The sequence below is a fragment of the Amblyomma mixtum genome, chromosome 8 (genome assembly GCF_055824585.1).
Source record: "Amblyomma mixtum isolate Tamu chromosome 8, ASM5582458v1, whole genome shotgun sequence".
Classification (NCBI taxonomy): Eukaryota; Metazoa; Arthropoda; class Arachnida; order Ixodida; family Ixodidae; genus Amblyomma; species Amblyomma mixtum.
Window position 1 is genome coordinate 91972531 of NC_143019.1, and position 72089 is coordinate 92044619.

The window sequence follows — 72089 nt, forward strand, 5'->3', positions numbered from 1 at the left end:
CACTTCGTTTTTTGTTACTGGCGGACATCGGTGACAGGGAATGGACTGCTTGCCACTCTCCGGTTCGCTAAGTGTCGCCGATACTTGAACAGCATCACTTAAGCTCGTAAACAAACGGAAACGATAAAAAACTACGTGTACTTCCTCAACCTCAACCTTTACAACTCACATTCGACACATTTTGAAGCTCGTAGTATTTGTTTATGCACTTGCACAGCTGCAAGCCGTTTCGGTTGCACGAAGCCTTTTTCTTACGCAAAAGGATATCCGCTTCGTCACAGGCAGCGGCGGTGCTCTCACTGGCCTTAGACCACAAGCTGCTCTACAAAAATCGAGTACTATTGCAGTCGGGGTCATCTCGCGCGATTTCCGCGTGCTGCTATGCTGTCGTTCGACCCCGGTTAGTCTCTTTCTCGGCAGTTAGTCTGTTGAGTTTGCGCACGGCGCGCATTTGTGGCAAGAAGACTGTCGCGTGCAAATTTAAGGACTAACAGGCCGTTTTGAGGACTAAAGTTGTCTTTACTCCCTTCTGGGCTGGTTTTTTTCTTAAAGTGTACATGGTCTCTTTGTTGTCTTTGTCCTTTTGCGCTCAAGTTATGAACCCATACTTGGATGCTCTCCACAGTAAAAGGCTGCTCGACCCTCTTGAACTACCCCAAGCTAACGTTATGCCCATACAGCGAACTGAATAGTGTGCTTTTCTGCCCAGAAACAAGGCCCTACTTGCAGCCGCCTAGAAAACAGTAACCACTGTTGAGCCCCTTGCACTGCCTGATCCGAAAGTAAAGGAAAGTTTAAGGAGATAATTTTATAAACAGCGTTCTGCAACACAAGTTTCCTCCAGTTAAGGGGTTCCCCCTCCTGAGTCCATCGTGCATTTCGGAGATCTCCAGTTGCAGTTTAACGCTAGAAGTGCCTGGTAGCCGTGGAGAATGTAGCTGTTTTTTTTTGCGTAATGTAGCTGTATAGTTGCCCAAACTCAGTTTAGGCACACAGTTTGTATGTGTGGACAACGAAGGTTGGCTGCTACGATAGGTAATGACATTTTAGAACTGTATAGTTTTATGCCACACATAAGAAATAGGTAAACAGAGGTACATGAAACTTTATTTTCTACCCACCTATACTACACCTAAACCTTTTTCCCGCATGTGCCAAGCCAAATTTTGGTTTGGTCTACCTCACTTTCATTACGTTACTGCTGGGCATTGTAATATCCTGGTCAGGTATCGAATGCCACAATCCAATTCGGCTTCACATTCAAATTTTCGGCTTTAGATTCCTTATTAAGCAAAGGTATATTTGTCGAACCCGCTGAGGGCGCTAATCTTCATTTGGTTCTCTGAATTCTTAGCGCGTGAGGATGCGTAAAGTGCGTAATAAGTTTTAATGGCAGGCTTCTGTTTTTCTCTTTTCCTTACTTGCATATACCTTCAACTTCTATACGTCGACTTTACATTGATACCGGTAAAATGTGTGTCTCGATATTTTGTTCACAGTATGCTTTCAATATAGTGTAGATCCTTATTTTCGAGTACGAATAGTACTCTAAATGTAGTGTGCACGTGCTTTCAAAACTGAAAATATTTAAAGATTGGCTTGTCCTAAAAACTTGCCTGGATTGCAGAGGCCTTTGTCCACAACTTCTCTTATAGGCTATATAATATGCCATCAGAATAACACATTTATTTCACGTTTTCTCAAATGCGCAAAGGCTATTTCGTCTATTTAGTCTATTTGGGCTATTTAGCCAAATAAATATCCGACAGCGGCCGCTTGAGAAGATCCGCTGGTAATATATTAGAGCTATATATATTTCTATCCGGTGTATTATACGAACGGAAATATAAGGCGTATGCACAACATAAGTGCATGGTTTGAAGTTTCATGGCTACCGGACGCGGCGCTATATTGAAAGGTTCCACATTTTTCCACAACTTAAGCCACTATGCTTGAGCGTTTATTTAATATGGACATGAGGAAATTATGCGCACGCCGAAACCGTGCGACCATAAATGCTAGCGATATTGGGATTAGCTGGGCTGCACTGTGACCGCACCGACCAAATACGGAGGACTGATTGAATATAATTTTACTGCACTAAAGTGATAATATGTCGAAAGGACAATTTCTTATATTTTAGCAATGAGCAGCCCAGCAAAATGGAGGCCGTGAGGAGTGAAAAAACTATGCCCATGCTTGCTACCTTGAATATCTGGAAATAATTTATCTGCATCCTTAAAGATAACATATTAAAACAGCAGTACGTGGTGATCAAGGTCAACATAGGCTGCAAATCAGAAATCGGTGTGCAAACAATAATAATTCTCCTGTATGTCTTCCAATGTGTTCGGAAATTTCATGCCGTTCCTAAGGGCGATGTATCGCATATGTCATTTTTACTCGATTCTAAAGCTGAGTATAACACCTTAAATTCGGCGTGCATTCAAGAATAAATAATCTTTTTTTTTCTGAAGCAACTTTTCAGAAGTTTTTTTTTTTTTGAGGGGAGGGAGGGATGGCAAGGAAGGGAGGTGCCTAGTTATGGCAATATTTTCAGTTTTCCTCCGCAAGCCAACGCTAGGATTAAAGGAGAAGAGATGTAGCTCTTTAAGAAATGTCCCAGAAAAAGTGTTCTTTAGTGCTTCTTGTTTCCGACCTTACAATTGTGCGAACTGTAAAAATTAACTACCTTGGACTCTTGTGCACGTGTATATTAATTATCAGCCTGCTAAGACAGTACTCAAGCAAAGCAAAAATAATACTGCATAAGCATCTACAACACGCATCCATAGTGTGTTCCAAGACGACCGTAAGAAAGCATCGAAAAGAGCGAGCTATTTTCAGTGCTGAAAAAGCGGAGCGCCTTCCTCAGCCAAACTAGCACAACCAATTGCTCGCAGAAGCTCACAGCTTTGCATGATGCTCTACCAGGGGTAGCAGTCTGTATTGAGAAAATATCAATTTTTATCAGTCTTCAAGCGAAAACTTTGCGTTTTCAGGTTGCACTCTGCTACCTGCTTTGTTATTTCTATGTTTTCCCCTCTACAGTAATGCCCATTTGGGTGCTATACGTTATCATCATCATCCTGACTACAATCGCTGCAGGGCAAATGCCTCTCTCATGTCTCTTCAATTAACTCTGTTATTTGCCAGCTGCGGCCACCGCAGCCCCACTAACATCTTAATCTCACCGCGTACCTTACCTTCTGCCTCCCCCTCCTACGTTTCCTTTCCCTTGAATCCACTTTGTTACAATTACGGACCAACGGTTATCTTGCCTTCGTATTACATGACCTGCCCAATCCTATTCCTTTCTCTTGATTTCGACCGGGATATCATTAACCCGCGGTTGTTACATCAGCCTCTCTGTCCCTTCCGGTCTCTTAACGTTACATTATCATTTTTCTTTCCATTGCCCGCTGCGTTGTCCTCAGCTTAAGCGGCACCCTCTTCGTTAGCCTCCACGTTTCTGCCCCATAGGTGAGTACCGGTAGGATACAGCTGTTGTACGCTTTTCGCTTAAAGGATATTGATGGACTGCCATTCATGATCTGAGAGAACTTGCCATATGCGCTCCACCCCATTCTTATCATTATAGTTATTTCCCTCTCATGATCTGGATCAGCGACCACTACCTGGCCTAAGTAGTACTCCCTTACCACTTCCACCACCTCCCTACCAATTGTGAACTGCTGTACGTGTCTTGCGATACTATTGAGCATTACCTCGAATTTCTGCATGTTACTTTTAAGACCTACCAATCTGCTCTGCCTGTCTTTCCCTCTCTCTGCCTCTTAATGAAGTCGCTCGTTCGCGGAACAAACAACCCCTGCTGGCCGCTCCGCACCAAAACTTCCGCATTATAAGTAGACGAATTGCCACGCTAATGATGACAACTTTTTGCGGCTAAAGCGAAAATATGGCAACTTGGTGGGTGGTTGCCTTTGAGCGAAGGTTCTTATGGTTGCGGAGCCGGCAGCGTATATTTTTCTCTTGATCTGGCAACAACAGCAATAAATGTTTTATTGACAGCATTATATGCTAGGCAGTTGTCCCAGTCGCATGCTAGGTGCTTCCGGAATAGAATCTCCTCGATCACCTTTTTTATGCTTCGCGACCTTGCAGCTTATGCAGCGGCCCGTAGAGACGATTAACGAAGAAGAATGGGACCATGAACTAAATATTGAAAAAAAAAATGCTAGAACGCAGAGGCCAGGACATAACAAATTTCCTGATGTTTGTTACTGTCCAGACTATAAATGCTCCTTTCCCCTACTGACATTCTGTGCATTCCGTGTGCCTGCGCAGCTGTTGCGTAAGATCATTTTCGGAACAGAAGCAAACAGTTGTAATGAACTTTTTAAGATCTCTCTTTAAAGAATCCAGTTGCAAAAACTGAAAACTAAATAAATGGCAACAGCTTCTGGAAGTGTGTTCATAAATCAGAGAATATTATAATAGGGAATCCCTGGCCAAAAAAATTGTGGGGAGCAGTCTGGGGCGACGGTTATTCTCCTCTCGTGGATGTATTTGCTGATATTTCCGCGAAGTGAATAACTATTCATGAATATGTTCTTGGAATATAATGTTTTTCGTTCAGCTAAGGCTGTTCTCGAATCCCGCCTTAAACGAGAGCGGGTTGCGTTTTCTAAATAAGACACTAGTCCTACTCACCGCCCTACGCCGAAATACCGAAATGTATTCATGTATTCCTGCCCCCAGGGCAGGAAGATTGGAGGAGAATAAAACGCCGGCTTAGCACTGTTTTAACGCGATGACATCAAGGAGCTCATGCCGCAGAAAATCCGGTGTCAGCTTTATTGGCGTTGTAACACGGTAACCCCCAAGCAAAAAGAAATTGTGGAGGTGCGAGGAATCGAACACAGCTCTTTTAGATTGCGAGGCGAGCAAGCGCAGAACGGGCTACGAAGGCTTCTTGCAGCAGGGTATTTTTATCACGCGCTTATATTGAGGAAAAAGCTATATGCATTATTTACAAAGTATTCAGCTAGTAGCCGAGCAAGGTGAATGAAAGCACAACTCCCCCAAATCTATAACACACGTCTTAACACAACTTAACGGTGGCAAAAAGACAAGATATCACACAAGAGAACCAGTCCGGTTCATACTCCCTGTATTCGTAAGTGTCTTTCAACTGGCATACCATCTGGCCGAGAAGTGTTCTAGAGGAGACGACAGGCTCAGTATGCCGGGCCAACATACGCGTTTGCCATAGTCTGTGCAGTCCGAACACTAAAATCATGGCAAAGGTTGGTGGCCATGTTGGGTGGTCATTAGGCAACACACACAGAGAAAATTGAAAGCAAAATCATTCTGCAGTCTCCTTTGTTGAATGTGCCAGAATAATATCGCGTCTTTGTATCCAATGCAGTGTTCGATGGTTCGAAGTGCATCACATTGACAAAAAAAAAAACAGAAGAAATAGAAGTGCTTTTTTTGTGCACAACACTTTGTACAGGCAAAACTTCTGGATCAATTTTAAAGAGAAAAACGCCTTGTAAAAGGCGAAATCAACATTTTTTGTACTCGTCTCAGCATATCATGTTTAAAACAATTGGAGTAGAGACAGCGATACGGTGGAGGCGGAAAGAGCATATATCAATCCTTTTCGTACATTTTTACGTGAAACATCGAATAACTATCCATTTGAAGATCTAACTGCCAGAAAACACATTGAGTCATAAACTACTTTCTTAAAACCAAGTAATATGGGCCCCTGGATGGGGATTATTGGGATTGAGAAGTGGGAAGACCACTAAGTTGGGCCGAAGGCTCACAAAGTTAATTTGCAGGGATGCTCTGATAATTGGATGGGAGCTGCTCACGTAGAAAGACGAAACGTGCCACTGTCTCACATATAGATGTGTCGAACCTAGTCGTCCAGCAGGCACCGCCCATAATAGGTTATCACCCCGCGTCGGCTCAAAACTGGGAACCATATAGCAGCGAATGGTTTTAGTGTTTGTTCTTCAAAGTCGCCGGCATGCCACTTTATCGCTTTGTTTGCGAGGCAAGACGCGGCTATATTTATCTCGATTGATCGCATCCAGGCGGAGCCGATTCTACGTTGTTCCAGAATGGCCTAGTAACTTTCCAATCTTTATCGTGAAAGGTCGCTATCTTCTTTAAAAAGAGCATGACCGAGAGCCTCCGGAATTCTCTTCGGCGACCACCGAGCACGCTTGTTGCTACGCCGCCGACGAGTGATTCAGTTCTTTTCGGGCGCAAGTCAGGCCGAATAAAGAGTTTTGTTTGGAAGCAGCTCTAGCTATTTTCCTGATCGCCGGACTATAGTCACCTCTACGCGACAATATGAACGGCTGAAAATGTTGGGTGAATGCTCTGGATATAGTGACTCGCGCAGTGATGTACCTGCAAACCGTAAAAAATTTTGGTTGTCTGAAACATGTCGCATGCCTGCGCTCGAAAAAAAGTTATTGGTGGTGTGGCGGAAAAGGTGGTGCATAGATCTGGTTGTTTTTTTGGGATTTAACGTCCCAAAGCGACTAAGGCTATGAGAGACGCCGTAGTGGAGGTCTCCGCAAATTTCGACCACCTGGGGTTCTTTAACGTGCACTGACATCGCACAGTACACGGGCCTCGAATTTCTCCTGCAAAGCAATTCAGCCGCCGCGGCCGGGATCGAACCCGCGTCTTTCGGGCCAGCAGCCGAGCACCATAGCCACTGAGCCACCGCGGCGGCGTGCATAGATCTAAAGGGCCGGGACCTGCTCCGTCCAGTAATGGCCTCGAGACTTGAATGCATGAAGGGGAACTCCAAGGTATTTGGGAGGGGGGAGGGGGGGACGGGACACGGAATCATTCATTCACAGCACAATGAGTCAGCATGCTTCCCCATGAACTGAGCCACACACCAGAACTTTTAAAGCTATTCATTTGAGCATCATACAGAATCTGAAACTGCTGAATAATGGTTACAGTTTTGTCAATACTGGGTTCATAAATGTAGAAAAACGCCACATTATCGGCGTACGCAAGCACTTAGACTTCATTGCCAAAGACAACAAAACAACTGATATTGTTGCTTCGGCGAACACTCAAAGTGGCTCCAGTTAATGGGCAAAGAGTAGCGGTGAAACGTAGGATTGCTGGTTCGTAGTGTATAAAAAAGAGATAATACGTTGCGGAGTGTGACTTCTTGAATTGTCTTTGTGCAGTGATGCGTACATGAGCAATACCCTGGCAGCGCTGCAACAAGCTGTAGCGTTCCACTCTTAAAGGAGAAGCTTAAGCGTCCTTCAATTTTTTTAAGTGGGATTTTGTATTTCATTTCTTTCATCGCTAAGCGTTCGGAGTATTATCAAAAGCGCCATGTGGTTCTTCCGATCGAGAAATCGAGAAATTTAAACATCGAATTGCTTTTTGCCTGTCGGGCGATCGTTGGGAGTGTTCTTGCCCTCACGCTACTGTTACTTTGAGGGCTTCGGATACCAATATTAGTAACAAAGCACACATACACTAAGGGGCATTCTGCTTCCACTGTCGGCAGGTTACTTTCAATTTTAGAAACATAGTTCGTGTTTCTCAGGGAAAGCGGACCGCGCCCTCATAGCCATTTATTTCCTCTCTTTCGCCGAAACTTCCGCCGTAAGCAGGCGACTACGGGATTTCGAACGATGCAAACCTCGTAAGTGAGGTGAACTGCAATTTATTGCAGTATCTGACGGGGCGCGAAGAATACTGAACCCCCTAAAGAGCACACGAAGGCATGATGTTGCAGCAGAGGACTCCAGTGCCTCTACTCAAATCTCCACGATAGCACCCTGCGTTTGTAAACACGATGTTCGTATATATGCACCGGCCGCTTCTGCGTACACCAGTTGAAATTGCCTCTGTCCCAGCGCAACGTGGTGGGAATGTTTATTTCTTCTTTTGTCACATTACTGCTGCACCTAATGTGACGATGTATTGCGCGCATAGGCTCCTTTCAATAGTTGTTGTAAAGGTGGTAAGTACGGCAGTAAAGGCAAAACCTACTTAGATGTTCAGATATTTTGATCATCTGACTGGCTTGGAAGCATCATCTTGGGTTTTCACGTTGTAAACTCTATCTTCGATCGCGCTGTACGCTTCATGACATTTAGGTGACATTTTTTTTTGCTCTTTAAAAACCCCATCTGCGTACAGAAGAGCCAGATTTTGAGTGTCTGCAGTGCGGAATCATGCAGAGGCAGAGAGAAGAAGGATGGAAAGCCGGTCGGGTGAACCAGCTAACGGTACCGGTTTGTCGGCTTGAATCGCGCGATGGTACGAGGAGATATTACCGTGATGGATAAGAGCTAAAACTAAAATGAAGTTAGTGAAGACTTAGAACCTAGCGTACGGCTAATCAATAGGATGTTGCGCTTGGGTGAGGGATAAGACAAAAATATCACTACACTGATTTCGTATAGAAAACACTTGCATAGGAATATGCCGGCCAGTTAGGCTGCACTTCGACGGAGTTGAAGCGACACCGGTGTGTGCAGACTTACGTGGACGTTGAAGTTCTCTATGTGGACGAAATTTTTCCGCAGCCCTGAAAATATGTCGGCGTACCCTGTGGTGGCAGTACTTATTTAGTGCCTAAATAAGAGGAAAAAAATGTGCTACTTTACAGTTCCAAGCGGAATGCGAGAATGGAAACCGTCATGAAATTTATTTGGATCCTTTTATTTCTGCTCTATGCAGTCACAGCGTTGCTAATTCCAAACTCGATTATTTAACCTGTAAGGGAGTGAGAGCTGCTTCATAAAAAAACCAGAGTTCTTATCAGGCGTGAATACTCGTATACGTAGGGGTAAGGGAATAAAATGAAAGAAGAGTACTAGAAAAGAAGTCGGTCATCGAAGAGGGTTGTAACGCAATAGTTCACTGCATGATGGCTGCTTTGGGTGAGGCCGAAGTCAAGTTCTGTGCATGTAAAACGTTATGATGAAGTGTTCGGGCAATTTTGAGTTTGTCTAAAGCACCAATAGCGTGTAAATAGGCAAATAGAAATATAATTGCACGTTGCTGCGGTACGTAGCAGCCTGAAGCACCTAATATAGAGTCTGTTGTGAGCAGGACTTGGACGACGGACTGCATGCATTGTTCATAGTGCGCATGTTCGGTTGTATACGCTAATCATTCGAGGAGAATGCGAAGAAAAGTCACAACTGAGCCACAGCGTTAAGACGGAGGCGGCGCTAAATTGTGGTAGCCTTGATTTGACCTCTGGGTCGATAGGGTGGAGAAAGGGGCATTGATGACTTGGCAAGTTCCAGAGGTGGTCCTTTTCATCCCGTGTATATCGTTTAACCTCTGAAATTACTCATAATTGGGTGAGGGCTCACAAATTTACTTGCTGTTTGCTGTCTTCGAAAGTTGATGGGTTAAGCTTACGGCTTAAGTACTGTTGTGTTCTTACCTTCTTTTCCGTGTCATAATCTGCCAAACCACAAACCTTTATTTCTCGCCTCGAAGAAACTGGCGACAGAAGCAGCATTTTTTACCTTCCTTAGATGCCACCGCACCTTCGCTATCGCCGAGACTATCATGTGAAGAGGGCGAACCGCAAGGATGAAACAGAATCTAGTGACGAAGCTTCTAAATACATAGATGCCTTGGCTGGCATCCCGTCTTGCCGATGGAGAAAAATAATTAAAAAAACACAGCCGCGGTCACTGAGCAGTTCTTTCGGGGCGCCGTGACGAAGAACAACACGGTGTAGGATGAAATAAGCAACATCCTGTGGGGTGGCAGATTGGAGAGGCGTCTTTTCTCTGGAGCGGGTTAGGTTAGGTCAACGGCAACGATGACCCAGCAGTTGTTAGCCTAACTGATCGGAAGTGGACCGCAAAGATCAATGCAGACGCGGTCAAATGGGCGGGCGGGGCAGGGTAACGGCTGTAACGGAGTAGGGTCGTGGTGGGGAGGGTTCTTGCGACGTTGGCAGGCTGTACATGACCGAATGCACTGACGTAGGAAGCGGTACATGCCGCACCAATAGTATCGCAGACGCAGGCGAGCATATGTTGTCAGGACACCGGTATGGCCGCATTGGGGTTGTGCGTGGAAAGAGGCGCAGATCGCAGCACGGAGGTGGTGAGGAATCACCAACAGCAACTTCCTCCGCTCGGTGGGGTAGTTACGCCGGTAAAAGAGGTCATCACGAAGGTGGGCTTGGCGACAAAGTGTCCGGGATGAAGGGGAAGAAAAGCATAACAGCGTTACAGCCGCCTGATTAAAAATATCCGCGGACGATTATGATCAAGCTATACACAAGCAAAATGAACTCTCCACGCTGCCATCTTCAACGTGTCTGGAATGAGATTGAATGATTCATTTCCTTGAAATCGGAAAATTCCCAAGAGCCACTTTATTTGGGGCGCCCAGACACAGGTTCACTTCACTGTGCGCACGCCTTTTCACTCTTTTTTGTCTTCTTTTGGATAGAAGATATCGAAGCACTGTATACTGATGACTTGATAAAATTCTTCCTTTGGCATTTCCCTGTAAACTGTACTGCATTGCTTTTCCGCCTAACGAAGAAATAGAAGATACTGCATGAGCTAGAATAAACACTATAGATCTAACTTCAGTACCGGAACCTGCGCTACCAAGACACAACAGGTCACTGCAAATTTATTGTTATTCAGCGGCACCACGTAAGGTAAATTGCACTAATTAGATCGCATTCCTAAAAAAGCACTAGTCGGCTTTCGTGAAAAGGTGGCTCATTTTTCTTGTGTTGAAGTGTTTTGATATCGAACGTATTCTCTATAGCTTATTATTATCATACTTATTCGCGCAATGAACGCGCTGACATACTGAACTCTTTCTTAGCCAAGTTCGGGTTGAAAAAATACAACTTTCTCTCACGCCTCTCTTTCGGCCCTCAATCTACTCATCATGAAAATTAAATTTAGCAGGCCTCCTTTTTCAAGTCTGAAACAACTGCGCAATAATATAAAGAACAATCTGCTGAATGGCAAGATTAAAGCACCTCGGCCTATGGAACGAGAACCCGTAAGAATATTCTGCGAGGACTCCGTGCCCGACAACTAAAATATTTTACGCGTGGTGATGCAGGGTTTTTTCTGTTATGCCTCCCTCATTACTGCTGTATAATATAGCTCCGGCTCGGCTTCGAGCTTAGTGTTCTCAGATGTGCGAGAATCAGCTATAGTTGCGCGCCCTTCGGATAGCTTCACCGTCGGCTATTGGACTTATAGGTGCAGGTCAAATCACCATGAATTGTGCGTTAATTGTTATTTAGAAGATGAGATATAGCGTACATTACATCTCGTGAATACCGCCTTAACTTTTTCTTTATATTATACTCCTCGTATCAAAAGCACTCAAAATTTTTCAGTATTTTTGGGAAAAAAGGCGTTCTCATTATGGCAGTATATGGATTTCTCGATAGCTACTATAAAAATTGCTTTGGGGAATCTCGTGCGAACAAGGTTAGTAAGGTCATTATAAGCAAACATTCACACAGGCCACGTGAAAAAGGAAATTTTGACTTGAAAACAGGTAGCTTGAGAAATGCAACTGCTCTTTTTACGTTTGCTGCATGACCCCGGGCTAGTCTAGGGGTTTCAGCATCCGTCTTGCCTGCGCTAGATGCAGGATTCGATCCCATTTATCACTGTCTACCTACCACCCATAAAATGAGCAGAAGTTTTGCTATGTGCGGCTTCTCGGCTTACTTCGGAATAATTGTCGGGGAAATGGGTATGTGACCCAACCTTGTATAAGAAAAGGTATATTGTTCCGTGGCGCTTTTTGGCCATAGCTGCCATTGCGCAACAATATTTGGTCACCACGATCACATCTGTATCAACATAACAGAGTCTTTTCTGATCGCTTAAAAGTGCCTGATATCAGCAATATATGGGTGAAGACGCGACCGTAGAATTCCACGCTGAGGGTATTTTCAACGACAAGCAGATCAAAATACCTACAGAGTACTGCTGAGGTGCAGTGAGCGACAAATAGCGTCCGAAATATCTAACGATCGTATATGGAGTTTTAAATCAAGAAAAGCCGCAAATGCTCACGAAGCTAGCTTTGAGTTATTTTATGTCCTGCATTTCCAGTTTTTCGCTCCAGTCGATAAGTCCTCCGTAGAAAGTTTTCTCTTCTCCCCAGCGTTCTGAACCAAAATGTTTGTTAAAATTCTCTTCATTTTAAAACTGCACAGATGCAATCTACTTACACTATACCAAAGCAGACATTCGGGCTAGTTGGCGTGAATTCATGGTAGAAAAAACAGCGCAAACTTAGACAGAAAAAACAGAAAAGAGGGGAGACACAACAAGCGCTGTTGTGTCTCCCCTCTTTTCTGTGTTTTCTGTCTAAGTTTGCGCTGTTTTTTCCACCACTACTTACACTATCACCGCCAGTAATATCACTCTAATTATGCCTCTCAGTGCTACATGAATTTTTTTTTAATGGTTATTGATTTCCGAAGCTTTTCTGCCAAGAATATCATAAATTGCTTCAAGGTGCTGCAGAAAAGAAATAAAGGAATGATTTGTTTCTATTTGAGCCTTTCTACCAGAAAGAGAGCCGATCTACTGGTTATGGAGATTATAGACTGGTTGTATCGGCTCTCCAGTTGCAGGTGCGCTGCAGGTGCGCTTCAATAGACTAATGCCGGTTGCACGAACTTATTCTCAACAGCCAAGAGTGTGCCTAATAAGGCTCGCACCGACGCAATAGCAACATCGAAGGACGAGGTATATTTTCTGTGGAGCAAACTTAAGCAGTAATTATTTTCATTATTTTCTTACGACTAGGTATATTTTCCATGGAGCAAACCTAAGCAGCCTCTTTTCATAATTTTCTTACGCCTTCAAGACATTTTACCGTGTGAAGCTTTCTGCTGGCAGTGTGATGGTTACTTAAATGGATGCGGCCAATCTTCAGTTAAGCCTACTTTTTATATATGTAACTAGCGCTGTATTTCTGAATTGTATAAATATTCGAATGTGAAAATTGATGCCTATATTCGGAGCATATGTAATTAAAGAGGATGTTTACCAGGATGTTTACCCGGCTGTCACAGCATTTTACAAGGAAACAGCGTTGCAACAAATGACGAAGCGAGTATACCGGACCAGCGGTGCCGTGTCCAGAAATAAACACCATATAAAACGCCAGACCTTCTACGCTCCCCGTTTTTCGCTGCCGCGCTGTTTCCTTGTAAGAGTCACAACTTTCACTGCTTCTTTTACTTCTCACTTTAAAAACCTCTGCGAAAAGCACTTCTCTCAATCTCAAAGTATTTTTAAAAGGCCTAACATTTTGGCTTTCAAGTTAACGAGAAAAATTCGATGTTAGTGTCGATGGATTTTTAAGCAGCAAGCGGAGCTTTGCGAAATGGGAGCCGTGGCAAAAACGGTTTTCTTCAACACAAGACGGGGTCAAAGGCCTGTTCTCCAAGTAATTCAGAGCAGGAGAGCAGAGCACCATGTCATGTGAATGCTGTTGTGTGTATCCATCGGCAAAATCGCCAATAGCATGCGAATGCGCTAGCATAGCGATTTTTAGGCAGCTCCTTCTTTGCTAAATCACGGATTATATAGGCACCTCAATGTTTAAAATTCAAGTGCTCAAATCCTGCATTGAATTAAAGAAATTGTGCTGCTAACTTTACTGGATGTTTTTGAAGGTAAATCTACAGCATTCATAATTTCATAACAATTCATTTTCATTATTGTTCCTGGGGCAAAGTTCATCGTTAAACATTCGTTTTGGGCCATTTGCATCCCACAATAAAGGTTCTATACGGAAAGGTAATTCACATACTATAAAATCACCTGATGGTTAATCAGAACGATATTCTAATACCATGTCATAATATTAGTCTTCACAATAGCCACTGTATTGCTAGCAGTGTGCAATCCAACATAAAAACTTGTCTTAACATTTAATAGTCATAAAATATATTTAAATCGCCTTTCTTGTTACCTTGTAGAGGAAAATACCAGTTTTACTGTTCTAGATCGGAACCCACTAAGAAGCCTTCGTGTTATTGTTTTCTTATTGTTTATTGCTTATTATTTATGCTCCCCTTCTCCCACTCTTTGCTTTACGCATTCTGTCAGTCTTCAGGTCCAATACGCATTTCGCAAAATTCTAACAGCAATCTTAATTCGCATACAAATGCCTCGGATGAATGATACATTCATGCCCCGGAATTCGTGACAACCGTATTACGTACAGTAGCCTCCTTGTAAAGAACCAGTTGCATACCTTTTCAGATCTGGACGCGCACTTATCTTTCTGGAAGGGCATCCTGACATTACACTGGGTCGGGGAAGCTGTAAACGTGATGTTGTATGTCATCATGCGGAGCATTTTGTTATCCTGTGAACAAAACCACATCAGTTATCAGGTGAGCGTAGCTGATCGGCCTAGTTGGTGACTCAGGACAGCGAAAGAAGCAAAACAGCTAACATCTTTACGCAACGGCATAAGTGCCTTGTTGGCGCGGAAGCCGTTGCGGTCCGGTGACCACTGTCAAGCCTTTCATATTGTGAAATAAAATACCAGAAATGGCAGAGGAAATGGCATTACTTTCAAGCGAAGTTTCGCAGTTGCTTGGGTCGAATACTTGGCTTACCTTGTATACATACCATGAAGAAGACATGCAGGCTTGCTCGTTTAAGCGGTTTATAGTCGAAGATAGCGCCTACCTAAAATATCCGACATATACGGAGCTGCATGCCTCCGAATCTGCGTGAAATCTAGCACAGAAGTGCTAGTTGCGATTTGCGTCGAATCGTCAGTGAACACATGCATGGGTGTCTACTATAAGGAGATATATCGAAATACGTGCAATATCCCAAACACAGTGTGTGGTATCTTCGGGTGCATAACGGAGCATGACGATGCACTATGCTATCGCATTGTTACACGTAATCAACGCATAAGTGCCCCCTCCCCCCCCCCCCCCCCTAGTTTTTTTACATAAGAACTAGTGAGGAAAGAAGCGCCACGTCAGTGTTGGCCCTTGTAGTAATTAGTGCAGTGTTGTTTGTACTTCCTCTTGTGATTTACGAAAAAGTTCGCCTTTTCTGCTTTCCATGACATATGTAACGATACGCTTTAAAAAAAAAACAACCTTCATCCTGACTGATATATAAATAACCTAACATGGGCATTAGTAGGACCACAGCTTCCAAAAACGTCCATTTTGCATGAGTGGTGCTAGATTGCACGTTGTTAAATGATATGAATCAGGAAGCGAAGCACTGCCTTCCACAATGGTTCGCCTGTTAGCGAGCCTATTTGATTTCAGCAAATGTGAGCTTGAATAAAGAAAGGACATTGTATTTCTTCATATAGAGAATGAGATTTCCGGATTGGAGATTTTTGGGAAGAATTCGCACCTCTCATGTAAAGCTTTTTTGCTTTTGTGGCGTCGTTAGATATGTTATATATTGTGTATAGGATGATATGGTAGTTGAAAGGAGCCTTAAGGACCCAATTATTTTCAGTTTTTCATCACTCAGATGAGCGTGCAATTTTTTTCTGTTGAGATATTAACAACTATCGTGGGGAAAAGGTTAGCGCAATGTAGGACAGCGTTCACGAGGAAGATGTTAGCTGTCGCGCTAACCTGTTTCCCACGAGAATCAACAAACCCACCAACAAGTTTTATTCAGGTATTGATAAACTACCGTTCACAAACTAAGAGCTAACCAGGCTGCACTGCAAGACAACTCGTATTGCCTACTTGGATACTAAGGACGAAGTAATTTTTGTTCCCACTCTTGTCACGTTTAATACCGTCTGAAAGTCGTAGCGAAGCTTGGGTTTAGCATATAGCGAACTTCATGCCCGGAATGAAGTGAGACTTCAAGCCCAGCCTCAACACGAACCTTCGAATACATTACGAAACTTTGCAACTGTATATTAGATTTAAGAAAAAACTTTCCGATGCAAACCCCTTAGCGGTATTCGGAACCAGCGCCAACGCAAAGAAAGCAGCTTCGTGTCCCGATTCATAGGCTGATCGCCCCTTGAGAACAGATTCTCACGCTATATGTCCAAATTAATAATCTCTCCCACTGTGTGTTTTAGGCCATCGTCATTTTTTATCCATCACATCAGGAAGAAGTTCGGACCACGTGGCCGATTAAACGAGCAGTACAAGTAGGGGCATAGAATGGCTAGCCTATACCGCCAAAATCGCCTTCATGTAGGCGCACAAAAAGGTGCGAAAGTGGCCTTGTTATTATACTGCGTCGCGAGTGCCGATGGATTGCGGTCGAATGCAATGCCGAGACAAGCAGTAAAAATGGCTGAGGCTTAACTTGGTTAACCCTGGTCAGATGCGAAGCATATTGATGGCTAGGCTTGGTAATACATGGCTTTCCTTGGTTGAATACTTGGTCATTTTAATACAACCACTGGAAGCCTTCGTCGTGGGGGAAGACAACGGCATGGCTACAGCGGAACGCCGACTAACCACGAGACGCGCGTTGGGTGAGCGCCTGGATTGCCACGGAAGCCGCGTCCGCCTGCCCGGCGTAGCGAGCGTTTCACCTACACAGAGTGTGAACGCGCGTTCGAAATGCGCGGGAATGCCGCTCGAAGACATTCCGGCGTCTGTGCGATGGCATCGTTCTCCCTCTCCCAGCGCGTGACGGCGATCTGTCGTGACGTCATTTTGTCACGTGGTGTGACGTCACCATACCACGTGGTCTGCACGGCGTGCAACCGCAGCGACGGCACAAGTTGGAGCCCAGTCTGTCATCTGTCGTGACGTCATTGTGTCACGTGGTGTGACGTCTCCATACCACGTGGTCTGCACGGCGTGCAACCGCAGCGACGGCACGAGTTGGAGCCCCGTCTCTCATTTGTCGTGACGTCATTGTGTCACGTGGTGTGCACGGCATGTAACCGTCACGAAGGGCTTGGGTTACCTATTGTTATATGCTTCGCATAAAAGCGGCCAGCGTATCATGGCTCGGCGTCAGCGTACTTGCCACTATAAAGACGACACTGACTTAAGGAATTCCAAAGAGAGAGACGGGGAGCGCTGTGCATTGCGCGAAAACTGCAAAGCGGCTCAGCACTGTACCACACAAAGCATAAAAAGCAGCTTGGTTGCCGAGTGCCCTCTAAAACTCAGAGAAGCGGCTCTTGGCTGCCCAAGCCGCTAAACCAACCAAGGGGACAATGCCTGCTACCTCGGCCAGTTGTTGAGGCGGTGTTCACAGCTCAAAATAAAATTTTGCTTGGTGCCGTAGCAAAGGAGAGGCAGACAGAGGCGTGTGGTGGCCGAAGAGTCTGCGAGCTCTCGCATGAGCACCAGTACCCTGACTGTTCGAAGGTCCTAGTGTTGTACATTCTGCTTTCATGGGGAATGAACTACAAGAAGATGACTTAACACAATCGTCAGGGAGCACTTCAGTTCCGTCCTAGTGCTGAACATTCTGCTTTCATGGGGAATGAACTACAACAAAATGACATAACACAATCGTCAGGGAGCACTTCAGTTCTGTCCTAGTGTTGAACATTGTGCTTTCATGGGGAATGAACTACAACAAGATGACTTAGCAACAATCGTCAGGGAGCACATCAGCTCCGTCGAAGTGTTGAACATTCTGCTTTCATGGCGAATGAACTACAACAAGAAGATGACTTAACACAATCGTCAGCGAGCACTTCAATTCCGTGAACAACACAGTGTGAACCATTCTAGCTGTGCTTTGTCAAAAACGCAAAGCTATTTTTTGTTGTTTCATAACGCTAGCGTAATGTTCACGCACTGTGTTCAGGCCTGACCTGGGACGAGCAAAGCTTTCCCGTTTCCTGAGAATGAGTGAACAAATGGGCTTAATCCTTCAGTGACTTTTCAAGCAGATGGGAATATTTGTTCCATATGCACTTAGGATCTTTTGTATCCGGTATGCTATTCAGAACTGCTAAATTCAGCCTCCGTTTGTTATTACCCAGCTTTTACTTTCCGTTGAATAGTTTCTTAAAGTGGCTTTGTTCAAAAATCAGGGGGCACTTTGTTGACCTAAACTGCAGTGAGGCGAAAACCTTAAGCGTGGTGTTGCTGCTTGTGTCACTGATGTGTGGTTAAGGTGTTAAGCTTCGCCTCTAAGAGCGGAACACGACCGCGTCTTGCAACGCTGCCAGGGAGTGCATTGAACGCCATCGCCCGTTCGGCTCTAAGCCTTGCTCGTCTGTAAATTGGTTTTTGAGGAAAGGAAACGTATCTGTCTCTCATATCTCGGTGGACACCTAAACCTCGTCGTAACGGGAAGGGAGGAAGATGGGAATGAACGAAGACACCGTATTCACTGGACGCGCCTTTCTTCATTCAAGTGATCGAGCTGGTTATCGATGTGACATTGTTTCAGGGAGCTGCAATTCGAGCCCGAACAGATCGCTTGCTGGCAGATGATATGCCCAGTAGGCTAAATTTGGCGACAGAAAAAAGATACGCTAGAAGAAAAGATATCGTAGAAACTGAAAACAAAGGCATTCCGACAGACAATCCCAAGGCGATAAGGGAGGCTTTCAGTGAGCATTACCGTGATTTGTTCGCTTCCAAATCGGCGGATGTACAGCCCTTTCAGGATGAATTTTCAAGTCTATTACCCCGACTGACCAGTGAAGACACTGACATCCTGTCTGCCGACTTATCAACAGCGGAATTGGAATACGCTATTGATGAGCTTCACATGGGGAAATCGCCAGGTCCTGACGGGATAACAGCAGAATTTTATAAGGCGTTCAAACGTGAAACTGCTCTCATTTTACAACGCGTTTGTGAAGAGTCATTTAGAATTGGTATTTTACCACCGTCGTTTTCCCGTGCACATACAGTACTTATACCGAAAACTGACAATCCTGCTCAGCTTAAGCAAGTTACTGGTTATCGGCCGATAACGCTTACTAATGTTGATTATAAAATTTTTATGAAAGTATTAGCCAAACGTTTACAATCAGTTATGGACATCTTGGTTGGCCCCCACCAGACGTCTGGAATTCAAGGGCGGACCATCTTCACGAATGTTCATGTCACTCGGAGTACACTGGAATGCTGTGACGCTGACTTTATGCCAGTCGCAATGTTGCAAATTAATTTAGAGAAGGCCTTTGACCGTGTATGTCATGACATTCTTTTTAAAATCCTCGAACATGTCTGTGTTGGAGAACTTATTTTAAAAGGGGTTAAAATGGCCTATAGTAACTGTACCACGAATCTGGTTGTTAACCGAGAGCTCGCAGACAGAATTACCGTTAGAGTATCAGTGCGGCAAGGCTGCCCAATGTCACCGCTACTTTTCGCTCTGTACCTGGAGCCACTTTGCCGAAATAAAATAAATAACAGCTGTATTCGTGGTTTCGAACTGGAAGCGTGTGAAATTAAAGTATTGGCTTATGCCGATGATGTGGCAGTTTTCAGTAGCGACCACAGTAGCATAGAACATGCGATGTCGGTTGTTCGTAGGTTTTGTGATGTAACCAATAGCGTTGTTAACCTGGACAAGTGTGCGGGGATTTGGCATGGGAATTGGGCATCAGCGCCTTTTTTTCATGCAAGTTTAAAATGGCCACATGTTCCTTCCAAATACCTAGGTGTACCTCTTGACAAGTATCGAGATAACGATGACTTTTGGCAGGAGAAAATTCAAGAACTCTCCAGGCGTGCACAGAAATGGTCGGGAAAGGAACTGTCTGTATTCACGCGCGCTAACATATGCAATGTATATCTGGTTTCAAAAGTGTGCTATTTGTTGCAGGTCCTTTCATGCTCTAGAGTTAGCATTCAAAAGTTTCTTCGTCTCTTCACAGTTTTTGTTTGGCAGTCCTCATGGGAGAGGACTAAACGTGATAATTTATTTCTGCGTTTGAGAAAAGGGGGTCTTTCCTTGCCACACTTGTACCTGAGGCAGGTGGTGTCAAGATTTCTGTTTCTTCGAGATCAACGCGACTCTTTTCTGCGGACGTTTATTCAAGTGAGGCTTTCTTCGGCTTTGCCAAACTATGTTATTTCCAGAGTGGACGGGATGAGATACAGTGCAAGTAGGTTTTTGAAAGAAGTGGTCTTTGCTTTCCGGTTTCTTAATGCGCGCTTCAGTCTGGAACATGTTTCTAATGTCACGCGTAAGAAATTGTTAAAAGATTTGCTGGACTCTGTCTTCCCGGAGCCAATCTATCGATCTCTGTATAGTGGAGGCCAAGCAGTAAATGTTTTAAAAAGAGTACGAAAAATGGTGGTGCCAGCAGGTGTGAAGACGTTTTTCTTCAACTTACACACTGGGACGTTGCCGGTTAAAACATGGATGGAGGAGAAGGGATTGTTTCTAACATGGGGTGCTGACTGCTTGTTGTGTCATAAACCAGAGTCAATAGATCACGTCTTTATTGATTGCTGGGATGCGCTGCTCTTTTGGGACGTGCTCCAGCGTACAATAAAGAAAGATTTACCCTTGACGCCGTATGGGATACGATTCCTGGACGTTAAGCCGGATCTTTATAAATATGATTTAATTTTCCTGCTTGGCCTGCACAGAATTTGGCGAAGCAGGATGGCTGTACGACACTGTGATGATGATGCGTGTTCTGTCCGCGATTACTTCAAAAAAAACATATTTAAGCTACGTGAAGTGTACAAGAAGCTATGTTTTGGAGATGAAGTTATCGAGTTGATGGGTGAGTTGTGTTCCCTGAAACAGTTTTGATTTTCTCACGCGAGTGAAACACATGTCCGCTCTTGATGTTTGAGAGTGCAGCGCAGAACATCTGTTCATGATTTGTTGTAATCTGTCAAAACAGGCAATAAAGACAAAAAAAAAGCTGGCCTGGCGGAGTGGTAGCGTGCTCGACTCGCACTCCGGAGACCGGGGTTCGATTCCCGAGCTCGGCCAATTTCCTACTCGGTTTTATTTCTTTATCTGGTCGGACTAGAAAGGTTAATTAGGCTAATTGGTTAAGTAAGCAATTAACTAAACTCATTCCCACTTACCTGGGTCATCACTATACGATCCCTTTAATTGGTTGCATGGTTACTAGAAAAGTACAATTGGCCCCATTTGAAGTTCACCCACTGTGACGTCACGACCGTTTCGACCAATTGAAAAGCGTGACATTTCTGTCGACAACCCCTGCTTACAACGATGAGGCATTAAAGGCTTCCGGCTTAATACTTGTCTGTTTTGTTTACCTTGTGTCCCGCTAAATGGAACCATTACACCCAAAGCTGTGGAGGAACACAGCCTGGAGAAAGAAAATCAGCGCACTTTTGAGTCGATCGCCTAGTCTGCAGTATTCTACAAATTGTCCAAAATTAAATTAAAGACAGCTCGTTGCATGAAGGGTATTTCCATAAGTGCATGCATCAGTCGAATTGGTACACTTGTAGAACTGAAGCACTTATCCCAAAATTAAATGCTGCTTCCGTCAGTGTATTAGCATAGTTCTACTTCTTTGCAGTTCGCTCGGTAATTATTTATCCAAACAAATCCCAACCCCTAGTCGGACTGCTGCAAGAGTAGGGTAACGATAACGATTAGGCGGTATGTGCAAAAACAGGACAGGATATATCAAGGGAAACGAAATATATTATGCTAACATACAGAGCACACAAAATATCATAAATATGCACGAGGCCAAAAAATTTAAAAAATATTCGATATATATCAAAAGGTTCAATGACGCGACCAGGTGGCTCTAAGAATTATTCTCTTCCAAATAATATTTCACACAACGGCTGTGCCTTGAGCTTCAAAGCGCAGGAAGGTTACCTTAAAAATGATTTTACGTTTTGTAAATTTCTGTGACTGTACCTTGGACACAGTTCGACGTCGAACTGATAAGGATGAGATTTAAGACAATTTTATTTTATTACTGAAGAGTAAGCCGCAAGATATTGAAAGCATTTAAATATTGAGGATAGAGTACGTACTACCCATAATTCCGGACTTTTTACGCATTTAATTTCGTACTAAACTTGGACATTTTTCCAGACCAAATAAAACCACTTAAGTCTACGGCAATATATAAAGGTGGCGATTCAAAGTCGGCAACAAACTACAGCCCGATTTTTGTACATCCTGTATGCGTATTGAATAATGCACAGTTTGGTTCCAGAGAGCACAGGTCAACAATAACTTCCTCACTAACACCGAAAAATATCTATGCTACGGAACAATCCAAGTAACATCTCGCTTGGTATTTTTATATTTTTACGTAATGCTTTTAACAGCTTGGACGATATTATTCTTGTAAATAACATAGAAGCCTACGGAATCCGCGAAAATTATTTAGAATTATTGGGGTTTTATTGTAGAACAGGTGTTTTTTTAAGATGTACAGTTCATCTCTTTCACCTGTCCAAAAAGCCGTACCTTGACGCAGTGTGTTAGGCCGGATATTATTAAATAATTTAATGATTTTGAAAATATTGTGAACAGCGTAAGCTTCCTGGTCTGTTGTAGTAATAGTACTTTTCTTCTTGCGTCACTAATGCCATCTACCTAATAATAGAGTGTAACGAAGTTCTAGCTGAGCAATTCGTTTTGTCCAAAATAAATGGCCTTAAAATTAATTCCAATAAAACAAAATAATTTAAATTAATTGCTAAAAACAAAAGGTTCAAAGCAAATAACGCTATATCATTTCAATGCAACCAAAAGAGCTTGTTGATCACCATAAAAATTAGGAGCACAATTTTCTTGACACCTGAACTTTGGGTAATCACGTTGACCAGTTTCGTAAGAAGCTTTGATCTCTTATAGCGATTATGTCGCGCTGTCTCACAATACTTTTTTCCAAAAAAAAGCTTAGAATATATAATGCTTTGTTCCACTCACTTCTAAGAAACTGCAGTGCAGTTGGTGTTTACCGCAAAACTAATTTAAACAAACTCCTTGTCCTACAGAAGAAATTTTCTGCCACAATTCAAGTACTATACTCGTCGAAACTACACAGACTGGATTTCAATCATTTATATCGGTAGAGTAGACAAAGAGCACTCAGCCTACTTTTATTTTTCCTTTTTATGCTTCCCGTTTTCGTGATATTGTTTTCAAATGATTCCTTGGAACTTTTGTTAATTGGTATTACTGTCTCTGCCCTAATTATTTCCTCATTTTTGTCTTTATTAGGGTCCTGTTTTTAAACTTCCATTGTTTTTCATTGTGCTGCCATGTAATGGCCTCCTGGGCCCCGTCAAGATTATCTGCAGCTTTTAGACCAAGTGCCTCCCCGCGGTGGCTTAGTGATTACGGCGCTCGGCTGCTGGCCCGAAAGACACCGGTTCGATCCCGGCCGCCGCGGCTGTATTTCGATGGAGGGCAAATTATAGAGGCCCTTCACTGCGGCGTCCTTCATAGCCTCAGAAGATTTGGGACATTAAACCCTAATAAACCTAAACCTTTTAGCCCAAGAGACCATCCAGTTATCTTTTTTTGCAAATGAAGATGTATTGTAATGTGCGGTAGGTGTAACGTTCAGACACCGGAAGCGGGCGGAGTGGGTGAGGCAACAAAAGCGGGTTAATGACATCCTAGTCCAGTTCAAGAGGAAGAAATGGGCTTTCGCAAGGCATTTGCAATGCGAAGATAAGATAACCGCTGGTATTTAAGGGTGACGGAGTGGATTCCAAAAGAAGGCAAGCATAGCAGGGGGCGGCATAAAGTCAGGTTGGTGGATGAGATTAACAAGCTTGCGGGAATATGTGGCCGCAGCTGCAAAGAAGAGGGTTAATTGGAAAGAAATGGGAATAGCCCTGCAGTGGGCGTAGTCAGGTTGTTGACTATGGTGATGCGGTAGTAATGTGTGTTCCAGCATCTCATTTTCTGCGAAAACTATTCTACTTGAAGCTCTTCAGAGATTGAAATATGCCGTATTATGGTGACTAGTGACTGAACAAGGAAAATCGGAAAAAAAGCTAGAGATTATTTCAAACACGACAACAGGATTTAACGACGTTGTGAAGGAATTTCCCTGACTCGAAGCGACGGCACGCGGTTTCATGTTATGTCTCTCTTGGGTGCGCTCTCTCTTCTTTTAGCGCCGTTCCGCTTGGGCTCCAAACCAAGGAACAACAACTTGTAGCGTCTCGCGCAGCTGGCATTGCCGAACTGCCGAAGAGGACGAAGGGACGAAGAACGAGAGAGAGAAAACACTCGGACCTCGACCGGACACTGCCGCCGGTGCTCTGCCGCAATTTCCTCTCCTGCAGCCCTTAAATAAACGAGGCCATAGTCGCCTCCTCGGCGACCTCCACATCGACCTCTACAACGTGGTAACCCGGCGAACCACCCTTTCTTCACCAGCGGCGTTCCAGGATAGCGTACTGGCCAGACCAAGGTTTTGACCTGCCGCTTCCAGCGTTCCGGGCTCAGGACGTTGGCGGGTGGTTCGCTCAGTTCGAGGTTGCGTTGTACATGAACGGCATCGCTATCCAGCCGTTCAAACATGCTGTCCTCTGCAATATTCTCCCGCCCGCCTTTCTGCGTCGGCTCACCTGCACTGCCTTTGGCTGCCGACCATAGGATGAGCGGCGCGCGGCCGTCTCGGCGCGTGCTATGCTCCGCTGCCGCTCTACGACGCAGCGGACCCGCTTTCACCGCTGCCAGCCTCTGGTCCTGCAATAGCGTCGCTCGCGCCCATGCAGCTTTAATCCCAACCCTGCCCGCCTCAGCAGCCCCTCGTCGCCTCGCCGCCACTCCCGCCGAGCGTCTCCGGCCCGGCCGTCCCTCTCTACACTACACCAGATGAGGTCATTACGAGCTACGCCTTACGTACTGCTCCCACTGCTATCCTACCCGCGCATTTCGCCCTGCCTCCTTGCGCTTCACGGACGTTGTCACCAGAGACTCCTGCAGCCATGGACGACTCTGCGGCTCTGCCGTGTCGCGGCTTCCGGCAATCTCCATCTACCTCGTCACTACCACCAACAGCACAACAGGTCTCTGCAGCACCGTCGACAACGCGGCCTGCTGATTCTCAAGAGCTCACGGTAAAGAATATGCCTGCTAGCCACAACCCCTCCAATGGTCGGCAGCGCACTGAAAGTACTACGAAGCAAGATCAGAAGGCCAAACCGGTGACAGCGGCTCCTAGCATAGAAATTGTCACCCGCCGTACTTTTCCTGGAATATACCCTGAACCGGTGCCCACGCGAGCCCTTACGCCAGACCAGGCCACTGCTGTGCGCCCTTCTTACTCCCCACCAGTGTTGAAATATTCAAAGCAGCCTGCCGCCACTGGCTCGGCCACCACCAGGCGCACGTTCGACGGACGACCACCGCACACTATCCCTAGTACTCAGCAACTTGAGGCCCCAACCACACTGCTGCTTCATCAGCCGCCGCCTAGAAAGCTACCTAACCCTTTCGGCCCTGGATTTTTTATTTCGGTCGTAGATATTTTTGCTCCGCGTTTTTACCATGCCTAAGGCCCCATAACCACGCAGTAAAAATTTAAAGCTCGTGGTGCGAGTACTAACTGATTTAGAGGTATGGTATCAAAATCGTACATCAGGGCTCAATGGGTGTAAAATGCGAAAGGGACCGTTTTGGTAATTGCAACCGACAAGAAAGAAATGAACGCAAAAATTTCTTATTTTGCTGTGTGGAGACCTCTATAGAAGCTTTTTTTTATTTTGTAAGGGATAGATGGATTTTGCAGTTGCCACAAAAGACGCCGCTCGCTCCTGTTTACCCTGCGTTTTGTATCAGCTCCTATTTTTTTTTTTTTTGCTGACAGGCTTGTATTCCAGCTTGTGTACGTCACATCAACAATACAGACGTTAAAAACTTGCCTAGCCTTCCTGGAAGGCGACTGGGGACACGATCAAGGATTTCCTCGAATCTGTAACGCCCTCCTCTATCGAGTTTATGAAGCGCTTCCATCAGACCCAGCGCGGAGCTGTGCACATCTAAGTTCTAAGCTTGCGGAAACATAATGCATCTGGTTTGCATCTGTTTTCAAACCAGCTGTTTGCTATAGAAGAATTCATAAAGTGGAATCTTGTCCTGTCTGTCTCTTCAGCGAATGCTGTTTTCTACAGGTGACAATAAATTCCTTCTCATCCATAGGCTTATGCGTTGAGGATACCTCTCAGCCAGGGAGAAAGCAGAAGTTGTTTATGATCACACCAAATACGCTTTCTCAAGAAAACATAGCCAAACACTCTGCATTGATCCCAGCGTAGAGGGTGCGCCACAAGTGCTGAACGAGCGGTGGTGCGCGAGTTGCAGTGTGAATACCCCGGTCGCTTCTTGCAGCTCAGAGTCGATGCTCACAGGAGGAGAGCTTAAAAAAATGGAATAAAAGCGCTAGGCGTGCATTAATTCTCGCTATTCCTATGGTCCCGTTGCTGTTCGCTGACATCCGCATCGTCATTTCTAGGCTCGATCCGAATATTCACCTTGTATGATACCGAAACTTTCTTTCTTCCAATTTATCAAAAAGATAATTTTATTCGTTCTTCCATTTTCTGCGATGAACATTCATGTCAGCAGTCCAAAAAGGCCAATGGTATAAGTGCGTCCGCAAAAATGCTAGCAGATTCTCTTCTACAAAGATCACCTATCATCACTCAATGCCCACCGCTGGCAACCGTTGAGCCCTGATGGTGTCAAAATCGTACATGTCAAAAATGTGTTGAAACGCAGCGTCTACGCATTCAACAATATTTACGATGGGGATGTGAGCTTGGATAGGCGTTTCACACAACATATAAAAATCTGAGCGCAGAAGAACGAATGGTTAGTGAGATACAAATCTACAAATTTGCTACTTCTCGGCTTCTTCACTCCATGCCTCCCATGATGCTGCTTCTTCTTCCTTAGACTGCACAGCTCAATTGAAGGGCGTGAACAGCGATGCCGATAGCAGCAGGGATCCCTAAGGAACTACTCTATTAAAATTTAGCAGTATTTTCATCTCTTACTGAAACGTGAACGGAATATTTGTGCTGTGGTGTCAATTGACACCGCCAGGGCCGAAAGGGCTAGGCTGACTAGGCTCGCGGACGTGCTCCTGGCTGCTGTCACGGTGCCGAGACCGCCTCCGATTAACTCTACCTCGCCGGCGTCCTGCTTCTTGACTGGCTCGGCGCCTGTGGCAATGGAGTCACTTGTCTCCGCCGCCCGTAACGTTGAAGCCAATCAGTTCCCTGCTGGCTGTGAGCATGTACCAGCAGTACCATGCAGTCCACCACCGCCATTTCCCCGCCTTGCACCTCGCTCTGCTTGCCGTAGCCGCCCACCTGGCTACCGGCCAGACCGAACCGGCAACAGTTGCGCTACTCTCGGGAACCCCGCCAGTCTAGATATCACTGCTGCGCCGCACTTCATGCGCTGCCCGTCAGCTGCCGCACCAGAACCGCCTGTACTGGGTCCAATCAACAGGCTCACTCGGATTCCTCACATGTCACTACGCGTCCCTCGACACCCACCGAAAGTTCGGCCACTACGCCTAAGCCAGGGTCGCCCGCCTGAGCAGCGCTTTCGGACCCCGGACGCCCTGTAGGACACTTGATACGTACCGACTAACCTTCTAGGGGGAAGCCCTGTAGCGACCCGCGCAGCCGGCATTGCCGAACTGCCGAAGACGACGAAGGGTCGCTGGCACGCGAGAGAGAACGCTTGGACCTCAGCCTCGGGGGGGACGCTGCTGCTGCTATTGTGCCGTAACTCCTCTCAGGCAGCCCTCAAATTTATGACCGTGGCCGCGGTCGCCTCCTGCACGACCTCCACAAACTAAAATCACAATTGGCGTCACTTAAACGACGAGTCACGGTTGCCCAACAATGAACGAAAAGAAAACGAGCATACAGAGAGATTTTCGCATCATTGCTTTAAGTTATAGTTATCAAAAATATTAGGCGGAAAGCATATCCAAGTAATGACAAGAGGGGTGTATTATAATGCAAGGCCAAGTCTTGGGCGGCTCGTGGCGCTGACTGAGCACGCCCGGAGGGTCCCAGTGCAAAGAATGCGTTTCACGTGAGATTGTGATGCTAAGGTTGTACCCACGACGTCAAGCTTTGGCGTAAATTTATTCTTCTGCATGCATTGTTCGTTATTTCCATATCTGCGATACGTTTGTCTCGTGAATACGCTCTGGCGCCGTCAAACGCCTTAAAAATGTACGGAACGCATCAGTGGATTCTTCGCGTATTTACCAACCATGCGAGTCATAGTCACTAGATGCAGTTCGGAAATTTTTTTAAACCCGCAACACAACTAAAATCACTGAATAAAATACATATTAAAAAAAATCTGCACCAGCTGCCCTAAATGGTGGAGCTTGGAAGCAGTGGAGAAAGGCATGGGTAATAAATGCATTTCGAACATGAGTTAAACGGACACGACTGAACAGCGCTAACAGACAGGGCTGAAAAGAAGAACCCGAACAGATGCGTTCTTCAGTCCAGCCTGTTAGCGCTGTCCAGTAGTTTTCATCAACACGCAGCAACCAGCCCGACTAAGCCCTCCTCTTGATATATGCCATAAGCATAAGGAACATAACGCAATAAGCATAAGGTGCCCAATTCCTGAAGAAAGGCGACGTTATCAATTGTGGGGATACACATGAATCCCCTGCCCCATTGTAACGGCCGCGCGTAATTATCACGCGATGCTATGCGCGCGCCGTTCGGGAGGTTTTGCGAGGGAGGGCACTCTCGCCACCCCCGCTTCCTTTCGCTCCCCGCCGCGGAGACTTTCCCTCTTTCCCTTCTTACAACGGAGAGACCTCCTCTCCACAGCCCGGGAGGAGACGCGTTTCTTCCGAGGCTCGCTTGTCTTCTGGCGGGAGCCGTGCACACGCACGGATCAGAGATCTGCCACGGAGACCGCTGCCCTTATCGCCCGGCCACCGTGTGTGACTTGACCGCCGCGGGCCGTGAGCGAGGAACCACGCGAGGTGAGCGGAACCTTCTTCCCCCACATTTTTGCGTGCGTTCTTTCCTTTGTGTTTTTCACCCCCGTACGCGAGCGGAACATCCTCGCTCGTTACGGCGGTTGTATTGTTGCTGCTGCATTGTATTGCTCGGGAGCAATAAACGCTCCTCCGAGTAGCATACTCGTGTTTGTCCCCTCTGGCCCGAACCCGCCGTGGTTGCGGCTCACCGCACCGCGGGTTGGGGGTCACAGCTCTGACTGCTAGGGCTGGCACGCTGGTGCTAGAGAGCGACAACTGCTTCTAGCCCTTTGAGCGTTACTACAAGAATAGACCCCCATACAATCAAGGGGTCGATGGTGTTCTAAGGTCACGTGACGCCACTTCAACGGCAACGATGTCACCACACCGCGAATGGCGACAGAAAGCGACGCCAGCAAACTGGAAGCTTTCTTCCAAACGAAATACTTCCTTTATACATATACCCCCAGAGACGACTCATTATTTTGCCCGGTGAGGCGTTTTTGGCGCAACTATTATAGGCGTCCAAATTATCTCAGAATTGCGGGCTCGGCGCGTTCAAATCTGTTAGCCCTATCTTGCATAAAGCATACGTGAGGAGTCGAACTGTCAACCAATAATTAAATGAGCGTCTGTGGGAGCTGACCGTCTTGCTACTCGCGCCGGGTCCTTTTTGCTGAAATGTTCAGGCCCGGAGGTTCCCAAGACGCACTTGCCAGTCTATTGATGTCATGTTATCCAGACGTAATGTAATTAAGGGGTGATTGCTTCCGTGCTAGAAGTTACTATGAGCGAAAAGACGACAGAAATGTAAAAGTTCTCACTGTTTCCTCGAACGTGATTTCGAGCAATAGATTCTTCCATCGCAGCTTGAAGTGTGCTGCAGATATGTTTACGAGGACTGCCCATTTCTTAGAACTGAACTTTCATTTCATTAAATAATTTCACAATTACGAAAGTACCCTTTTACTACACGGCCCACGTGAAAATTAGCTTCTACGAAGCGCGACTTCGAGCACTATTTTGTTCAATGGCATCCAAAGTGTGCCGCAAATATATTTACGAGAACTGCCCATTTGTTAGAAGTCGGGCATTGTTTGGGCAAATTAAATTCGTATTTAAAAAAGTACACTTTAATAAATTGACGAGGTGATAAAAGTGCATGCATTTATATTAATTTTTTTCACGTATTTGAAGCGTGCTGGAAGCATACTTCAGGTGAGGTATTGACAATTTTTAAGTATATACTTTGCCACGCCGGAAATATATTCTAAACCCCGAGCATGAAACATCATTAACTCATTTCCTGCATATTTCTATTCCTTAATGTTTACAGAGTATCTTTAAAATACAATACAAATATGCCGCGGTATATTTTTAGCAGCTTATTTTTGGTAACGGAAACCATGTTTTAAGTATTCGCCTCTTCTTTCTCGCATTTGCAAGTGCAAGCAACCCCGTTTCTCGCACTTCTTCTTTACTCCCTCTCTCTATATGGCGACTGCTGGTACAACGCCCCCTCCCAATGGCTACAGCTTGCGCAACGCTCCTCCTAACTTACCCGAGCTGCCTCCAGTTGCGTGCAGCTTGCGCGACGCAGCTCTGCAGTACCTCAAGATTACTCGAGTTACTCCGAGGCTTCAAAGAAGATTTTAGGTTGCGTTCGACGCCGTTATATAACGCTTTTCCAGTAAAGTAAACGAAAAGAAGGCTAATGCAGAATCAGAAAATCTTTGCTGCGAAAGCTGCCTGTCAATTTACGGCTGACGACATTTTTTTTTTTTCAAGTAGGCCGAAAAATGGAATAGCTCTTCACCGCCTTGGCGTGCGTGCTACTGGTACGGTATTTAAGGGAATCCCTCACGGTGGTGGAAATTAGTAATAATGAAGAAATTACTCCCTGGCACCCACTGAAGTGGAGCAGTACGGCTTGAAAAACAATCCATTACAACTTTTACAGGAATTTCGTAGTTAAACAAAACATCATCCAAGTGCGGGGCTCGAATCCAGCACCATCGCCTCATACGATCATTCGCTTTACAAGCTAAGCTAACCGGGGTGACTAGCACATGGTAGGGCGAGAGCGAATTAATGAAAAACTCGAATTGAAAATGGTGTTGGTGCAGTGTCTACGGTGTTGGTGGAATGTGCTACAGCTGCGCCTGCTGCTAGATGCCGCTCTTGGGGCTGCACTCACTCGCTCTGCTCGAGATATTTTTGTAATTACACAATTATATCCATTATCTTCAACAAAAGATGCAGAGATACGAGAAGGTGTCCCATTAAGATCGTTATTGGTTGGTTTATTTGTTTCAATAAGGGTAGCGCTCAAGATACTACCATCAATATGTACTTCCTCGACAATACTCTTCCTATAACTTTTTCTGGAACAGAACTGTACAAAAAACCTCGCTACATTAGATACGGTTAGCTACTTGTGACAACTGCAAAGAGCATGCTTATGTTTTGAAGAGGCTGGCTACTAGCGATAATACCCGCAGGCATTTTTTTCTTGAGGAATGTTCTTTTATTTGATATAATATGGTTTCGCTACAAAGAGAATGGCGACTTTAAACACGTCACAACATGGAAATTTGTGAACTTCACATTAATTTGTAGCTGTCTACACGAGCCCAGCATATCTCATAAAATGCGTCGTTCTTTAGCAACGCGCTGCTAAAGTGCCGCGAAGGAGCGCCTCTTATCATATATTTATTGTAGTACAGTGTCCATGTGCTACGATGAAATACCTGGAAGTCCGTATCACTTCCCTGTATTCTCTGTACGGGTCATATTTCCATTTTGAGCTAATTTTAAACAATTTCGCTGTGATGTGCAAGCTGTGATAAGCACTAGGTATAAATTTTAAATTGTTCAGTTGCGTCGAAGTCTACGAAGACACCGAATTTGGCATATGGTCTTCTTATGAGCGATACGAAAGACGTATCGAATAATGAAAACTTCTGTATGGAATATTTTACTCGAAGAGCATATCCTGCCTGTAGTTGGCCGTGGAGACTGCTCACCTCTAAAAGGACATCCACGAGGTCGACGATAGTGTAGTGCACAGTGCTACTGATTCCAGAGTACACTAGTGCTGTCTGGGCGATGTTGAGGGTCTTGTTTTCGTAGTACACACTTGCGTCACCAGCTACGATATCAGGTGAAGGGTTTTCTTCCTCTGGATCACTCTCATTCGTCGGATCCATATTCTTAACGACTGTTGCTGTGGCCGTCATTTCTCCATGGAGAGCTGATAGCGCCACCTATTAAACACATGAGGACAAATTATATTGTTTAATACGCCATTTCGCAAAGCGCACTTGGTGGTTACGCAAAAACTTATCGCACCCTCAGGTAGGTCCAGCATTGCGGCTCCGACAGCTGAAACCTAAGGTATAAGAGGAACAAGCAATAGTCCTTAAAGTAGTAGTGTTCTGTCTAGAGCATGAAAACAGTTGGATGTGTATGTCTGGTTATTTTGCGGCTTCGGCAGATATAAAATACACAGAAAATTGTGAAAAATGCTGACAACTTAGCGCTTTAAGGCATATCAGTACAAGAATCACTTGTTGACGTAATTGCTTCTAGAACGAGCAAGCCCTTGGGTACGTCTTAAAACCGGCATGCGGCTCCTAAGGCAAAATGTTAGCGGTAGTATTGCTGTCATAAATATTTTTCACCACAGAAATAATCCCCTCTCGCAGATGTCACATTTGGCTCGGGTTTTAGAAACAAGGCGTACAAAAGGATTCCGTCCAAGGAAATTACTCTATGGAGATGGGCGTTTCGTTAATCACCATTTCTCATGCAGGTTATTCTTTTCGAGTGTTCCCGTGAACCGGCAATTTCCTCGTTGATGTTGAGGTGAAAGACAAACGGGAGCACATAATCCAGGGCTTTTCTTCCTACCAGTGAGTATGCAACATTTACAGCCGGGCGTCGCATGAGCCCCTTTTCCGTGCACACATTGAACGTTTGTTAAAAATAGACCCAAATGCGCGTAAATGACGCTAGTGAGGCCAGCCACTGTGCCGTTGTTATAGTCCAGAATGATGTGGCCTACGTCGGAAGGAATTTTGGAAAGGGTGCAAAGGGCTGGTTTTAGTTAAGTACTTTTGCGTTGGATTCATTTTTGTTCAAATAGAAATCAAAAGGCAACAAAGTTATCAACATAGCAGTCTTAAAGAAGGGGAGCACATGGTCATCAAGAATATTCACAAAACTTATGCGCTAGCCTGAGTTTAAGAAAGTTGCAGTACGATGTAATGCCTTATGTAATGCCCCCTGGGGCCCTTAAGGGCAAATAAATGATGATGATGAAACAAAAGGAAGATACGACTCGAAATGGAGATCTAGGGAGTTTTAACCAGTATAAAGCAAGCGCGCGACTTATACGCGAACAAACGGTGCTAGTTTCACATAAGTGGCTCTCACTTTGACGACCATGTAAAGACTGCGTTTTATGCCATTTTATTTCTGTTAATTCTAGTACATCGGTACGTAGTACTTCTAGCTGAAAACTGTCCATCTAACTTTGTATCTACAAAGCAAAATGGCCAGGTGGGTCAACACATGGAGGTAAAAAAAACTAGGAGAGAGTGCGCTCAGCCTCTGCAAGCCATCCTCCTCTGACGCCGCTGCCGAGGGCCCTTTTGCGCACTGACTCTTGGGAAATAGGCCCTCCACAGTTAACAGACTGCCAACCAGCGGTTCTTTTTAGTGAACGTTTGTGCTCCGATGTAGCGCAGAAGCGCAGCGCCTGTGTTGCAGCTTTGGCGGAATGCGTACAGAGCTCGAGGTTGTCTGAAGGCTACGCGTCTCAACACTTCTGTTGATTACACTCTTGAGTTTTTGGATGCACTGTAGAAAACTGCAGTTAAACCTTTCATCAAAGGGTGCGGCCGCGACCTCGCCACTGTTCAACTATGGTTCATAAAGAGAATGAAGAGGAATTCCTTTCGTTGTTATACACACATACGGAGCGTTTATTTCAGCGCATGCTATAAGCGGAGAACTCGAGAGTAGGCGAAGAAACGAGCCTCTAAAAAAGAGCGCAGCGGCTTCCAGAGCACTCACTGCGGACGGACGTGTTTAACGAGCGCTCCGGCGCGCTGCGCAAGATTCTATTTCTCAGGCGGACTTCGGCCCGCCCATGGGCCCGGCACAAGTCGTGCCGAATACGCTCGCGCACATACGCGGTTCCGACGTGAAATGCAGCAGTGAAGTATTTCTCTCTCTCTCTCGCTGTCGAGAGAGAGTGCCGGCGGCTTTACGTCTGCCCCTGCGCGGGGTCTCCCGGCCACTGCACACAATCACTTACAAAAAGAAGTGAACTGTATGTATACATAGCCGCGCGCTCGTAGCGTCCTGTCTCGGACTAATCGCGCGCTCGGCACACTGCACTAGCGGCCGGGGTGGGGCGCCCGGCCGCGTATACCATCCGAGGTAGCACCCACGGAGCGTTCGTGTCACGGGTGCACTACCTGGCGAAGAGCAAGCGGGAAGTCAAGCCCGCCTGCTCGATGAACGCACAGAGGCTCACCGTTGTTCTGTCACGGGTGCGCGCACTGCCGCGCGGCCACAGGAGCGCTTCGAGACTGTCCGGGATGATTATCAGCGCCCTGCAGGCCGCGAGAATCTCGCGACGCGGCACTGCAGAAGCGGCACAGCGAAGGAGCATGTGCTCCAATGTCTCCACTGCGCCGCAGTCAGCGCACGCGTCGCTCGGGGACGGTGGCCGCTGCGGCAAGCGAGCAGTTTGCGCACACCACGGAGCCGTCAGTTAGCACAAGCAGATGGTCGCGCAGTTGCTCGTACAGCGAGAGAGCGAAACCGAAATCCGGCTAAGAGCTACCACTGCCTTGTCACGTGAGGGCCTATTTCCCATGATTCTTTTCATTATATTTTTTATGACTAGGCTTCAAGATTGTGACGTCATGCTCCCTCCTAGTTTTTCTTCCTCCATGGGTTAACAGCACACCAGGCGTCTGGAGCCTTTTCCTGTCGGGAATATCAATCAGCAGCATCGCACAAGGCGTTGACTTGAATATGGGTGCTTGCTACACGATATCTAGCATAACCAACCTTGCAAGTTATATTTGTTCCTGATTTAAATAACTGGTATTGTGGGTTGCGGGAACAAGGGAAATTATCTGCAGCAATGATCAAACCAACCTGCGAAAATTGCATTCTGTAAAAAAAAAACAGCATTCGATTGTGACAATGCTGTCTGAACTGAAACTGGAGTTTTGTCTAAAGACAAAGGAAATATGAATATGCTTACAAGACAAAAATTACCCTATTTTTGGTCGAAATTGGTTTGGTTAGGCAATAATTGTGGGCTCTAAAAGAACGTTTAGCCCTCTTGTCACACTTTAGTAATGCATTACACTTCAAGCACACATTTAATTCTGCAGTGGAAAGGAAAAAAAGCACTACTTTAGAATATTGCGAACAAAAACGTAGCTGCCGCTTCGAAGCCGCTCTTTTAGGAAGAAACAAATATCACCATTTGGGGCACACATGCTTTCCAAGATATCCTTGGAGTGAAATTTTAGTGACACCGAGTGTCGGAAAACACAAGATAATTTCTTTTTTTCTAAGGCGCGCAAATATTATATTTGCGTAATCATCTTTTGTAATACGAAGATCCTTTCCCTATGGAATATCACCGGAACACTTTTGTATCCCATCGATACATCTCAAGATGAAAAGGTATGTCGGTTATGGGACATAATGTTCAGCTCTACAGGAGCCAATTGCACCTAAAAAGAGCCGCCGCGGTGGCTCAGTGGTTATGGTGATCGGCTGAACCGAAAGACGTGGGCTCGATACCGGCCGCGGCAGCCCAATTTCGGTGGAGGCGAAATTCTAGAGGTTCGTGTACTGTGCGATGTCAGTGCAGGTTAAATAACCCCAGGTGGTCGAAATTTCCGGAGCCCTTCACTGCAGCGCCTTTTGTAACCCAAGTAGATATGAGAGATTTTACTCCAAAAACCATAAACCAAACGAAACACCTAGAAATATTCCGTGTCCTCTCTTGCATGAAATGACAGTACGCCGCAGACATGGATTTTATGCCCACGTTCCATATAATGCTATGCGTAACGCGCACTCTCTATGATCTCTATTATTGAGTTGAGGGTACACAAAGACGAATATCAAGTATGAAATGAGTAGCGCCTACAAGAGTTAAAGATCAGAAGCATTGATGGTAGGATGGACACCTATGCACAATGTGGGAGATCTCGTAGGGATACCAGCACAACTTAAGTGAAAGAATCCGCTACCTCCGAGATTTTCCGCTTTCATACTGTCTTTTTTAATATGGATGTACTTCGGGGATTACGTGGGAGATTATTGAATGCAATAGGATTAGGTTGACGTCTCCCGAAAAATGTCGGCTTTTCTGCTAGTGAAATTGCATGATAAATCGGGAGCCGTGACGCCACCAACACCGCGTGACCACCAGTGAACCAATCTTAAGGCTCTACTTAATTTGAAAATCTAAGGGCCCGAAAAAGTTGAAATTAGGCCCACACCTCTATATTCCGACGGGCCCGCAATTTGGAAACTGAATTAGACGTAACCAATCGAATAGAAATGCTAAAATTGATGCGCACTGTGAACATCAAAGATTTTATCATGAACTTCAACAATGAATATGTGGTCAATGCTCTATCCCACCACATCTCAAAACTGCTGCGGCCACATGTGGTCGAGAAGTCGACGATGATGGTTGATGAGCACTCTTGCAAACATGCAAGAAATTGAAATTGAGGAAATGGCACAAAATTTAATCGCACGAAGAACATTAGACACTCATTGTAGACACCATAACAGGCAATCTAAATGCTGTCGAATTATCTTCTTTAATGAAAAGCTGAAGAACGCCTCCAAGTTTATGATATCTTTCCCTTCCTAGAAGGCGGAAATTCTGAACAAAGAGAATAAGAGGTCAATCACATTTCCCACGCAAGTCGATGAGCTAAAGAAAGAACAGAATAATTAGTGTATAGCATCTGCAATGCATTACATTTACACTTGTATTTAGCCACGGTAGCCTAGCCACGCTTCGGTCTGGTGTTTGCCCACCATATTGCTGTAAGCTGTGCTTTTCGTCTCAATTAATTTGACCACGTACTTGCGGCGCGCGTGTGCACAGCACTGTAAAGATGTATTAGGAGAACGGGGCTAGCCGACACAGCCTAGTCATCTTTTCAACTGCCTCAATTGGTAGCCGACCGCTGACTCAGTTTGGAGTGAGTACTTAGCATGTATATTATTTCTGGACACATTTTTGAATATTGGAAACTGGTTAGGTGTATTATGAAAATATTGAAGTCATGGCGTATTCTTCCGCTCTGTAGCAAAATCTATCTTTGAAAGTTTTTCCAACGGTCACATCAACCAGTTAAGACTCCCATAAAAAACCAATAAGGAAGCCTTTTGACGATAGAAAAAACGTAAAAATTAAAAAATGGGAACACGGCACGAGAGATCTGTGGGTATATTGCTTTTTATAGTGACGTCTTAGAAAATTAAAAAAAATGGTGTTCATAAACTCTTTTCTTTTCAGAAATGTTTTTGTCCCGAATTGTGTACGTAACGTCGTCTTGCATGTGCCCTCAAGTGCATACCACGTTGTTGGGAACACTCTGAAGCGCGTGCGCGTGAGTCATCCCCACCACAAATGCTCCTAGAGACGTCCCCGATAGCATCTTCACGTATTGTACTATCTAAAGGCTCTCTTAAGTTCACATGAAAAAAAAAAGGTAAATATGGCATAACCCCACACTGCACTTCGAATTGTTCGGTCACTATTTGGAATTTTTTAGTAGCAGTGTTGACGCATTATGCTTCTACTTGAATCTCCTGATGCTATCCCTCTTCCCCTTTGTTACCTAAAATGGGATGCAATCGACAGGCGAGCCACGAATGTACCACTCGGGCACTTGATCGTCCATCTAGCTTGACCTTGGCCTGCTTCAGTGCTCGGTCCACGAGAGTTATTTCTGCATTTATTTTAAATCGTGATGCCTTTTAGAAAACCAATACTGCATTCTTTTTTAATGGCCTCAGCGTTGATTAAAATGGCATTCAGTATTGTTTAGCGCCCAACCAACGATTATATTATCACTACCCGCCATTACCACTGCTATATTGTATTAGGCTAGCTTGCATTGTAATCTGTAAAAGGAATGATGGTATCGCTGGTGGATGAAAAGCACAGATGAAAAAGCAAGCCGAAAAAAAGATGCAGCATTATGCCGGTATTTTTAGCTCTGATTTTAGGCTCCGGCCTACAAGGTATTCGAGAGCTGAAATTAATTGCTTGGAACTATATGGCCAGCAAGGTCACGTAGGAGACAGAAAAATTGCATTGAAGTATTCTGTTCGTAGTAGCGAACGCTATTATATAAACGCAGGCATAACATGAAATATTTAAATATTTATAGTCCTAGCTTTAATTATGAACCGCAAAAAGACTGCTTCGAAAAAACGCGGAAACGAATAGTGCATATTAACTAGATAAAAGTTTAGACACACGCCCGTAAGTATGAATATGTGGTTTAAGTATGAAGGCTTCAGCACATCTAGAAATGGACTATTCAAGGAATACATACCAACATTGTGAGGATAACATTTGGCTGGAGGACGAAAAACGCCCACGGAAAGGACACCATTGTGGAGCAGAACACACGGAATGAGCATGGCACTCGAAGGAGCATCGCCTGCCTATCTCTTTCTGCGCAACGTTCCCCAAACTTTTGATATACTGAAATACCGGTCAGGAGTTATTATTGGTGTTACAATTTTTATGTCAGCTATGTTGATAAAAACGACTCATGAGGAAATGAACGGCGGCGCAACAAGGACACTAACAAGAAAGGGGACACCACATGCGCTCATGAGAATTGTGCGCTGGATTTACTCTGCTGAATCTTTCTCTACCTCTCTACCGCGGACAAATAAGTTCTAATGTACTTACAGCCTTAGATTGTTTCAGCATATTTTATTCCACCGTGTAATTGTGCGACCCAAAACTGGCTCTTTGTTCTGAGTTCTTGCCAGCTGCGTCTAAGATGCGCTGAGCGCAGCGGAATATTTCTCCTTCTTAGGAACGAAGCCTAGAGAAAAGCAAGCGCCGAATGCGCTAAGCGCGCAATGATATCCTTCGGCTCCAGCCAGAGCTTTCAACGGGGTAAAGGAAGACTTGGTTTTAAAGCAGTGGTGAAAAAAAAACGAAGCAGTCAAGGTGCTACAAGAACAGCCTACCTGCCTTGATAGCGACAGCCGCCCAGAGACCGAACCAGGCCCGAATGTCCATACATTCTGGCGAAGCTTTCCAATTTGTGAAAAGCAAAGGCTTTTTTAAGCTTCTAATGAGTTTTAGTCCGTTCAGCACGTCATTGCAGCTCACAGAAGAATATGATCCTTTATCACGTCAGGCACGCTGAAGAGAGGGAGGCCTTTGGCCTATGAACTACACCTCATGTTCTGTAAAAGTTCCTCTCTACTTCGTCATTCAAAAGGGCACCGCTGGTCTTCCGGCTATAAGTCATCACAGAAAATCTGCACCGCTAACGTCAAACCACGACAGTTTCTTTTGAGAAACATAGACGTGCAAATCAAATCTACCGACATATGACGTGACAAATGGTTACGAAATCGACACAGTGATTCCTTAAGAAATGCACATTCTGCGTTTCAATGCCTCGCCGATTAGTGGCGGCTTCTGCGCTAGAGGTGACAAAATGTGAATTTTATAATGTGAGCAAGAAAAACGTAACAAAACAAACGCCAACTATATTTCAAATACGTGCAATGTAGATATAAGGGTTTTATTCCTAGATGCATTAATATAGAACACAATATAAGGTTCCATAAGTTCCATTGCTTACGCGGAAGAATAAAAAGACGAGCGATGTGAATCAGCAGTGGTAGTGATTCTAGCAAATAATTAGGCCTGATTAAAATCGCTTAGCGGAGAAGTTGGTATCTCGGAGATGCCTTATTTCTCTGGCCGAAATTGGAGTTGTTTCATGATTCTTACCGCCCGCATTGCGCTCCCAAATTGTTGAGAACGCAACACAGAATATCCAACGTAAGAGTAACACACCAAAAAATTAATTCTTTCTACCCCGGAAAAATGACCTGAAATCAAGCTGCCCATTTCACCTAATTTCAACCGCATAAGCATCGTAAGCTATTCCACCGATCTAGAGTCGTTTTGTGAGTTAAACCTCCTTGAAATACTTTCCCCTTCAATGCTGCGCAGCACAAATTCCGCTGCATCGGAATATGACCCGCAAAGCTCCTAACATTCTTAATGCGTAGGACACGACGGTTTTGTTCACATTTAAAAGAATGAAGCAAAGTCTTAAGCGCGCGTAGTAGAAAAAGCCGAGAAAATGGGGAACAAAACAGGCCTGATATCCGGAAAAATTTCTTACGCACATAATATCATTACGTAGAAAGTGATCTGAGGGCACCACAATATCACTTCGGATGGTGGACAGTGCACTTTTGCTGAGTTGAAAATCAAGCAAAAAGACCGAAAGCATTATATAGTACAGCTCAACTTCCAGGTTGAATTTGTTGTGTTACCACGGAAGCAGTGGTTAGTCTATATTAAGCCTTGCCATTAATAAAATGACTATGAATTATTTTCGCATTCGTTAAATAGATGATTTGGTTTATTGGGGTTTAACGTCCCAAAGCGACTAAGGCTATGAGAAACGCCGTAGTGGAGGGCTCCGGAAATTTCGACCACCTGGGGTTCTTTAACGTTAAACAGAGGCCACTTTGTTTAGCGAGTACTAACGATATCCATTTATGGCGTTCCGACAGGGGATGATCTTGTTTACGTTTAGATTTCACAACATATATATATAGCGCCTATTTCCAGTTTTTCAATCACCATGGTCCTAACTGGACAAAAGTTACATTAGGATCCATATATCAACACATTATACCCTATAAAATCATTGCGCGTTACTTATTAACTGAGGCCGTTATTCCCTTGGATACCCCTTCAATCTTACAGAAACACTGTACGAAATAATAAAGAAAACAATGATAATGAATATCATGCTTCCTCATACTTCCGATGCCGCAGTTGTGAAAAAGAAGTTCAATAAGCCTTCGATGATTACAATTGCTGATTAACAAATCATTTGACTATCAGCCGGGAGGCCATATACACGACAATATTTTCATGAAAGTTGAAGTTGGGCCGGCATGGGAAGTACCGCTTCAGGAAGGCGGCGGTAAGGTGGGTAGGTAGCCGATGGTTCGTACCTCTTGAGGGCAGGCAGCTTTACCACAGGTTGAAGTTGGGCGAGGTAGCTGGAAAGGTGGCGCTACATGAGACTACAGGGAACTCCTGTGGAACATGTTAGAAGATGTAGGTATCGGTCATGAGATAATTAATTTTCCACAGTAAATCTACCGAGATAATAAAGTTGAAATTACATGGGCAGGGATAAAAATTACCACAACTGTGCAAATATGGAAAGAAGGCTACAAGAGAGTAATCTAGGTTATAATCTGTCGTAAATGTAGTTAAGCAGCGGCTCCCGGGTTTAATGTATGCGCACGATATTGTACTGTTAGCAGATAGCCAGAAAGATTTACAAACTTCGGTTAATTGCTCTGGAGACGAAGGAGATGCTCTAGGATTAAGTTTTAGCGCAACTAAGTCAGGTCTGATGATTTTCAACGATGCATATCATCATGTACTTACAACACAAGGCAACGAAATACCCAAAGTGGCCGAATACAAATACCTCGGGATATGGCTAAAAGAAGGGCAGATTACACGGAAAAGAATGAACAGTCTCTTAGGGCAAAAGAAATTAGGGCATTATGGGGATACACAAATATGAAGTACAGAGAGGTATTTGGAAATGAATAATAGTGCCGGGGATTACTTTTGGTGAATACGGTTCTGTGCATAAGGGAAAAAATTCAGTCCACATTAGGCGTAAATCAGAGAGCTGTTGGAAGATTAACACTACGTGCCCACGGCAAAACCACAAACGAGTCAGTACAAGGGGATATGGGCTGGCATTATTCGAAGCACGGGAAGCTAGGAGTAAAATACTTTATGAATAACGCCTGAGGAAATTGGTCGATCACAGGTGGGCAGCTAGGGTTTTGAATACTTATACATAAAGAGCGTTGACTCAAAGTGGCAGAAAAGAACTAGGAAACTAACCAGTATGCAGGTCATGAGGACGGAAAAAGAGCATTTAACGACAGGTTAAAAACGCGGAAATTAAATATTAGATTAATTCAATAGACAAGAAGCGTAGGGTAGAACTATATCGACACTGGAAAAGGCAGAGCAGGAAAGAATTTTTTCTATGATAACTCAAGAGGCAGTGCCCTACTCTTTGAAGCTAGATCAGGGTGTCTTAGTACGCGCAGTTATAAAATAAATTCAACCAAGATGATGACATAGGTGCTGTGTGTGGCATTGAACACCTGATACTCAGATGTGAAGGACATGCACAGTCAGTCTTCCTGAGGCCCCAGGGTTTAATGATAACAATGGTTATGTAAATAAATCTGCAGTGGAAGTTAGCAAAAAGTGATTGGAGGATCGGTGGCTTAAAAGCACAGATGTGACATAAGGTTAGAAGTGTAGGAAACCGTAGTGAAAGAAGATGGCGAATCTCAATGAGAACTGACAACACAGATGAACAAAAATAAAGGAAAAAAGAAGCTGAGCATGGTGGCAATTGCCACCACCCCGTTTCAAAGGGGCCGCTCCTATCCATCCATCCATCCATCCCGTGGGGTGAGAAAGGGAGATGCCCGGCTTCTTGTGCGTATGGTGGGCATGTGGCTTCCCCACTCCATCTTTGAATTCCATTCCGCCGTTGCGTTTTCCAACTACTTTTTAACTGGCTTATAATGGGTGTAGGCCCAATGGAGAATGGGGTTAGTCAGTTTCCGGTAGGTGGCGCCTCTGGAGCGATATGACTGGCGCAAATGCAGTGGACGGTGATTTTTGCACGCTGAAGTTGGAGGTTGGTAAGTTGGAAAGTTGCATCAAAGTTCGCTGTTGGATTTCACAGCCCCTAATTAGAAGGGTGCTCTGTGGACGCCGGTCGTGAGTGGAAGTTTCACCCCCCAGCCTACATACAGGCGCCGGCAATTTCACATTGTTCACCTTGACTTGAAAAATGCATAGCACAAAGAGAAGAGTGTTAGAGCCCCCTCCCCCTTTCATTTCTACTCATACCAACTCAGATATCAGTGCCGTTACCACACACAGTGGTGCCAGTTCAGTCCAAGATTCAGTTGACGATTAGCTGAACTAGAGGGCTTAAGATTTAACATACGTCTACAGATGCGCAAGATTATGAAAGACGAAGTTCAGCAACTCGATGGGGCATTCTGGTATTTTTTGTTGGTTTAATGAGTCCAAAGGGTAGGCAATCGCTAGGTGGTGCGTGTGAGGGTTTGCTAGAGATGAGACTTCTGCTTTAAGGGGATAGTTCGCTCGTAGCTTCCTCGAGGCACTTACATCAAACACGTCAGGTGTTACAACAAAACTGATGCAGTTTTTGTGAATTTACTTGCAGTATAGCGTGGGTGAACGCAGTTATCATTTGTATTAAGGAAATTTGTTTGAGCACTTCGCACGTAGCCCTCTCAATAGTTAAAAGTTGTTTCACTTGCAGAGACTTGTAATGAGAGTGAAAACCATTTCTGGGACCACGTACTATATTACCATACAGCTTACAGATGTTGGCAGCGGCACGCGGCTATAGACCAATTTTATTGGCTGTCGAAAGGGCCCCGTTAACAAATGGGATCAAAAAAGCAGATCGTTTTCATTGTGCAATTGAAGTAAGCTTCTTTCCTTACATTGGTAGTGAAAATTTACTCTGCAGGAAATTCAAACAGAGAACTGAGAGAAATCCACGGAAGTGAGAGTAACATGCCGTAAACAGTCACCGCAACCAAGGAGCATGGGTGATTATTACTATTAATTTTTTATCAAATTGTGGAGCTGATCAATTGGAGATTAAGAATGGAATTATTTTATCACTTAAAGCCAACTGAGGAGAGGCATGAGTGCAATATGTTTTGCATGTTGCTCTCCTCTACGCCAAGGTTGAACTGACTGTGCAAGGCTAAAGAACGTAGCGGAAACTCCGAGCAGTAGCTCCAGTGTCTTTAAGGCTCCTACGTATAAGGCTTAATTGGTTTGGTCAAATGTTTGGGGTAATCCCCCAAGCTGCAGTATATTTGTAGTAAGGGAGCAATTACTGATTTAGGTCCACCCAAGCGCAAATAAAGCTGAAAACTTTATGGCGGCGGGAGACATGTAACGTTTGTAGGATATCTTAGCCACAGGATAACATGTTGGCACAGCGAAATTCCCGGTCAAGCAAAGTGATGACTAGGTCTTTACGTGGCTTTGATGATTACGAACACTGATGTCAGCAAAAATTCTATAACTCGTCGTTGAGAACAGACACAAGCGCGTATTGGATTGCTGCCATGCAGAGGGCATTAAGGACGCTCGTATATAGTGGTGTATGCACTGGAGTCTTGGACAAGCCATCATCAAGCAACTTTTATTTTCTCACCTTTTCATGTCAGAGACAACGCTTGGCTTTTTGCGCAGTGGGACCCGTAACAAATGCCGGAATTCGAACAGGAGGATTTGACTTCAGCGCGCCTCCTAGATTGTGGTCTTGGGCGATCGCACGACCACTGACATATTTATGGTAGCTGTGTCAAGAGCAGATCGGAGCGGCGCCGACGGCACCCTAGTCGAGTTGAAGACACCGTCTGCATCATACTGCAGCATGAGTAAGTGCGCGTATATGCATGCGTCCTTTACTCACGCTTTTCGCGTAGCCGGCGCGCTAGTGATGTGAGCCACTACAGTTTGCAAAGCCATTGCCTTTAGCCGGTTCTGCTCATATTATGAGCCCCGTCTATGCCTGGGGCTGCAGTCATATGTCCCTCCCTTTTTCAACGCCGTAGTGTTTAGTCGCTCTACAGTGGCATTCGCCGCAGCGCTTCATGGTTAGAGCGCTTGGCTGCGGAGCTTACTTCCCTATTCCCTTTCTGGGGAGCAGTTTTTTTTTCTTAGCGGCTTTCGGAAACTTTCGCTACGTTGAACGACCGAATCAAGGCGACGACAGCCAAAGCCCTGCGCACGACACTGCAATATAAACATGTCGCGCGAGTTTATATACGAACTAGACGCCTAAATGCTTCTGCAGTACACAGTGGACTAATACCCTGCAGCACGTCTGGCGCTATCCCTGCAGTGGTATGGAGAACCAGAACAATTCTTGCCCAAATGAGCTGAGGTATCGACAGAAAATGACTAGGATGCCTAGGATGAAGTTCGTCTACTCGGGCGTGCCATTTTGTGCAATATTTTTTTCATTATCAAAGTGTAGTGCGTTCTTTATGTGCTGGGTTTCTCTCAATTAGGTGTGAAACATGAAAGATGTTTCATTCTTTTAAATCTTAATCCATGCTGGTCGCGAATGAGTAGCACTAATTTGTTCCTCAGTACTGCACTGAACAGTGGGCATTTCGGGCTTCTTTATCCGGAAAAATATGACTGTTTTCTTACATGATGGAAAGACGGCATGCACGGCCATTCAACCTGAATATAAGTGTGACCAGCTGCATTCGCAAAGAAGTTTATCTCCGAATGCTGCGCCCTTTTTTGTCTTTGCATGACATCTGATTAGCAACAAAAAGCTTTGTACGGATTTAGTAGGCACCAGTGCCTGCTCCAATGTACAGGTCCGTTTACTGTGGTCGCTGAGGATCTCGCGAATAAAATACTTTAAAAAAGCTTCTTGTTCGACTCGCCGTCTTGTCTTTTCAAGATTCATATTAATGGGCTCATTCTTGAAACGCTACTTTAAGAGAAGTGTATATATGTTCTTTTGACAGATAGCTGTTGAATATAAAAAAACATACAACACCGAAGAACTTAGCTTTGTTCCGTGCTGGCACCCCTTACAAAAATGGATATCAACTTTCTTTAGAATTTGTATTAACATTCTATTGACTCTAGTAACCTTGTAGTAACTTTTACATTCTATCAACAATTGTTCATACAACGTTGGTAGAAGTTACTTCTTTGTATGTACTCCTGTCAATAGAAAGTTACTAGAAAATAATTTTTACATTCTATGTACCTTTGTCAATACAAAGTTGGTAGACTGTTACTTCTTTGTATTTACTCCTGTGAATAGAAAGTTACTAGAAAAGCTGGGTGCAGTTTGACACGTTGAGAGAAGTAAATGAACAAACTGCAAGGTGTTCGAGGTGATTAACACTATCTTGTTCGCATAATCGTGACGACATCTTACCTGATTACATGGTGGAATCTGTTGCAGCTAGTCAAGAATTTCACTATATCGAAAAGCGACCAACATTATTCGCAGCAAATGTGTTTGGAATGTAATCAGGATATGGGAAAGCGTTTTAAAACAAAAGATATATTCCATTTTAATACTTTATGTTCTTTACGGACTGCTGTGAGCAGAAATACTCTAGAAAGTGACAAAACATTTTTGGTCATGCGAATAGATGCCTCAAATCATGTACTGTAGGCGAACACTTCAAAGCTATTAAAACAACCTTGAACACGAAACAAACATTACACTCACATTCCCTTAGCCGAGCACATTCTATTAACATTCGTTGATAGGAAGTTCATACAATTTCCTTACTGCTTTCTATGTACTGCTGTCAGTAGAAACATACTAGACATCGACAGAACGTTTTATAATGAGAATAAATGCCTAAATTAATTAAGCACTCTAGCCTAACATGTCAATGCAACTAAAGCAACCTTGAACACGAAACAAACATTTGCAGTCACATTTTCTTAGGGCATATTTTATCAACATTTGCTGATAGAAAGTTCATACAATTTTCTTACTGCTTATATACTGCTGTCAATAGAAATATACTACGAACCGAGAAAGCATTTTGGTGATGCGAATAAGCAAATAAAAGCCTAAAATAATCAAGTACTGTAGCCGACAACTTCAAAGCGGCAACTTAACTAACCTTGAAGACGAAACAAAAATTTGCAATCACATTCCCATAGCCGAGCACGCTGTGGATTTTTAGAAATTTCAGTTCAATTTTCTCAATACTAGCTTTACTGTTTTCGCATTTTCGAGTGCGGGGAAAAGGGCAAAGTTCATAACAGAACATTTATCCCGAAATTCAGAAACGTGCCTTGAATTGAAGACATTTAGTGACAATTTTTGATTGTATGAAGTCTACGAAAAAAGTTACCAGCAAACGAAATAATTTTGGTACAAAGTGAATGAATTCATAGAATACTCAAGTATTATTGCCTCGCACGTCAAGGAAATTAAAAGAACTTTAAGAAAAAATAGGAGCTAGTGACATATTGTGTTACATAAGCGCAATGATGACTTCGTTACAGGGAATCAGTTTCGCTGATGGCTCATTCTACACGAAAACAATGCTTTCTGCTGCGTATTCGTCCTTAAATTCTGTACTCAGGCAGTCTTTAAACAGATTTAACATTTCAGAACTAACAAAGAATTTCAGCAGAGCTGTACAACAACTCTACCAATTCGAAACACGTTGGTGTTGCTATTGTTGTAATTCTTGATAGGTCATATTTTAACGTGCAGTTGAACAGTGATGTACCGTACGACGGTGCTAAAACACACTAGCATTAAGAACGTTTCGCTCTGAGGTTTCAGAGGGATTATTGTTGCGAGCTACAAAAAAATTCAAGTTTAGCATTGCACCGATGTGTTTCCACACTCATTGAGTGACACGTTCTCGCTAGCCCAAATGGCGCCCAAATTATATCACCAGCTTCCTGAACCTGCACCGCAAGCACACTTTCCCTGCACACTGCCCGCCATGCAAAAGTGCCCGGTACACTTTATGCCACTCCACGTGGGAGCGCCCAATTTAAACTCTCGCACTACCATCCTCCTCGAGCGACCAGCAATGGCTGATCGCACGGGACTGAAAAACCCCGCGCGAAAAGGGCCGCACCACTTCGCGCTCTGAGTAAATTCTGTGTAACGTGTGCAGGCTTACAGCTTCGAGAACTCAAGTTGCTTCGTTCCTCAGCGACTGTACATGCGAAATTTCAGGCAAGGCAATATTAATTTTTATTCATGTTCGGCGGCCGATACTATAAAGAGAAGTATAGAGAAACAAAACAGGTAACAGCGGCCCGCTGTACTCAACTGCGGTAACAAGCGCTTTGCATGAGGAAGGTGCACGGCAATTGGAGCACTATAAGCCCTCATTCTTGACTTGTTACATTTTTCGGTAGTACTGAGCCACAGAGGAGCTTCCAGTATGGAAAAAGCTAGGGTGAGAGCAGCCCCCACTTTGAGCACCGCTAAAGCACAGGCGCAGTGCCTCTTCCGCATCTTCACTTGCATCTCCTTCAACGCAAACACGGTACGAAGCTGTTGCGAGGTAAAACGTGGTGATAGCTGTATTTTCTATCTTCCCGTAATGCAATGACTAAGGAATCCTGGAATAAAGTGTTGGGTTTTAACGTAGTCATACGGTGTAGACGCGCGAAAGCATGTGTTCATTCTTCGCCTTTTCTTACTGCCATCAGCGGACGTGAGGCCGAGCCGAGGACCGTATAAGGCAGAGGCAAAAAGCAATCAAGGAAGCCCACAAAAAGACTAAGGTAGCGCGACTGTCGGCGGGGCTCGCTCGACCAAAGAGCGTGCAAGGTGTCCAATGACGTGATATAAACACACACAAAACAGAGGCGATGCTGCAGCGCAGCCTTGAAAGTTTCGCGCGTCACGCTAGAGCGGCGTGCGAACGCTCGTGTTCCCTAGGTACACACACGTACACTAAATCGCATGAGCCAAGCTGTGTAGAGTACGCTAAGCCACACAATATGCGAAAATAAAAACCGAAACCAGTAGCGTTTGGCAACATCATCATCATTCCTTATTCTGCGACGCAGTTACGGGGAGCTGAATTATAGCCATCTCCATGGTTATAGCCTTAGAACTAGGCAGACAGTGCAGCCGTGCAGCGGCTGCGGCTTTCCTGGCCCCAGATGCGTCGACTGTAGCTGCCCGGCATGCTGCCCGGTTTTCCAAGCTTTCGTTCGCAGCGCCGCCAGAAACAGATGGTTGTGAGTAGTCGCATTTTTTCACCTTAATCATTCCAATTTGTTGACTTTGTAATTGAAACAAAATATTTTGTCGTTTAATGCAACAAGTTCGTGGCAAAAAGGGCTTTATCAATTCTTTTTTTAACGCGTAGAAAGTTAGGCGACATTAGCGCTATCTTTCCGTTCGCTGTCGGCGGATTGCGAGTCTCATGTTGGCCGCGCGCTACACTATCTTTTTTAGGACGCTGAAACGACTCTTTGTTGACGGGGTGCGACGGTTGTGAAGTTGTGGGTGAGTTTCTTCAGTTTGTTTGTGTTAAATGTGCGGCCTCGTTAGTGTTGTGGTAGTGTGACTAAACTCGGAAGTTGACAGATGGCTCCAGTGCTGCGGAAGACGTTCTTACGCGCACGCAGTGCTCAAAAACTGCTCTGACGTACTGCACGCAACCACGCCGAGAGCGGCCGGCGCCCGATGCCCGATAGAAGAAACGGCTTGCCGTGAACGTTGACAAATGTAAGTACAGAACTGGAAAATGACTTCTGCGATGTGTCGGGGGTATGATTGAGGGCTGCGAATGCATTTGGGTTCGTCTTTACGTCTTGTTCGCAGTGAGGTGCAAAATGCGGGCACCACGCGATCGTTTGCAGAGAGAAGGTGTTCTGACACGCTCGTTTGCCAACTATGCAACTTTTAACCCACCGCCTCACGCTCTTTGCGTCAGCTCCTCGGCGCAGGAGTTATGTGATAGAATTTGGTTGCACGCCGAGAACTGTGGGGTGCTGCTTGATTCGTTATTCCGACTGAACAGGAGCAGCGCGTGAAAAGGAGACCATAAGAACGAAAAGTGCTTGTAGCAGCGTGCGTATTTTGATTCTGCTGCCTGAGTGTTTACTGGATAAGGAGCATTGCCCGTTCTACGTCGCAGTCACATCAAGTGCTGTGTTTCTTGATAGTTCTGGTCAACGAAACGACGATTAAAAATAGCAGAACCATTCCATTGCAGTGCAGCTGAGGTAATCGCACAATGGAAGGTTTGTTGTCATTTTATTTTTTTTACGTTCACTACATTTATGTCATTCCCTCATTTTCAGTCTGAAGCGATAAAAGTATAACGTGATTCGCGAATAATAGCTTTAAGAAAAGTATGACAAGCTTTGTAAACCATTTTTTTTGCTAACTATTGGAGGCATAGGTAATTAATCATTAGCCTCCACTCATGAACACATTGGACTGAACAGCTAGAGGTTGTAATGGGATGTGCCTTCTGTGATGTTTATGAAAGCATGGCTCTAATGCAGCCTTTCTTCAAATGCACCCGCAGTCAAGCCCTGTACAGCTGCTCCACCGGTATCATCACGCTACTTTTGCACCAGCTTTCATCTATCATCGAGCCAATGCTACCTCAACCAGAGGCAAATGACATCAAGACCTGCTGGTTCAGCCTATCAGCCATTGACACTGGATATCAAGCATGTGCCACATGTAAAAGGATAGGTAGACGAGTGGGTATATTTTCCTTGTCTTTTTTAGCCTGCCAAAAATCTTCTGGTCCAGGCTCCCTCTCTCTTTCGTTTTTTTTTCTTTTAAAAGAGGACCAAGAGAAAGGGAAAAGATATTTCGGGCATCATGAAAGCATTCCCGTTAGTCAAGTGCATTGTGTTATAATGTGAAATGCTTTTTATAGTTTTTTCCCTCATGCCTCTCGTGCTTGGAAATCTTGACCACAGTACAGACCAAATTAAAACAATTATCTGCTTCATGACCTTTATACAGCAGTCTAAAAGCAGCAAATAAATTTTATAGGTTTACTTCAGCAGTACCTACCTTTTACAAGGTATGGCATGTTTGAAGTGAACCAGTGATGTGATAGGCATGGCCTAACGGGCAATGCATAATTTAATATTGGCGTTCAAGTGGAGCACTCTGCTTTAAAAGCATATTTGTTGCTAGCATCAATAATTGATACCTTACCAGGTTATCCTTGCATTACATGAAACCCTGTAAAGCTTATATTTTAGCTGTACAGAAGAAAGATGCTTATTCGATGTCATGAGCATTGCTGAGGTTTTCTTTCACACTCCCTTTGTCACAACTGACTGCACTGTACAGTTGAAATGCATTTGAAATTGAGTATTGGTGCATTGTTATTTTTATTCATGCCGACGTTCAGTTACTGATTCACTTACGTTCAGTATGATTGCTGTGACCTTAACAAGACCCCTGGCTTTACTTGAACCGATGCATTTGATGTTGCCTTTCTCCCGTGCCATCAAGGTTTGTAATAAGCTGTGTAAATAACTTAATTTACTTTCTCGAGGTATTTATTGCTGCAATTAGTGGCAGGTAATTTCCTAAAGAACAACCTAAGCGCACATTTTTATCTTCTTTGGAACACTTGTTTGCTTGTTTCCCTTGTATTCTCAACTTAAACAGATATGAGCAGGCATCAGCACTGGAGGGATGTGCTGCGGGACAAATAAAAAACTACCAGTCCAGCTGCTCCCTTAGGGGCACGTTTCTGAGGCTTTTATCGCTTGTAGTTCTATGCAGCTTTACTTACAAGTATTGTATCTGACGCAGTGTGTGCCTTAATATTTTGATTCATCTGCGTTAGAGTGTGCCACTCTTGCCCTGAAGGATTTGCTCACCTTTGTACTCTTTGTTCATACATTTTCCCCTAACACCTGGTATAGCTCCGAATGATACATTATCTACAGCAACATGTGCATTATATTGCAATGTCTTTGTGCCATCACTTTTGAAAACAAACGCTGCCTGAATTTTTGCGCAGACAAATCAGAAACACAAAATAATTTTCATATTTGATGGCCTGCATGTTATATTCATATGACTGGAATGGCTAAATATCTCTTCGTGGTAGCCTAATTAGGTGTAACACGTTAATGTCAGTTCCTGTGAATATAATTCAGTCTTCGAATGTGGGGGCAGAATTGAACACAACAGCATGTTATAGCTTTTTCTTGTTCAAGGACGCATTACATTTAGTTCTAGTCTTGTGACTGCTGCTTATGCTATTACTCAGCAGCCTTATCAAACTCACTCGGAGTGCTGCATTTTAGTGCACATTTAACTGATTGTTGCTTCTCCGTGTTTGATTCTATTAGAAGTTACTATAACTGTATACTTTGAATGTTTTCTTGTGCAGTTCTCTTGCTGCTGCATTCTGCCATGGAGGAGGCTACCTGTTCGTGCACACGTCTCATCACTAGGACGCTACCTCTTCCGCTGGTGATGCAGACAAGTAACGACAGGGTTAATTGGAGAGGCATGGGAGAGGCATTTGCCCTGCAGTGGGCATAGTCAGGCTGATGATGATGATGAACAACAAGCAGGCTGCCTGATATTGAGGACAAGTGTCAGGATAGTGCACCAACAAAGTCGCTTAAGCATTTCTGTGCTGATGCATTTTTATTAAAATCAGCTCATAGCTTAATGTCTACATCCATGGGGACATTTAGCATGTTTGGCATCTGTTTGACTTTTAATTCGCTAGTGTTTGCAGCCTTTAATGTTGGTCTTAAGACAGTGTAAGCATTGTTTCACTGTGTGGGATTTTTTAGCTGTTTTGGAGAGATGTGTGTGTATGCATGCAGTTTTTTTTCCACGGGTTTGTTATGTGGCTCATGGAACTTTCATATTACAGAAGAAATTATTTCGTTTCTGTGTTGTACAGGAAAGTGAGCAGTATTTATATGCACCAGGTGTTTCAGGGAAGAATAAGTAGTTTTCAAAAATATGGCTTTTGCTGCATAATATTACTAGTGTTAGCAGACACCAGAAAGCCGGTGAGGTGTATTTAGTAAGCTGGTTAACTAATTTCTGATAATTAACTTTTTAACTAACACAGGTTTGCAACTGGTTGCAGTTAGAGACTTTTAGCCAGTTGTTCGTAGTAGCCATATCAGTTTCTGGAATGTACAAAACATGATTACTTTCGCCGCTGTGGCTCGACAAAATTTGGCTGCATCGTGCGAAAATACATGCGCTTTTGAAAGCACACAGGGAAAGAAACCCCTCCAGTGCATGTAACTGCTACAAATTTCTAATGGCAACTAGACGCCTGACTCTGATAGTGAAGGAATCATATTCTTAGCAGTAAGAAACACACATAACACCAAGACACACACACAGAACACCCGCTAGACTTCAACTATCTTTACTGGACACTTGTACAACATAAATATGTATCACTGAGCACTCGCAGGTGCCTCGTCATCCGCAACAGGTCTAACTACGCCCTGCCCTCTCCTGCAAGGCATATGATTGCGCCGATAAACAATCTCTTTTTCTGCCAACGCCAGGGAGGGAGTGCTTACACATGTCACCCGCCTCTTGAATACGAAAGACTTCGATAATTTCTCTTTTTTATCGGCTCCCAGGCCTTTCGTATTCAAGAGGCGGGTGACATGTGTGTAAGCACTCCCTCCCTGGCATTGGCAGAAAAAGGGATTGTTTATCGGCGCAACCATATGCCTTGGAGGAGAGGGGAGGGCGTAGTTAGACCTGATGCCGATGACGAGGCACCTGCGTGTGCTCAGTGATACATATTTATGTCGTACAAGTGTCCAGTAAAGATAGTTGAAGTCTAGCGGGTGTCCTGTGTGTGTGTGTCTTGGTGTTGTGTGTGTTCTTACCGCTAAGAGTATGATTCCTTCAAGCCGTTACCAACTAGCCCAACTTAATGTTTTAACGAAGTTTCTGATAGTGAAAAGGTTCATTAATAAAAATTAGCTAACCAGCTTACTACGTAAGACTCTTCACAAGTTTTCTATGCCTGCCAACACTGGTAATACTATGCTGAAAAAGCCATACATTCATCTCAAAATACCTGTTTTTTGAAAATTACTTAGTCTTCCCTGAAACACCTCGTATATATGTAAGAAATACCTAACGGGATTTAATTGACGACGTTTTGGTTGGAGGGCCAGCCGTTTTCAAGTGTACTACAGCATTTGAAGCACACAGCTTTTGTTTCGAATGCTATACTATACTCGAAAAAGGCTGGCCCTCCAGCCGAAACATCGTGAATTAAAACCTTTTGTTTTTCAATTGCTGTGTGTCAGTCATTGTTACTCAGAGGGAACTGAGGGGAAGTGTGCCGAAGGCAATATTCTGCTCCTCTATTGTTCTCCATAAAATATTTTGATGCATCATGCATGTGTTGTAGCGCGTATGTACACTTGTGCACAATAAATGTAATAATTTGCATTTTGCTTCTATTATTCTTTAAGCACTCAAGGATAGTGTTCACAAAATGATTTTGAAGTGATAAAACTATGTTGGTAAAAGTGTTGTACTGTGTAGTTAACATACACTTTTCCAAAAGTTGATGTAGGAATTTACTTTCTTCGTACTTGAGTCTTTTGAATAACGGTGGCCAATTGTCGGAAGACCGTTGATAGGGTGTTGGTAGACATTGTCGGTATGTGGTTGATAAGAAGTGTAAAGACTTTCTATGTACTTGAGTCTTTTGGATAACGGTGGCCAATTGTCGGAAGACCGTTAATAGGGTGTTGGTAGACATTGTCGGTAAGGGGTCAGTAGGAAGTGTATACAAACTCGATAAGGGGATGATAGGAAGTATAAAGACTTTCTATGTACTTGAGTCTTTTGGATATCGGTGGCCAATTGTTGGAAGACGGTTGATAGGTTGTTACTACAATGTACAAAGGCGTTTGAAAGACTTTCTATTCAATGTTGATAGGTTCTATTAACAATTGTCGAAAGACTTTCTAAAGAATGTTACTAAAACTTTTTGTGAGGGACGCATCCTTCCTTTATGACTTTATACAGCAGACTCCTAAAACTGTGGCGGCATGAGGTTTTTGGATGTAGAAAATGAAAGATGCCTAACGTTTGACATGATCACAATGCTGGGCCTTGAAACTTTGTGGAAGACAACAATATACGTACAACAAGAAGGCTTGAAACTGCCGGTTCTGACACGCGGACACAGAGCACGCAATTGCTTTCTTATATTTTCCACGCGTTGTCTAGTTGTAACTGGAAGCAGTGGATTGTAAAATGTGGCAGCGAACGTAAACACCTTTCTAATGAAGAAATACGGTTTCATCATGTCCAATAGGGGAAAGCCTGATGGCCTTCACGCAATTACGCGCGTAATTTATAACTTATAACCGCAATTTATTACCACGCTGGTCTGTACAGGCAATGAAAATTTTTTGCACTTTCATTTATCGAGCAAGTGTGTTTGTGGCAAACTACATTCTCTGAATTTATCGTATAATATTGGGGCATTTAAAATATTTTGGCTTTCATGGAGCACCCGAAGTTCGATTCATGTTGAACAGTGTGAAATGTTGGGCCCGTTGATCCCTCGTGTTGGAGATGAAAAGTAACCGCAGCGTGAGACAGGACTTAGGGGAGGAAAGAGAACAGTACTAGAGGTGCGTACCTGCTCGGACTACTGTCCACTGTTCTATCCTGAGTAGTGTCCGAAGCTGTGCTTCCTTTTCTTCACAAGAATTTCGATCGATCTTCTTTCACTGTCTGCTTGTATCCGTACTTTTGTTCCAACCGTAAGTACTGAAAAGAAAGCGGTGATGGCAGAGTGATCTTGTGCAGTTGGCAGCGAATCTGACCTGCTTTAACCACCGGTGGTTCTTACTCCGCTCGAGCGTTAGGATATATTCTGCTGGGTACCTACGGACGGAAAGTTTGGGGAATGTTCCAGATAAGCTCGCGCGAGATGTCTGATAGTCACTGTGGGCGATGTTCGCTTTAGGTTAATGAGAATGGGAGCTAAAGCCACTTGACACTCGCACTAAACTGGGCTGGCGCAGAGCACAAGCTTGATTGGGCGAACATCTGCTCTATGAAGAAAACAAGCTGGTGGCGTTTCCGCTGCGTAGTGAAGATAGAGAAGTGCCGATAACAGAGAAACCACACTGGAATAAACTGCAAAAGGTTGCACAGCAATACAATGCTCATCGCTTTGCTTTTATGCTGTTGCAAATATCCTACCCTTAGGTCACCCCACTCGCGCAAGCAGTTTTTTTCTCACTGGTTGATTTGACTTCCCAAGATCAAAGGGTTACTGAAAGAAACGAAGACAACGTTTGGTGCTCAGGAATCATTCGTTTTCATTTCGCCCTCGAAGAAAGCCGTCATGAGGCTCTAAGGCTTGGCATGACGTTGTTAGCATTTCGTAGAGTTCCTCGGTTGGCGGCATTTTATACATTGTTCTGCATAGCTGATTAGCCTGAAAAAAAAGGAAGAATATGAGCGGATGTTCATTTAAGTCATGAATTCGCCAATGCGCCGTGAAAGCGTTATTAGCTATTTAATGCTTACAGCAACGCTCTCTTGCGTGATTGCCGACATGGTCACCAGAAAAGAAGTCCAGTACCACGGCACAGCATGCATAAACAAAAGCAGCTGAGTATCCAGGTTTAAGAATAAAGTGCTCATAGTATTGACTTCTTCGCAGTCTAGCAAGAGAGAGTTGTTCTCACGTACGGCGATATTGCTCTTTCTCTTTTGTTTCTGATAACTAAGTGGTAGAATATGAATTACTCAAACTTCCATTCTAGCGGAAAAGATATTCTAAACATTGGAATTAAAAAGTGGTTCCGTTCTAAAGCATTTCAAAAATATCACTGCGCCCCATGAGTAATGGGGCCACTCCGTTCTTTTCCTTGTTTAGCTCCACAGAGACAGCAAATATTTAACAAGTCTCACAAAGAATTCCTCTTTATGATTCTGGAGCGATGCTAAAAACGTTATAGTTCGTACTGTGGTTAATATTCTAAATGTTTCTGGCTCTCACTTCTTTTTTACATCAAACGATGTTGCAACATATAGCACGTTCTCCTCTACGGGCCTAATAAATCGGTTTGGCCTACTGTCATGGCCTCCCCCTTAAAATGCTTGTAGGGCTCCTTCAAGCGCCATATGTGTAAGGCACTTGATATTTTTTTCACTCCAAAGAACGCCCGGGTTCTTCATTTTTCTCGCTTCAGTGCAAAGATAGACACTTCTACTACGCACTCCAGCACACACTCTCACAAGATCGTCGACTTCAAGACGAAGATTGTCAACCACAGATAACTGCTCACAGGCACTCATTATTTGGCAGTCATGTATTCCTACTCGAGACCGCCTGGCAAATGTCATCTTTCAGCACCGCGTGGGGACCGAGTTTTCAGTTAGAACATGTTCCGACGTCAACTAAAGTGGCGTTTGGTCCTCGCAAGGGCCCCATGCGTTTAGAGTCGGCACATCAGCTGGCCGTACTGCAGGGCCCTGACCAATCCAATAATATTGTTCATGCTGCTTCTTCCAACCGCTACGACCGCTATGGATAGCGTCATTCAAGATACGATGGCGCCGTGATCCAGCATTCTCGCGTTTCTTTTGTTGTGAGGACTGCGCAAACATGACGCTGCCACACTTCGACTCCTGTGCAAGCCTACGGTGGAATCCATCCCACTAAACTTCCCTCGCACCCGACTATTCGAGGAGGCCCCTGCCCCTTAATGCTTTCAGGGGGCATGTCAGGTGTTCCTCCGGCAGAGCCATGCCCAACCCGCGCCCCTTGTTCGTGCAGGTTCGTTACAAAAACTGCTCAGTCAAAAACTATGAATGCTCTTTCGTAGAGTTCGTGAGCCATCGCAGTGGTTGTGCCCTCGACCTGTACGGAAAATAACTGAGAGGGCTTCCACCCGGCTGAACTTTGTTTACAGAGCCAAAGCTTGAAGCGGAAGCGATGCCAGCGCCCGCGTCCTGTTTCCTCTGACGTTGTTCACACCGCTGCTGCCGCTGTTTCTCCAGGAGAGCCTCTCGTTCTTCTTCGGTATCCGCTTCAATCCTAGAACGTATCCTAGCTCTATCCTTCACCAATGCGCCCTGTCGACGTTCTTTATTGTAAGAATCATCACATTCAATGAGCCGTCCACGGTGCACAGCTGAAGCACTGGTTCCAGTTCCCGACTCCTCCATGGCTACCGCTTAATATCAGACCACACTTTGTGCTTTTTATTATCTTATCATATGAACGGTGGCTGACGTTTTTCGCGCAACTTCGCGATTAACATTGAATCACGTTGTTGAACGCCGTTGAAAAGGCGAGCGAACGCCACTGCCTCCGCGCGCCGCCGCTGTGCCGAGGTGCGGCGAGTCACATGGTATGATGTCACAGCCACACCCCCATTCCGCCGCTTGACAGTTATTCTTCCGAGCGATATAACCTTGAGGTTTGGCATGGGAGAAGCAGCGCGTCCACTCTTATATCAGTACTTCTGATAAGTGTTTACAAATGATAACAGCATCAGCCCATAGTTCGCAAGCTATAAGCTTATGCCACTGATGGGTGATGACACAGTTAGCCATGAACATGTGCTGGGTCTAATCCTTAATCTTCAGGCTAAACGAATTGCCTGAAGCTGATGAAATACGGAGTTAGTTTTTTTTTTTTCGTTGTATGAGTTAGTGTTCAGAGTATTTAGCTTTAATATCCCAGAAATCGCTGTCATGCGTGGTGCACCAAACCGAATGGCAGTAGTGAATCCGATATAAAAAAACAAAACCCGTCCCACCTCGCATCATAGTGACCAATTATTTACTCCGCATATGCGATGATTTCCAAAAGCACGTAATTTTCAGACGCCTCTAGGTATTCCTAAACTCGAACGTCAAAAATAAAGCAAGAAAACCTAGTTTCTGATGAGGTTTCTCGACCGGAAATTAGCTAATGCGAATAGTTGACTACTCACCGAGAGCTCCACGCTAAGCAAGCCAAGTTAACTTAATACTCATTTACTTTCAAAAACGAATGAAACTCGACTCTCGCCTCAAAATATTGCCGAAACTAAAATTCATTTTAGGGAACAGTGTCTCACTTTACTGATGTCACGATACCTCTTTGTACAGAAACAGCGCTTTCAAGTCTTTAATGCAGTATCGACCTCCGAAAATCCACACTCGGTAATTCCGCAAGGATCAATATTAGGGCCAGTCTTCTTTCTTGTCTTCAAAGTCATGATTGGCGTTCAAATCAAATTCAAGCTTATTTCCGATTATTGCGCTTTGTGCAATCAGATGCGCATTTCAGAAGACTAGGATGAATTTAGTACCTCTCTATCTACTATACATTCTTGGTGTTTGAAATCAAAGATTACAATCTATCTCAAGAAAATAGTTGCGACGACTGGAGCAATGAAAAAATCGAATGACCTCTACTTCTAGCATTAAAAGCCACTTTTGGTCTACAGTGGAGAGTTACAAGTAGTACTTGTATTTGGGCGTGTTGGTTCATAACTTTTCAGGAGGACACAGGGGTGCAATAAAAAAACACGGACATAGAAGTAGACAGGTACGAGCGCTTACTATCAACAGGCTTTATTCGACGTATACCGTTAATATACCTTCGCTTTACCCAAGCGCCACTGTGCGCCACGTGCTTGTGATTCGCACAGTGGCACTTGGGTAAAGCGAAGGTATATTAACGGTATACGTCGAATAAAGCATGTTTATAGTAAGCGCTCGTACCTGTCTACTTCTATGTCCGTGTCTTTTATTGCGCCCCTGTGTCCTCCTGAACAGTTACAAGTAGTTTGGAGAAATTGATTAGATCTTAGCTGAACGGGCATGTAACGCGGTCACCTTACAAGAAACATTAAAAAATTTCGGTTTTTAGGCGAGCAATAGAAAGCTGTGAACCAAAATAAAAACTTTTGCATACGAAATATTTATGCTTCCTATTGTACAATAGACTTTGTGCATCTGTGGTTCATACACGCAAACAAAATTAGACTTCAAAAAGTGCGGACAAAGTCAGCTGTTTTAAATTTATCTTGTAAAGGCGCGTCTACAACATTTCTTCCAGAATGCACAGCACTTGAAAATCTTGGATCAGAGTGTTACAGGTTCCGAGTTAATTTTTATTTTCTATTTTCTCTTTAAAAAGCAATTGTGAACAGACAAAAATCTAACCTATAAACTGCTTTGCTTAGAGCAGAAATGTTAGAGATTTCACGAGTAGCACCAACGTATTTAGGGAGCCATTTTTTCTTCGCACGCTTCCCGAAACGAGCGCGTTACCGGTCAACTTTGTAAACTTTTGCAACGTCTCATAATTCCTCTGCGCACCTGTACATAAAACATACAATTTATAACCTTGTTCAGCCTTGAAATAATTTAGATGCAAACGTTTTTCTACTTTCTACGTTCTGCAGATTAATCTTTTGCATTCTTCACTGCCTGCCACCTTGACAGCTGTTTCTGTTACACTTTTGGAAATTCCCACTTCTTCCTAAGGCTTTACAGCCCAACCAGAAATACTCGTAATCATAAATAGAATTCCTCGAACACGTCGTCTTCGTGGAACATGTGAAATTCGACTTTCAGCCGCATGTATTTCGTGAAATAACTCGACCAAATAAGCGGTATAAGAATGCAAGGCTCGGTCGTTATCCGCAACGGTTGCAGGAGGGCTGGGACACTGACGCTGTTTCTGAAGGTTCTTATTCAAATACACTGCGCTTAGCAGGAGTTACTACCTTCTGCAGCTCTAGCACACGCCATTTGCACTTTCCTCGTCGCTTGGCGGCCTACGTGATGGCAGCTAACGAAAGGAAAGAGTGGTCACATTGCTTTTTTTTTCTCGTGTATCACAGCCTTTTCTGTGGTTCAAAATTTTTAGAGTTCAAAGCAGTGACAATATAAGAATCATTTTTAATCTTGCACACTTCGGGGCGATATTCAGTAATATTGTGACATCTTCTATTCACAATATTCAGGTTGCTCAAAGACAAAGGAGAAACTTTTAATAAGCACAAATAAGTAATATATCATAACAAGGATTATAAACTGGCAATATATAAAGAGAATAAACTGAAAATTCGCTGGTCATTTAGCATTGCTCAGCGCAACATTTCCGGGGAAAGCACAGTTTTTGAAGGTGGACACCACTGCCACGTACCAAGCGTGACTGAGGTGTCCACTTACCCAGGAAACCAGTTCGCACCTCCAACTTTTTCATTGTCAATGCCACATTACCCTCTGTACGGCGGCGGTATGCTCAAGTGCCGCGTTCCTGCAGCAAGGCTGTCAACGCCAACGGGCATTGCTCTAGTGCCGTGTTTCGGTCCCAACTTGTCCACGCTAACGCCGCACCGCGCACATCTTTCTGTCACTAATGACACATAGCTCAAAGCTTGATTATTATTTTGATAGCAGTATTAGTTCATGAAGAGGACCTGCAATGCACATGACGAGAGTGTGTTGTAGTTTAACATGAGGTGCGATCGGTCGCAACAAGTGCTCTCGTGCAGCGGCCAGCGAAGCTGGTCTAGTCACGCCAACAAGGGTTCGAATCCTAGTCACGGCAATATATTCATTTGTTTATGGTTTGGACAACGTCACACTCAAGGTCAAGGAAGTAGTTTGGTTTATGGGGGGCTTCATGTCCGAAAGCGACTCAGGCTATAGGAGACGCCGTAGTGAAAAGCTATGGAAATTTCAACCACGTGTGGTTCTTTACCACACGCTGACATCGCACTGTACACGAGCCTCTAGGATTTCGCCTCTATCTAAATACGACCGCCGCAGCCGGGACTGAAACAGCATCTTTCGGGTCAGCAGCCCAGCGCCGGAACCACTGAGCCACAGCGGCGCGTAGTAGTGCTTTCGTGCCAACTGGTCTACAAAGATTTGAAAGCGTCTATCCGCGGACCTCTACAGCTTACACCTTTCGTACCGTTAACTTCCATGTTTCGAAGTCCAGCAAGAACTAAGGCTAATAGGAGTTGACGTATGGGATACCATGAGCTCTCAGTGTTTACCCGCCCCCCCCCCCCCTACTTTCATGGCACTTTCATGACCCAAGCTACTTTCATAACCAGAGCTCTAGAGGAGTTCTGCATGTATAGCAACTTTTGTAACATGTCATATGATCTGTAAGCCTTTATTGTTGCGTTGTACCATAATATATAGGCTACTGGGCAAGTGGGCCTACTTTCTCTTTGGCATGCCAGTGCACACGGATAGGTTTCAGTACGCATCAAGGTATTCCGTGAAAAGTAGAACCGCTTGAAAGGCAAGTTGAAAACATCAATTTTACTCAGCCATTTTCTAAATATATACTGTCATTATATTTCCACACTTATTTTAGACATTCTACTGGCGCCCCCGTTCGTCGAAAGGCCGTCGGACATAGGGGTTGTTCGGGTTGTCCAATTTAACCGTCAACCGAAGGCGCCTCTGTGCGTCAAAAGATCGTCGCGGCGTGGGGTCGGAGGTCGGGTCGCATGCTAACGGTGGTGAGGGGAGGATGTTCGTCATTATGTCTAGTGACGGCGGCCCTACCTCCGGGGGTCGCCGTCCTCGGTTTTCCCGGCGCGGGCTAGAGGACTGGCGGACGTAGGACTGGCGGGTTGGTGAAGGCAGCCGGCGAGCCAACGGTGACGCGGACTGACGTTGGGCAGTGGGCGCAGGCGGGACGTTGGCCGCCATGTACTGGTCGATGTCGCGGGGTCGTTCATCATAGCGTGGCCGGGGTGCACCTGGCAAAAAGCCGCGCAGGTCAATCCGGCGGTACGAGCAGGGACGACGGATGTGGGCTGCTGCGCCGCAGTGAAAGCACAAGGGCCTGTTCGGCGTGCACTACATGTTTGCCTTCGTGACGAGTGGGCGGTCGTCTGGCAGAGATGACGTGTACGGGAATTGGTAGGACGGTGCGGTAAGGGCAGGAGAGTAGAACGCCGGTGGTGGTGACGCAGAGCTGCACAATGCCTCGCTGTATGTCATCACATAGCGGTGCTGGCCGTTGGGGAGGTAGAATAGGTTGCACCGTACGGCGTATCTCGTCACGAACAGAATCCGAAATGGCAGAGACACTAGGAGGCTGCTCAACGGAGCGAAGCTTCGGCAGCATTTCGCGGACGATGCTCCTGATGAGCTCACGGAGGGTGGCATTCTCGTCCCCGGGCTTTGGCATGTTGAACTGCACGGCAGTGATGTTTGGGGGACGGCCGTAGTGCGCAAACCGCTGTTGCAGGGCGCGCTCCATGCCTGCCGCTTCCCTTGCAAAATCGGTGACTGTAGCCGGATGATCGAGCACGAGCCCGACGAACAACTGCTCTTTCACTCCTCGCATCATATGGCTCACCTTCTTGGCTTCCGACATCGAAGGATCAGCACGGTTCAAAAGCCGGGTCATGTACTCCACGAACATCACCACGCTCTCGTTTGGCTGCTGGGCTCAGGTTTGCAGGGCCAGTTCAGCACGCTCCTTCCGTTCGTTGCTGCTGAACGTATCCAGCAACTGCCGCCGGAAATCTCGCCAAGTGTGGACGGCGGACTCGTGGTTTTCGAACCACGTCTTTGCGGCGTCCTGGAGGGCAACATAGACGTTCCGAAGCTTTCGGTCCTCGTCGCACAGATTGAATTCAGCGACCCCGTAGTACCCGTCCAACCAGTGCTCCACATCCTTGAACTTGTTACCATGAAACGACGCGGGCATGCGAGGCGTATGGAGAAGTAGCGGTGGCGAACTCGCAGAATGCTGCATGGTCTGGCTGGCTGCCGTGGAGGTCATCGTGCGGCGTGGCGCGGTGAGAGGTTTGTATTCCGGGGCTAAGCCTCTCAAGCGGCGGCTTGGCTTAAGGACAGGTGTCGTGTCCAGGAGGTGTGGCTCAGCGCTGCAGGTTCCTGGGATCTCTTCGTACATGGATCGCTACCCAGCGACAGCGCAAAAATGTCACTGGAAGCCGGTTTAGCGTTGTTACTGGCAGAACAGTACTTGGAAAGAGAACTGAGCGGAGCACAGCCGACCGACCCTTGAGCCGAGCAGAAGACGACGAAGTCCGGCGCGCGGCAAAGAACGAAGACATGGCACGGGGGCGCTGGTAGAATGTCTAAAATAAGTGTGGCAATATCTTCACCTTTTGTTAAAGATAGAATGCTCTAAAATGCTTTGAATTTGTTGCTATTTTCAGTTAGGAGGGCAAGCCTTAGTTCGGTGTTCTGGAACACATTTTGCCTGCTCCTGCTTGGTTTTGCCGTGTAAACCAAAGGAAAAGCAATAAAAATGTTCAGACTACAGTTGAGAAGTTTTGTAAAAGTCTTCAGAGCAGTAGGCGAGCGTTTCCATCAGAAGCATTTTGAGAGAATTTTTTTCATGAGAACCAGAAGCGCTTCGGACTATGCACACGATGGGCCACGGGTCGGCTTTCAAGACTAAACTGAACAATGATTGGCTGATGGGGCTTTAAATAGTGGAGCCTAGTCAGCAATACAGTACGGTACACTGCGGCGAGTGTAGACACAAGTGGGCCTCCTTTCTTTTTGGCATACCAGTCGAGACGGGGAAGCCTTCAACACGCATCATCCTGTGAAGTGCAGAACCGGTTGACAGTCACGTACTAGATTTGTCTTTGGCCTGCACATGTCCCTTATCAATGGCACGACCTCTTCGCAGTCCGCAGGTACCGTGGTGTATGTAATGTTGCATATCGCTTGCCATGTCATGTTCTGAAGCAGGAAAACGGCGCGTCAGTAAAGACTCTTAATCAAGACACACAATTTTTTCCCTTTCTTTCCCTCCAGCGTTTGCGTTTTACATTGCAAATTCGAGCAACCGCAGCACGCTGCACATGTTCTACCCTCTCTACAATAACTATAATATTCACAATAGGTGCCTAACGGCTCTCTTTCATTTAAGCAAACAAGGGAAGAGGATGAGGGGCTCGTTATAAATATGACAGAAGCCAACAGCCACAGAAACCAAGGGGCACAGGGGATTTTTTTTTTAAGTCATTTATTTGGTGGTGTTGATCAATTTAGATTATTACTGAATATGTTATCGTTTAAAGATAACTGATTAGAAAAGCAGAATAAAAAACAACCACCTGCCGCCGGTGGGATCCGAACCCACGACCTCCGAATTACGCGTCCGGTGCTCTACCTCTGAGCTACGGCGACGGCTGTCAATTCTTCTGCTTTCGGGGGTATTTATGTTTACAAGTAACCTAACCTTGAGAGTGTTCATCAGCGCCACCCACGTTCATAAGCGGCGGACGTAGAAAGACGTAGAAAGGGCATCGATTCTGGCAGCCTTGACGCCTTAGGAAGCATAAGAGGGTTCTCACGCAGCTTCCACCCTCTCCGTTCGATGACGTTCTACGTCACACCTGCGGTAACTCAGGACGTTCTACGTCCGCCGCTTATGAACGTGGGTGGCGCTGATGAACACTCTCAAGGTTAGGTTACTTGTAAACATAAATACCCCCGAAAGCAGAAGAATTGACAGCCGTCGCCGTAGCTCAGAGGTAGAGCACCGGACGCGTAATTCGGAGGTCGTGGGTTCGGATCCCACCGGCGGCAGGTGGTTGTTTTTTCTTCTGCTTTTCTAATCAGTTATCTTTAAACGATAACATATTCAGTAATATTCTAAATTGATCAACACCACAAAATAAATGACTTAAAAAAAATCCCCTGTGCCCCTTGGTTTCTGTGGCTGTTGGCTTCTGTCACTCTTTCATTTATAACATTTATGTTTTAAAAAGCTGACACTTGTTGACATGTATTAAATTTATTCAACTTGGTAGCACACCGAAACGATTTTAAAAATCATTTGATACAGTTTCGGAACAACCCTTGGTACTGCGCAGATGCCGTCTTAAATTATTCAGGAAACCTGCAGTCATTGTTTACTTTTGTAAGCCGAAAGCATAGACATAAACCATTGTTACTACGCACTATTTAGAGTGGAGTGGGTGGCACATGCAGAATTTTTTATTTAGGAGGCCGCAAAGAACATATTTGATCCGATTATTTTCTAGAATGTTTGTTTGGAAAACTTAATACAATTTTTGTAGAACACAAAGCGGAATACAGTGAGCATTTTTGCTGCATATTCGGAAGTCAAGGCCTAGGGCTGGCTTCTATGGACCAATGTTCGTTCAGGGGAGATCATTGAAAAGGTAATAATTTTAAGCGTATAAAATAAATCACTCTGAGCCTCTCCTCTGTCTTGTTCCCTTTGTGAGTATCAAAAAATCAGCGCCCTACTCTCTTAGTAATATAAAATTTTTGTCAGTTTAATGGCCAGAATTGCTAGCACTCGGACATGAACTTAAGCTTCTCAGGTGGACCAAAATTAATACGTACACACAAAAGCTCTGTAGGAACAGATCCGGTGGCCCGAGGACGTTCTTGTTGCCATGAGCACTATGTTTACATATTTTCACCACATCATTGGTGACCTGCACGGTTATACGTTCTGCATAATTTAGCTTGTTCTGCTGGAATAAAAAAGCTAGAATAACTCAAAATCATTTCAAGTTTGGATATTCCTGGAAGGGTGCATGATGAGTACGCTCGATTTAATGTTTTTCGCTGTCACTTATCCGAAAACTCGAGGGCCCCTTAAACTTCGCTCGGAAAACATTTTCCTGCTTCTCTTCGAATGCAAATCACTGCTGAAATCGGAGAGTAATTATGGCTCTTACCAGAACGACTATGTGCAAGTAAGGAATACGAAAACAGCTGTTCAAAGATGTACTGAGGATGCCCGACGAAAGCGAAAGTTCAGAAATTTATTTTGATCACCGAAAATTATAGGGTAAACAACTGAGACGGTAGAGCAAGGGTCGAAGCAAGAGTAACTATTTCGGTTGTCTTGTTTGCAGCTACCGCGAATAATGCAAGCAGTAAACTCAATAATCCAACTTTTCGCACTTGCACAGTTTTGTACGGAAAACTGCTAAAACCTTATCTACTCACATTAATCAAGAGCACTGATTCTTTTTAGATAGTCTATGGCCGATAAGGCGCGTGGAATCCGGCCTACAATATCACTGGATCTCTGCGACTGCCCAGAAAATCAAGGCTGTTGTGCTCATAAACACGCTAAAATAAAAGTGTTAGAGCGCGAATTTGTGCGATGGCGTTAGTTGCTTGACACTCAAGCAGATGTACGTGTACTCTGAACTGAAGCTGAAATTCTTAGTGCGTGTTGCGTCCTAAGAACGATTTATATTACAGGCTGTGGTGGATTAGTCGGAAAGCAGTTGGTTTGCTGACAAGAAGCAAGCAGGATCGAGCTAAACCATAGCGGCCGCATTTGACTGAACGTTCTGGGCAATCATTCCTGGGTGCTGTGTGATGTCAGTGTGGTGAAAAAAAAACACCAGTGCTATATACTATTCCGGAGGCTTTTTTCGCGCCAATTCTCATAGCTTCCTTATGTACCCCGTATACCAAATACCAACACCATTAGGATTTGTCTTGTGCTTCCAGCTGTATAAACGGAAAACCAGTTTCCATTGCTTTCTACATATTTTCTACATAGTTCACAAGATTTACGACGCCGTGAGCTTACCAATACCATCACGGTCTCTACATCCAGAACATAGATATATTCGGGCCCATTTCTACTGATGGCGTCCATCGCTCTTTGCGCCAGCAATAGGTACTTCCTGGCTGTACGGTCACGATGCTCCCATTCTGGATAGACAACTTTTTGGGTCTCATTTCCATCCGGAGGTTTGGGATCTGGTTGATCTGAAGGGAATACTGTCTCTAAGTAGGTTTCGTTCATCGGCTTCATAGTGTGTTGTTTTGCCCAACATTTTGCCATGCAGAACTGTAAGCGGCATCTACAAAACACATGATTATAAGTATTGTTGCTCAAAGTGCTGCTTTTCGGTGCACAGCTGTTGAGGTGCTTATAGTAAAGGATCTAGCGAGATTGTAGCTAGAGCATTGAGTAAAGATCTAGATGCAGTTGCTAGAGTAACCTAGAAATCGCGACTCACACGAGAGAAATATGACACTCAATGAACAAACATCGCTAACCTGTTTAGAAGTGATATGTCTAGAGCGGAAAAACAGTTTTTAGGACATATCTGTTTTCTTTCTTGCTAAGGTATAAAATACCTGGAGAGGTAGTTTCGTAAGCCAAATTAAGCTTCACCCTACTTGGGTAGGCAATAGAAGATACACATTGAGATATAATTTTTTCCACAACCAGCAAACTCCTTCGGTACATATTGAAATAAATAGGCCGCTGCATTCGGGAAACGTTACTGTTAGTAAAGCTGACTAATTAGTTTTAACAATAAAATTTCTGTTCCTCGGAATATGTAAACAAGCAGTCCAATAGTAGAAACAACGTGCACTGAAGTATTGCGTCTCACAAGATGAGTTGAACGAGGTGGGCAATATCACTAAAGGGAAAACAATGATGCCCGTTAGCGCTTTACACAGGGATCAGCAATCCGTATGGTTCGCCAGAAGTGGCAATTCCTTGGTTGCATTTCAGGATGACTTCTTTTGGGTCCCGATAAGCTTGGGCTTTCCTTCCTCCATGCCAGGAAACGAAACTATAGCGATGCATAAATCACCCACGTTCCCTTAAGCGTGTCACTGACAGTTCGTCGAAATTTGAACGAATGCCCACGAGTGACATTTCTCATGGGTTCGACTGCAGCGTCTTTAGAGCCCTGATGTGTGAGGCCCATATTGGAATAATACTGAGTAGGTGGTGAAGGAGCGTTTTTAGACCTGAATATGTAGCTAAGACAACGACAAAAAGAATAAAAATCTGAAAGATAACCGTCGAAAAATCGATGATTAGGTGCTCAAGAAATATCTGCGTTGAATGAAAGTGCTATTCTTAGTTTAAAAAGCTGCTCGGCGGTGAATGACGCGCCTCGAAGAGAAGATCTTGGTAGTTCCAGCGATTCCTCGTACATGCGCAAAACCTCAGAGCCACTTTTAAAGAAAGAGGCTCTCATTTTTAGGACCACATCAGGACCGTGCTTTGCACGTTGTCTTTGTAATCTTTTTTCTGGTGTCTGAATCCTTGCCATTTCAACCTCAACCCTTAGCGAAAAAGTGGGTGTCCTAAAAATGCATTTCAAACATACTGTATTAATTTAATATTTATTACGCATTTTTTATTCCTGTTCTTAAACTGCACTACGAATGCTAAGTATACTAAGAATAATAATTTGAACGGTCTTCAATATACTTGAAGAGTACATTTTTGCAAGCTTAGCATATTTATAATGCATTAAAAATATACTAAAAATATACATTAAATACATGAGAAATAGACTAAAATATACATTTAATACATTGACCATATATTTAATCGGGCTTAAAAAAGCTGTACTGGTCGGCTTCACATAAGACGGGTTAATGTTTCAACTTCAGAATAAATTGTACACGTGTAGTTCTCATCAATCACGAGATGTGAGAGATTGCAAGGTCACGTGACGGCATAGGAACAGGAAAGATACGTACACACAACGAATTATGACGGAAGTGATGCAGCTAGTAAGAAGTGCTACGACAAATGCTATACTCGGCTTGCCTTATATATACCCACCGAGAGCAACGCACTCTCTTGCCCGGTGAGGCATTTTTTAGGCAAAGACTGTAGGCCCCCTAATTATCGAAGAATTGTCATACTGGTCGCGTTCGAATCTGGGGGTGACCTAGAACCGAATTGTTCGTTGAAAATTGCGTCAGGTATTGGTCAGGAGTCGAAGTGTCAACCGACAGACACAAGGGCGTCTAAGGGAGCCGGTCGGCCTTGCCAGTCGGGGTACTTTTCGCTGGCATATTCGGGCCCGGATGTACCCAAGGCGCCCTTGGCCGGTATAATGCTGTCACGCTCTCCGCACGTAGTGTAAATAAGTGGTAATTACCTTCCTGCTAGAAGTTACCATAAAAGAAAGGACGACAGGAAAGGGAGAGTTTTCAGTGCTGCCTGAAACGACATTTCGAGCCGTAGTTTATTCCACGGTGGCTTGAAGTGTAATGCCAATATGTTTAAGCGGAATGCCCATTTGCTAGAATTTAAGTATACCTTCGACGGATTATTTGCGCATTTAGAAAAGCACATTTTATATACATCGCCAACACCAAAATGCGATTTCTCGAAACTACATTTCGAGCATTAGTTTGTTCAGCGGCGGCTTGAAGTGTGCTGCAAACATGCTAATGCGGACTGCCAATTTGCTAGAATTTATATATTCTTCGGACAAATTAGTTGCGTATTTACGGAAGTACACTTTCTTATGAATTAAGATAATGTTAGCGTTCTTCCAAGCTTCTGGTACTCTCGAGGTCACGAGGTCACGTCAAGGACTTGCAGAATTACAGACCAATCAGCTTATTGTCCGTTGCCTACAAGGTATTTACTAAGGTAATCGCTAATAGAGTCAGGACAACCTTGGACTTTAGTCAACCAAATGATTAGGCAGGCTTTCGTAAAGGATACTCGACAATATATCACATTCACACTATCAATCAGGTGATAGAGAAATGTGCAGAATATAACCAACCCCTATATATAGCCTTCATTGATTACGAGAAAGCATTTGACTCAGTGGAAACCTCAGCTGTCATGCAGGCATTGCGGAATCAGGGTGTAGAAGAGTGCTATGTGAAAATATTGGAAGATATTTATAACCATTGCACAGCTACTATAGTTCTCCATAAAGTCAGCAATAAAATTCCAATACGGAAAAGTGTCAGGCAGGGAGACACGATCTCGCCAATGCTCTTCACTGCCTGCTTACAGGAGGTATTCCGGGGACTGGAATGGGAACAGTTGGGGATAAGAGTTGATGGAGAATACCTGAGTAATTTGCGATTCGCTGATGACATTGCCTTGCTAAGCCACTCAGGACAAGAACTGCAAAGCATGATCAATCAGTTAGACAGGCAGAGCAGAACGGTGGGGCTAAGAATTAACATGCAGAAAACCAAAGTAATGTTCAACAGTCTAGCAAGGGAACAGCAGTTCGCCATTGGTAGCGAGGTGCTGGAAGTAGTAAGAGAATATGTCTACTTAGGGCAGGTAGTGACCGCAGATCCGGATCATGAGAGGGAAATAACTAGAAGAATAAGAATGGGGTGGAGCGCATATGGCAGGTTCTCTCAGATCATGAATGGTAGCTTACCAATATCCCTGAAGAGAAAAGTATACAACAGCTGTATCCTACCGGTACTCACCTATGGGGCAGAAACGTCGAGGCTAACGGAGAGGGTTCAGTTTAAGTTAAGAACAACGCAGCGAGCTATGGAAAGGAAAATGATAGGTGTAACGTTAAGAGATCGAAAGCGGGCGGTGTGGGTGAGGGAACAAATGCGGGTTAATGACATCTTAGTTGAAATCAAGAGGAAGAAATGGGCTTGGGCAGGGTATGTAATGCGAAGGCAGGATAACGGCTGGTCCTTAAGGGTAACGGAGTGGATTCCAAGAGAAAGCAAACGTAGCAGGGGACGGCAGAAAGTTAGGTGGGCAGATGAGATTAAGAAGTTTGCGGGGATACAGTGGCGGCAACTGACAAAGGACAGGGTTAATTGGAGAGACATGGGAGAGGCCTTTGCCCTGCAGTGGGTGTAGTCAGGCTGATGATGATGATGATGATGACGATGATGATGATGGAAGTACACTTGAAATACACTGACAACATGCAAATACCATTTCCCGAAACGTGATTTCGAGCCCTCGACTGCTCAACGGCAGCTAGAAGTGTGCTGCAAATATCTTTAAAAGGAATGCCCCTTTCATAGAGTTGAAGTGCACTTCGGATGAATTAATTTCATATACACGAAAGTGCCCTTGTGATGCACTGACAAGATGGTAAAACTGCATATATATTTTTTCACGTATTTGAAAACTGCTCGAGGTATGCTTTAAGTGAGGTATTTTTGGCATATGTTAAGAACATATTTTGTATACCACGCATGAAATTTCAGCAAAGTAATTCCTACATATTTTTAGTGCATTCATGAATAAAAAAAATATGCTAAAGATGCAATTTAAATAGCCCATTGTATATTCCAAACGGATTAGTTTTTGCTAAGGCAATTATTCTTCGTACCAATGTTTTTCTTTATTTTTCTGTACCCTGTAAGCGGCATCACGGTGCGCGTGTTTCTGATGCTGCTGTAAGTTCCCATAAGAATATCCGCTATCACTTCATTCACACTAAGGGGGGAGGA

General features: G+C 44.5%; 1 protein-coding gene, 1 long non-coding RNA gene and 2 pseudogenes across 2 annotated transcripts; 2 read left to right on the forward strand and 2 right to left on the reverse strand.

Moving 5' to 3' along the window:
• Nucleotides 1–10433: 10433 nt before the first annotated feature.
• Nucleotides 10434–38660, reverse strand: LOC149333498 (uncharacterized). The gene is made up of 4 exons (XM_089557736.1): nt 38556–38660; nt 31953–32192; nt 14272–14385; nt 10434–10547 (listed from the first exon to the last, which is right to left on the reverse strand). Exons 1-4 carry the CDS (start codon nt 38658–38660, stop codon nt 10434–10436), a joined length of 573 nt encoding a protein of 190 aa, XP_089413862.1.
• LOC149333499 (uncharacterized) lies at nt 24881–27765 on the forward strand (annotated as a pseudogene).
• A 10690-nt stretch (nt 38661–49350) lies between the features above and the next one.
• On the forward strand, nt 49351–53192 carry LOC149333500 (uncharacterized). Its single transcript, XR_016284942.1, has 3 exons — nt 49351–49595; nt 50404–50584; nt 52249–53192. It is a non-coding gene; the product is annotated as an uncharacterized LOC149333500 (long non-coding RNA).
• Nucleotides 53193–56196: 3004 nt separating this feature from the next.
• The window catches only part of LOC149333501 (uncharacterized), a 19287-nt pseudogene continuing 3394 nt past the window's right edge, over nt 56197–72089 (reverse strand).

Bases quoted from the DNA above. Each gene is read 5' to 3' on its own strand.
- LOC149333498 (XM_089557736.1), bottom strand. From the start codon at position 38,660: ATGCTCCTTCGAGTGCCATGCTCATTCCGTGTGTTCTGCTCCACAATG. The intron at 32,193-38,555 runs GTATGTATTCCT...TGTGTTTAATAG, and splicing joins ATGTTATCCTCACAATGTTG to GTGGCGCTATCAGCTCTCCA. The intron at 10,548-14,271 runs GTATGCAACTGG...TTTCTTCGTTAG, and splicing joins GCGCGTCCAGATCTGAAAAG to GCGGAAAAGCAATGCAGTAC.